The 72,089-nt window shown below is 35.9% G+C and overlaps 1 protein-coding gene across 1 annotated transcript; it reads right to left on the bottom strand.

Moving 5' to 3' along the window:
- Positions 1–16,495: 16,495 nt before the first annotated feature.
- LOC139854659 (uncharacterized) lies at positions 16,496–22,265 on the bottom strand. The gene is made up of 2 exons (XM_071843951.1): positions 22,118–22,265; positions 16,496–16,827 (listed from the first exon to the last, which is right to left on the bottom strand). Exons 1-2 carry the CDS (start codon positions 22,263–22,265, stop codon positions 16,496–16,498), a joined length of 480 nt encoding a protein of 159 aa, XP_071700052.1.
- Positions 22,266–72,089: the final 49,824 nt, after the last annotated feature.

Raw genomic sequence — 72,089 nt, 5'->3', positions numbered from 1 at the left:
CCAATCTCCATGCTCGGTCTTTATTTTGTGTTAAAAGTCATGTGGTCGAAAACTTGTATTTTGTACGAAAGTCGTAAAACGGCCGATGTGGGCCCGGTCTCGTAAAAATCATTTTATTATTGGAACGTGTTAGTTTTAACTAATATAAATTGTTGTGAAAAGCGTTTGGTCTAAAAGTGTCGGGAAGTCGAAGATCTTTTCGCGAAAAATGGACATTTTGATCAGAACTGTCTCAGGCCTTGTGCGCGTCGCGCACAGGCAGTGGTGCGCGCCGCGCACCCTCTAGATCAGTTTTAAATTTTTTTTATTCCACGTTTTTGGTTGGTTAATGGGTTGGGTTGTTACAAGTGGTATCAGAGCATGGTCTAAGGGATTTAGGCGACTTGAGATAGGTGCCTAGACTTAGAGTTTTGTGTGTGCTTAATTGTTGCGGGACTTGTAGGATTACGGGTCAGAATGAGTTATAGTTAGTGCCTTGATTGTAGGTGGACTAACGTTTATATTAGTAATGCGGATATTATTAATATATTATTTGTGTTGTGGTGTAATTCTCGCGTGTGTTTATATCGCGTAGAATTCTATTTGTGTTTGTTTATATCATCGAACGAGGCGGTTGTTGTACTAACGAGTTGATGCGGCGTGTGTGCGTAATAAGGACTTGCAAACCTTATTACGATTGCAAATCGTGTCTAACAAGTGATGTACGATGAGTGTTTAGCAAGATGGGCCGGTGTTATGTGTGTGGTTTTATACGTTCGTGATCTAATCGCTTTGCATTCCTTAGAATGGCGACGGGAAGTGGGATCGAGACGAACGATTTGGAGTTAAACGCTAGAGTTACGGCCGCCGTTCGGGAGCAAATGAGTGCGTTTCGAGAAGAAATGGATAGAAAGTATTCCAAACTTCAAAGTAGTAGCGAAATGGAGCGTTGTCTTAAGAGCTTCATGAGGACTAAACCCCCGATGTACGACGGAAAGCCGGATCCTTTGGTAAGCACAACTTGGATTTCGAACGTTGAAGGGTGTTTCCGTACTATTGATTGCCCTCCCGAGAGAAAGACGAGACTCGCTACTAGTTTGTTGCGGGGTAGGGCAAGGGATTGGTTGGATGGTAAGATTGATCTTGTCGGTGGCTAAACGTTTATGGCTTTATCGTGGGACGACTTTAAGGAGGAATTTTTCGAGGAGTTCCGGACTTCGGCCGATTTGTGGGAATTGCGTAATGAGTTGCGAAATTTGCGACAAGGATCTATGGATTTGAGTACTCTCAAAATGACCTTTATGGCGAAGGCTCGTTTTTGTCCTGAGTATTTGGGGAATCATCGTTTGTTGATGGGGGATTTCTATCGGATCTTGAATGATGACTTGAAAAGTAAAATTTGTCGGGGTCAAGCGAAATCGTTTTCGGAATTGTTCGACTTGGCTAGAGGTTTCGAGTCGTATTCACGATCGAAAAAGGGTGAACCTTCAAGTGAGCGAAGGGTCGTTTCTTATGGTGCTCCGAGTAAGAGGGCTAAGGGTCAGAGTGTGAGCACGGGTGGTACGCGAACGGGTATGTCGGATTCTAGTGCAGCTAGATGTTACAATTATGGCGTGAGGGGTCACAAGTCTTGGGAATGTTCGGTACCAAAGGGTGATGGTATTGTGTGCTTCAATTGCCAAAAAGAAGGACATCGTAAGTCGGAATGTCCCAAGTTAGCGGGGACGGGTGAGGCAAGGAGATGTTAAGGTACGTTTCATTTTAATAAATATGTCTTTTGATTATTTATTAAATGCCGTTTGAGTTTGAGTTGTATGCCTTTGTTGTGCATGTTATGCTATGGGCGACGTTCCTAATGGAAGTACCCTATGTTGATGTTTGATTGACGGGCGAAGGGCGTAAGACTTGGTGCAACCAAGCATTCCTTAGTATTTGGGAAACGTTTCTACCAAGCCACGGAAATGGTTTTGGTGTTTGGTTGTTAAGCGCGTGTTCGCTTTTATGTTGAAGTGACGAATCATGAGGTTAGTCAGTTGGTTAGAACCCTTGAGATCGAGTGTTTTAAATCTCGATGTGTGTTGGAAATGGAGTCTTTATGACGCGACATTAGGTGCCTCTTTTATACCTACTAGCGTGGTGTTCGACTCCGATTGTGTTGCGGTACACTTTTCGTTCGAAGTGTTTAAGGGTTGGTTAAAATCCTTCGTGTGCTCAAGGTTGGAGCAAGATGTGGTAATGGGTCGTGTGAGCCCAATTGTTGGTAAAGTCTACCTGTGGTAGCATTGTGCGGTTGTAAGAGTTGTGAAATTGGGATGTGGTTCCAAGTGGGGGAGTTACACTCCCGCACGAGGAAGATTTAGTGTGATATTTCGGATGATGTTTTTGGTAGATCCGGAAATTTGGTCGAGACCTAGTTTGGATCGATTTGTAGTAGAGTGCAATTTCGGTTAACTTGTACTTATGATATTGGATTTGTAAATTATCACCGAGGTGGTAAGTGGTGAATCTCGTTGGGAGATAATGGACGTGTTTGGCGAGCAAGGTGAAATCCTTCGGTTAAGGGAGGTGTGTGTCGGGTTCTCTTTTGGAGAATTATTGTTTGGTACCTATGTTTGGTATAGGTGGTTCTTGCTCGATTATGGATGGTTAGTGGTCCGCTAGGGTCCACTGTAGTGTAGTAGAGCGCGATGTTACACGACTCGGTGATTGAGGCCGAAAGTGCGTATGTGATAGATGAAGCATGACCTTCGGGGTCCGCTGACTTCATCGTGGGATTGTTGATTGATGAAGCATGACTTTCGGAGTCCGCTGACTTCATCATGGGATTGTGATTAATGAAGCATGACTTTCGAGGTCCGCTGACTTCATTATGGTATGGTTGATTGATGAAGCATGATCTTTAGGGTCCGCTGACTTCATCATGGGAGTACGTGATTGGTGGAGCATGACTTTCGGGGTCCGCTGACTTCATCATGAGCGTGGTGTTATATCGGTGAAGCATGATCTTCGGGTCTGCTGACTTCATCCGGCGTTGAGATTGGTGAAGCATGATCTTTGGGTCCGCTGACTTCATCATGGTTGTGGATCGCGTGTGTTTTCGGATTCACGATGACGCGTGTAGTTCGGTCATCTTATCGGAATGAATCTCGTGTAGTTCGGATTCATGGTGACTCGTGTAGTTCGGTCATCTTATTGAGGTAGTAATCTCGTGTGTTTTCGGATTACTAAGGCTCGTGTAGTTCGGCCAACCTCGATGTTGTGGAAGTGAATCTCGTGTAGTTCGGATTCACAAATGACTCGTGTGGTTTCGGTCATTGTATTGAGGAGTGAGTCTCGTGTAGTTCGGATTCACAAATGACTCATGTAGTTCGGTCATTCCTCTGGGATAGTGACTCTCGTGTAGTTCGGATTCACTATGGCGCGTCTAGTTCGGCCATTCCCGATTGTTGTTGTAGTGAAGGTAGTGAGTCGCGTGTAGTTCGGATTCACTAAGGCGCGTGTGTTTTCGGCCAGCCTTCGTGTGTTGCGTGATCCGTCGGTTGTTTTATACACCGATGGTGGGGTCGTAAGGACCGGGATGTTTGATTAATTGGTTGTTTTATACACCAATGGTGGGGTCGTAAGGACCGTGTTGTTTGATCTATCGGTTGTTTGATACACTGATGGTGGGGTCGTGAGGACCATGTTGTATGTTTAGTGATGCGTTAGCCGTGTTTCGCTCACATGTTTGTTACGGGTGTGACGATGGTTGATTTCGTACACCTTGGGTTTTGCGTTTCCATAGTCGTTTTGGGCGTTATCGGTTTTAGCCGTTTGCTTTATGATGTTACGGTAGTTGCGTTTTGGTCGTATTGCGCACTACCAGGGATTTCTAATGATTAGTGTAATCCGTAAGGGTTCGTTTGGTTCGGTCTTCATCGTTTCGGGTTGTTGACCTTAGGTTCAGACTTGGTTGTTTTTAGCGTTTTACTCGGTAAGTGTACGCTAAGAGATCTATATCTCGGTACGAGATTTGGTTGAGTTTTCCCGATGTGAGGGAATGTGCATGGTTATAGTGCTCGAATTGTGATTTGATAAATCGCGTGTGACGATTTAGTTGCTTAAAGGCGATTCATTGGGAAGGATTGCTTAGGAAAGTCGGGTTGGGACTTATGTTTGAGGACCGTGGAGTGTGGTCCGTTTGGTTAAGTGACGAGGATCACGAGGACGTGATCGATTCTAAGTGGGGGAGAGTTGTAAGACCCTAATATTTATTATATGGAAGGGTAATTATGCTACATAAAGTGCAGGAAGCATTGTGTAATTAAACAAAGCTCAGATTCTGCCCAGACATGGGTGCGCGCCGCGCACACCCATGGGTGCGCGTCGCGCACGAGCCCAGCGACAGAATTCTGTTTTTTCTATTTTGGGTTTAATGAGGGGGTTTTTGGTCTTTTCACTTGAGGCCGGATGTGAAGCCATATCAGCTAGTTAGATTCAATTTTGGATCACATTTCACATCCATTAACACTCTCAAGTATCTTAGAGAGAGAGGGAGATTTCTATAGAGAGATTTGGGGTTTTGGAGAAGAAGGAGCTTGAATTGATCAAAGTCTCGGGTTTTAAAGTTGTTCACCTCGTTCCTAGCTACGTTTTGGTGGTTGTGGTAAGTTCTAACTCCGAATTTCATTGTTTGATTTTGATAATCAAGTTAGGGTTTGAACTTAAATTGATGAGAAACCCATTTAAACTCTTGAAATGAGTTTAGTGATGCTAGTAATCGGGTTTATTGCTATTGTTGGTGGATTATGGGTTGGTGAACAAATTGACCATGATTAGGACTTGAAATTGGGTTTAATCACTTAAGTTAGTGATTATGGAAGTATTTAAACCCATTTAGGGTTATTTGGTTGACTAGTTTTGACTTTGGGTCAAAATTAGGGTTTAGTGATGATTATGACCCAATTGGCGATTTAATGAGGTTTATAAACTTAAAATGGATTAAGTTTAAGTATAAAACCGAGTTAAAGGTGTTTTGGTGTCAAAACTTGTAAATGGTGAGATTTTGACCTTATGGGTTAAAATTAGGGTTTATGGGCAATTTGGAGATTTGTAAGTGTTTAACACTTGTGTTCGGGTTTAATTGGCGTGTTAGGACCATTCTCACTTGTGTTAGTGATTATTGGTTAATTTTGGGCGCGGTTTGTACTTGGAAGTGCATTTGGGTCGAATTTTCACTAAGTGTCAAATTGGGTTGGTTTGTAAATCCAATCTAAGTGTGGTGTTGAATTTGTGATAATGGAATAGGTACTTTCCATTGGCGAGTTGCGGTTTACTTAGAAGCATTCATCAAGGCGACAAGGTGAGTGTTAATATCCTATGTGCATATGTATGTGTAGGATGGGTGCGGGTCGGGTGAGGTGGTTCTCAGTTATAGAGCTCACTTCACATATAGGTGGATTTGATGGACTTTTGTATGAGTCCAAATGGCACGGTTGTGCGTTTTGGTTGACCATCTTTGGCGAAGTACACGTTCGTGTGTACATTATCACACGTGGTTGTGATTTGGATGTTGTAACCCCGATATGGTGGATTTTATAATCCCGTGACCGTGGGTTTGAGTTGGAGAAGTGAATCGCGTGTGGTTTCAAATTCACGATGACGCGTGTGGTTTCGGTCATCTTATCAAATGAATCTCGTGTAGTTCGGATTCATGGTGACTCGTGTAGTTCGGTCATCTTATTGAGGTAGTAATCTCGTGTGGTTTCGGATTACTAAGGCTCGTGTAGTTCGGCCAACCTCGATGTTGTGAAGATAGTAATCTCGTGTGGTTTCGGATTACTAAGGCTCGTGTAGTTCGGCCAATCTTCATTGTGGTATTTGGTTCTCGGTATTGGGTTAAGGTGTTAACCTTGTTCGTTTATATTGTTATATATTAATGTATTGTTGTGTTGTAGCTAACCCTCCGGGTGTAGCTATTTGACGTGGTTCACATCGTCGTTGGTGAACTTATATTTTGTTGTTGTATCTTTGCTCGTGCTTAGTGTTTGTACGGTACGCCTAGACTAGCTTGCCTTTATGCTTGGTTGTTCGGTATGCGGTATTTGATATTTGTGTGGCGTATTCATTTTATACATATATATGTATATAGTATATTATCATTCACTAAGCGTTAGCTTACCCTCTCGTTGTTGACTCTTTTTATAGATTGCATGCGGATGGTGGCTCGGGTAAGCGCGAGGATTAGAGGACTTGCATAGTTGCTTTAGAAGATCTTGCTTTTGGATTGATTAGGATTGGGTAGCGTATCCCCAATCGCCATGCTCGGTCTTTATTTTGTGTTAAAAGTCATGTGGTCGAAAACTTGTTTTTTGTACGAAAGTCGTAAAACGGCCGATGTGGGCCCGGTCTCGTAAAACTCATTTTATTATTGGAACGTGTTAGTTTTAACTAATATAAATTGTTGTGAAAAGCGTTTGGTCTAAAAGTGTCGGGAAGTCGAAGATCTTTTCGCGAAAAATGGACATTTTGATCAGAACTGTCTCAGGCCTTGTGCGCGCCGCGCACAGGCAGTGGTGCGCGCCGCGCACCCTCCAGATCAGTTTTAAATTTTTTTTTATTCCGCGTTTTTGGTTGGTTAACGGGTTGGGTTGTTACAAGATCTAAACAAAATAATGAAACCCTAAGATAGAAAGCTTGGATCTTTAATGTTCTTGAAGATCCTTAATGCAAAAAGCTAGATCTACAAGTTACATGAAGATCATAAACACAAGTTTTGATCTTTTAACAACAATAAAGTGATCTTAAGCTATAAAGCTTAGATCCATCAAAGTAATGAAGATCCAAAGCTAGAAAGCTTGAATCTTTTATGTTCTTGAAGTATTCAAATCAAAGTTTGAATCTACAAGATATAACAAGATCAAAAAGCTAAAAAGCTTGATCCTTTGATGATGATGATGATGTCGAAATTAAAGAAGAAAAAGAAGAAGAAATAAAATGCAAGAACTTACAATTTTAGTGTGAGAAAGTCTAGAGAGAAAATTAGAGAGCAAGTGTGTGTAAAATGAGAATAAAATCAAGTGTGAAATGGAAGAATGAGGCTTGATATATATAGTGGTGGAGGGTGCTAGGTGGACGGTTTTTGGGAGGGGACAAGGGGACAACTTTTTTGCTTTTTGCATGGTGGTGGTCTAAAGGTGGTGCTTGTTGTTGGGATCCCATACAACATATGTGGTAATGGTTAATAAAAATGCTAGTATATTGGCTCATATTAATGGGTTTTTGTCCTATATCTTAATGGATCATAAATCCATTAAAGTTGAGCTAATTCAATGGTCCATTAACTAGAGTAGGGTGGGTTTAAGTCCATTAAGGTAAAAAGTCCAATAAGACTAACTAGTGTGCATTAGTAAATTTGTGACGCCCCGTACAAAATCAACGTGTACGGATCATCAAAAACAGGTTCATTACAAGGTTACAACACTATATGTTTTAAAACAAGTTTGCATTCATGAAAAGATAACGTTTTACAAAAGATAGCGTACTTCTACGAATAGAAAGCATTAGTATAAGTACATGACACAAAGGTCATTACAAAGCCATTGTTCAAATGTAACACAGTACGCACAAAAATGCAGTTCCGTAAAAGTAATAAGTACAAAAATATAAGTCGAAAAAGTCGGGTCGTTACAAGATTATCCTTCCGGGGATCTGATAAATCAATGACATTTTGTGTATGCATGGTGTAACATCCCGCCTTACCACGACCACAATATTGTCCGCTTTGCCCGTAGGCACACGGCTTTTTCTTGGTGACCACACGAGGATTTCCCAGGAGGTCACCCATCCTAGTACTACTCACGCTCGAGCACGCTTAACTGCAGAGTTCTGATGGGATCTGCTGTGCTTGTAGCCCCAAAACGCGTTGTGTGTGGTAAGGACAAGAGTTACCTTATAAGGGACTCAAACTTACTTATGCAAATCAATGTGGGATGGGGTATTACAAACTCCCCCACTTAGAATCCTGACGTCCTCGTCAGGCCTAAACAAATCGGTACACAGGATCTATACCTCAGGAGATGAACGAGCCGAGTGCCCGTTACACCCCGAGAGGCTAGTGCTCTGATACCATCTGTAACATCCCGCCTTACCACGACCACAATATTGTCCGCTTTGCCCGTAGGCGCACGGCTTTTTCTTGGTAACCACACGAGGATTTCCCAGGAGGTCACCCATCCTAGTACTACTCACGCTCGAGCACGCTTAACTGCAGAGTTCTGATGGGATCTGCTGTGCTTGTAGCCCCAAAACGCGTTGTGTGTGGTAAGGACAAGAGTTACCTTATAAGGGACTCAAACTTACTTATGCAAATCAATGTGGGATGGGGTATTACACATGGTGCCCCCCGTTTTATGAGACAGATCTTCCTCATTGATATAAGTCTGACCACTAGCTCCCTATTTGATGCTGAGGCCTAGTGGATTTCCAGCCGATGATTAGAAGACTTTTCAAGACTGTTCGCCATCCTACAGCTGGTCTGGACTACAACTTATGACAAAAGCCATCAAGTGTGTCGGTCGGGAGACTTGACTCCCTTAAGGATGGAATGGATACAACCTATGGTCACAAAATGTGATCGGACGCAAATTGTCCTTATTAGGAGAAACAATGAGGATCACCTTGTTTAAGTGTTTCGATCTAGCGCATGGCCTAGTTTCGACCATGCGATCCGATCACCGTTCATACGGTTGACACCCGTTTTGGTAAAGGTGACCTACAATTGAATTCCGAAGAACTCGTAGGAATTCACATTCAATGGTAATGAACGTGGTTCAGTTAAGGCTAGTGTCACCCACAGTTTTCCTGGGATTTGGAAAACGACACGGAACAAGTATAATTTCCGAGCCAACTAAACCCGGTGTCGGAGTAGGGCGTAAAGAATACAGGAACGGCGTTTTGTACTCGTCAATTCATAGGTAACCACTGCCAATGTGACTAGTTAAGGTCGAATTTTCAGTGTTTTTCTATTTTTTTTTCTTTTCTCTAATTTTTTCAATTTTTTTTCTTTTTTTTTTAATTTGTAATTTGTATGTTTTCGACCAAAACCTGCTGTAAATCTCAAGACTCATAGATTTCAAAGCGTTTATGATGACAACTCAGACAATTCAACCAACCCTAGAGATTTTACATCCTCCACCCCACACTTGAGATCATGTAATGCCCTCATTATATGAAATCAAAATGGATTTAAAAATCGAAAGTGTAAATGTGAGAAAGAAAATATAAAACTTATTGAGTTCACCAAGGATCGCGGAATGCCAGAGACAGATAGCGCTGAACTGACTGCCAGCATAAGAACATCGTCCATTCCCGATCAACCACAAACATCATCATCCATAAAGTTTTTGCTGAACTTAATTCCAGTCTTGGAAAAACATCACATTTACCTAACAACACAACTAAATAATAAAGTGAACCTAATACATGTCGGGGCACAAGGTGGCACCACCGAGGTAACCAAATGCCTTGCACCCAAAAATAACATCCAAATCACACGAAATAAATTAAACCTACAAGCATTCAGAGTTATCACATGCGAAAATAAAATAAATAGTCTCAAACACCAAATACAACAACATCATGTGCAACGACAATCATTCCCTCGGCCACAAATCTCTGAAGGAGTCCCACACCACACCGTATGTGTCCTGGAAAGCCTGATACGGGTCATATGATGGATACGGCCTCGGGGGAGTAACTGATGTATAATCAGGAATCGTAGTACGCGTCGGAATGTAAGCCTTCGGTGTCTGACGCATCTGTCTCTGAATCTGCCGCTGATGAATCTCCCCTGATTATGAGCCTGAATCCCCATCACATTATACACAATCCTATCAAATCGATCACCTAAGTGACTAACCTCCGTTCTAAACTGCCCCAATGCTGTGTTAATCAAACCATAACTATTCCGATGCCAAGCCCTCATATCCTCATTATGCTTTCGTTGTTCCTCCAACATTCTCTGATTATGCTCCACCTGAGCATCGTACGCTGACTGATTATTTCGAAATTCCAAATTAATACCATCCACACTGTGTACCAAAGAATCTCAACTTTCTTCACTAAGTGCCCACGTACCCTGTACGTTTGCACTACTTGAACAACCTGCCTCATAAGTTGATCGACTAACACCACGACCGCGACCACGACCAGCACCATCACCTTGTTGTTGTTGTTCATCCTCCCATAACACCCAACCTCTTTGACTTCTCTTGATAAATTCGGATTTTGAGAAAAATAAAAGATTAGTAGGCATCTCCTCAATTCCCAACATATCACACCTATTAGTAGGAACTGAAAATGCCCGAGCCAACCTATTCACCAAATGCCCACCTAACAAAGGGCGTTCCGTGAGTTTATCCGTACCAACCTCCTGTAACCAGACTCCTACCATACAAGGCACATCAATACGTTCTCTCAATTTAATTTGCTGTAAAATCCAAAAGATCCCTTCGCTGCACATTACTCGCATTTCCATGTGCCATGAACATATGCGCAATCATCTTAAAAATCATACGGTCCTCCGGTAATCGAAACATCGACCCAACACTTCTACTTGCACTAAAAGCACCCGCAGTGTCTTTTGCCACAGTTGGCCAATACTCACTCTCACTAAAAGTTTCTTGCGCGAACACTTTACACTATATTAAAAAAAACACATCAAATCATTGTCATTCAACTCGGGATACAAATCTAATGCCCGATCTAACCCAATTTTACTCATACCATGATCTAATCCGCCTAACCTAAACGTCAAGAAATTCTCCTCGATCGTAGAAGCTCTTGGTCGACAACTAACCGTCGAAAAGAACTCTAAAGTCAATTGCTCATAAATATCCTCTCGGATTTTAAACAACTTTTCATACAGCCTCAACTCTTTATCCCTATATGTCAACCACAAGTACCCACGCAACTTTCTTACAATATTGTTTCCCAATGTCGTAAGTTGCGTCCAATCTAAATAAAATGTTCTTTCAATCAGACGTGCACTAATTATCGTAAATCATTCCTCCATGTCTTCATCGTTAGCAATCTGGGATAACCAAAGTTCCGGATTGTTCGGTGGTTTACGTGGTTGTTTCGGGTTGCTTCGCGTTTTCTACATACATGAAACAAGTAAAGAAAACAAAACACCAAACTCAAAAGTAAGTGCTAGTTAAAATAATAATCACCAAATACCCATCACAACCCAACCATGTTGCATGTTAATCCACCTTAATAACAAACACCAAGTCAAACAAGTAACACATGCAAACATGCCAAAACCCCAAATCTAACGCATATCACATTATCTTTTAAAACATAGCAACATATCAACGACACTCACATAACAACACAACCAAAACATGACAAACATGACTACACATAACACTTTTTAATTTCCACAAATCTAGCCAAGTTCATCATGTTTGCTAACTTTTACCAATTCAAGTTACTACTAACAAAATTCTCATCACATCTCAAAACACATGTTATATAACCTCTAGCATGGCATCCTACATAAATAAACCAAAAATAGCACAAGTCATTCAAACCAACATGACCCGCCCATATGAACACAACCCGACACTAGCTCAAAAACACATCAACAACTCAAGAACAAGAACAATTTAAGCAATTAACTCTTCTATCACATACAAATTCGGATTTCCAAACACACCAACCCTAGATTCAAGTGAAACTTCTAAAAACATAAAATTAATCATGAATTCAAAGCGTACAATCATAATCTAACAAAACCCATCACTAATTAGAACACAAAACCCCAATTAAAGTAACCCCTCACTAATTCATCATGTAAATCAAAGAATAAGCAAGTAATTACACATAATTAGATGAGATTAGCAAGGTAGAAAACAAATTTGGACCTTAGTAGGAGGCATTCTTGCACGATTTGGAAGTAATTGAACAAGAAATTGAAGTTATGAAGATTAGGATTTTTAGATCTAGGAGGTTGTAGGTGTAAGAAACATAGATAGAATGGAAAGAATGAGAGGATAGGGTGTAAAAAGGGCCATAAAACCATCGCTCATATGTGTGGTTGGGAAAAAAGACACTTTTTTTATTTAATTTTTTCGGCCAGGCCCATCTGCAGTATCAGAACGGCGCTTCATAAAAAGGTTTTGCGGCACTCTAAGTGAAAACGAAATGGAGCGGCCTCAAAAAGTGTGCACGGCGCTCAATTTAACTGAAAAATCATGTCGAGGGTTTTCCAAAATCTGCCACTTCAGATACGTATATGTTAAGCGGCGCTCAAAGGCCTGGAGCGGCGCTCCAAGTGCTGCTGACCCAGAAATTCGAAATTTTAAGTGATTTTAACACAAATCCTCATCCTAAAAACCAACAAACGACCAAACAAAAAGCCGAGCAAGATCACATTGCACATATCATCAAACAAACACAAAAAGACACAAACTCTACAACAATGTGAAGTTTATTACCGAGTCGTTCACAGGACTCGACTCCGCAATCATTCATTTTCTAGCTCGAAGTTGAGGCCAGTCTCTAGAAAACCATCAATGTAAGGTCTGACCCGGTGGCCATTTACGTTAAACTCTTCACCTTTCGAATGCACTAACTCAATTGTACCATACGGGTACACCTTCTTCACAACGAATGCCCGTTCCATCGGGACTTTAACTTTCTGGGCAACAACTAATACTGAGCATTATAGAGAATAACTCGATCGCCCTCCTTGAACTCTTTCGGGTTTTTGATTCGGTTATCATGCCAACGTTTGGTTTTCTCCTTGTAAATAACCGAGTTCTCATATGCGTCAAGGTGCAACTCATCCAACTCATTTAATTGATCCAAACGAAAGTGACCCGACTCATGGTAATCCATATTGCACACCTTTAAAGCCCAATGAGCTTTATGTTCAATCTCCAAAGGAAGATGGCATGCTTTACCATATACCAAACGATAAGGAGTCGTGCCTATCGGTATCTTGTAGGCCGTACGAAATGCCCACAATGCATCTTCAAGCTTTGTAGACCACTCCTTAGGATTTGTACCAACGGTCTTTTCTAAGATTCGCTTCAATGACCGGTTGGTATTCTCAACTTGCCCGCTTGTTTGCGGGTGGTAAGATGTTGAAACTTTGTGGGTTACCCCATATCGTTTCAACACTTTCTCCATTTGAGCATTTGATTTGTTCCGAGGTGTATACGAAAAAGTTATATTTTTATTGTGAAATACTATTAAATACGATATAATTTTACACAAGTTATTTATTTATTTATTGAATGGGATATACCTAAACCTTGTTACAACACTTATAGGCAGTGTACCTAATCGTAGAGTAGTGTAGTTTTTAGTAAATCTTGTTCGTTCCACAGGGATACAACTAAATTTAACGCTATATTTATTTTAAACTATATTTGTATAAATATATATATATATAATAAATATTATTATTGTTATAAAAGGGGGTTTTTACCGTTTAGTGATCGGTTTGTCGATTTTATGTCTTAAGTCACAATTAAAACCTAATGTAAAATATTAAATATAAATATAACTTAATTTAAAGCGTAAAGTAAATGACGATAAATAAAAGTGCGATAAATAAAAGTGCAATAATTAAAAGTGCAATAAATAAAATGACAGTAAATAAAAGTGCGATGAGATATAAATTAAAGGAATTATGCTTATTTAAACTTCCATAATCATGATGTTCGACGTGTTAATTTTAGTTTATTACCATGGGTTAATTGTCCTTTGTCCTGGATTATTCGATATGTCCATCTGGTTTTGTCCATAATAGTCCATCGGTCATAATTCTAAAGTGCGAGAGTCTTCGCCAAATTAACCTTATACCTGAAGTCAAATATTCCAACTAATTGGGGATTCGAACTGTAACAAGGTCTTAATACTATGTTTAATGAATACACCAGGTTATCAACTGCGCGTAATCCAAGGTTTTAATACTTTGTCAATAATTACACCAATTACACTTGAATGTAATCCACCCCTGTTTTAATGAGGCCAGTGACTATTAATTCATCCCCGTATCCGGTAAAATGAATAATTATTAGTATTTATAGATATCCCGCCCACCGTACCCGGTCAAGCGTATGTGGTTAAATATAAATACGTCAAATTATAAATCTCTATATTAAATCAACGAGATATCATTTAATTAATATAAAGCCCATTAATAGCCCATAGTCCAATTTCCACAATTGTCGGTCTTTTGTCCAAACCCCAATTATGGTACATAGCCCAATAACCCCGTCTCTAATATTTAGCCCAACGTCTCGATTACTTCGATTTAAATAAGCATAATAATAACTTAGCTACGAGATATTAATTTAAAAAGGTTGAACATAACTTACAATGAGTATTAATCGCGTAGTGTTAAACGGACAGAATTTCGACTTACAAACTTAAAACATTCGCTATAACCTTATTATTATTAACTTAAAGTTAAAATTAAAATTAAAATTATAAATATAAATATATTGAGAGAGAGTAAGATATATGATATGGTGTGTGTAAATTGACTAGAATTCGTTGCAATTTATAGACCTGACCACAACTTTACTGCCATGCGATCGCATGGTTTTTGTGCCTCCAAGCCATGCGATCGCATGGCCCCCTTTTACAGCTCAGGTACTTTTGTTTTCTTATTTGCCGACGATTTTTAATATAAATATAATATATAAATAATTTATAGAATTATTTATATATTTTATTATATTCGTGTGCATAGTTGACTTGTAATTTTAGCTCCGTTGCGTCGCGCGTTGATAGTTGGTTCATGTCCCGGTTCCGGATTTTCAAACGTCCTTGCGTACTATTTAATATCTTGTACTTTGCGTTTTGCGGCTTGTACTCTTGTAATTTTTGGACGTTTCTCAGCAATAATTTGAACCACTTAGATTGTACTTTGTACTTTTTAGCTTTTTGGTCGTTTGTGTCTTCAAATCATGGAATCTGTCTTTTGTCTTCATCTTTTATCATTTAAACGAATATCACTTGTAAATAGAACAATTGCAACTAAAAGCTTGTCTTTCTTGAAGGATAATACTATGAAATATATGTTCGTTTTTAGCATTATCAAATATTCTCATACTTGAGCGTTGCTTGTCCTCAAGCAATATAGAACTTGAATATAACTTTACTAGAATCACTTCTTTATTCTTCACACTTTGTACATCAGTGATTTTGATACGGCGGTATGAACAATGATAGTAACGATGTGGTTTACAGTCCCACATGACTATAAAAATTTAGATCCGTTAGGAAATTGGATCTTTATGAAAACATTTAATCTTTTGAAAATTCAATCTAGTTTTTACCTTAGATAAGTTTTCCGGAATAACCCTTCACCGGTGTTTGCAAAATATTTTTGTGGGTTTTGTGGGTTTCAGATTTTTTTAAAATTTTAGCTCAAAACTTACTGTTTTGTGTCACCCACTTGCTAACCTTGTATTAGGAAAGCAACACGTCTAGTATACTTGCTCCGTATATTACCTTTCGGTAAACTACCGTCCGGTTGTAAAGGAAAGCGTTGAACAAGCAACTGTTAAGGTAATGTCCTGTGACATGCAGATAATTATGGTCTATATCGTGTTGGATGCAATTACTATCCTTTGTAGGAGCAATAGTAAAGATCACCCTATAATTTTTTTTGGTCTGGCACAAGGTCCTGTCTTCGACCATGCTATGCAACCACCATTCTTACGTTTGACACCCGATTTGGTTCAGGTGACCTAATAAATTTCGGTAAATTCTTAGGATTTTACGTTTAATGGTAATGAACGCATTAAAAATGGGTTTTCAGAAAACAAATCGGTTTGTAATTTGATCAAAATATTTTCTTGTTCAAGCTCGAGTTTAGATATCATCGAATTCCATGAGTTTGAATTCTCAATCTTTAAGGTCAATCTCAAGGATTGAGTAATATCGGGCTTAAAAGCTGATTTTTGATCTTTAAGGAGATTATCCTTTCCGGGGATCTGATTCATTAGTCTTATAAGCTAATTTACATGGTCCCCCCCCTCATTGTATGAGACAGATCCTCTCATGGTTATGATAAGTCTGACCACATGGAGACCCTGTTTGATGCTAAGGTCCGTGGATTTTCAGCTGATTTTCGAGAAAACTTTTCAAGGTTTTTCGTAGACTCTACAACTGGTCTGGACGACAACTTCCTGACCTAAATCAAGAAGCGCGTGTCTTTTTCTTGGAAGACTTTTCTTCCTTTTAAATCAAGTGGCACATTTCTTTCAAATATATTATAAGAAATCTGGTAAAACTGATAAAATCGTCCAAAACAAAAGTACCTTCAATTATTTGTACAAAAATATGTGATATATGTTCTAAATAACTTGGTAAATTTTTCCCACACTTGGCTTTTATTTTTCTTTCTTTCCCTTTTTATTCTCCTCTATTCCATTTTAAATGAATTCAAGCGTTTTGAGTTGTTTCTCAATTTATGTCCTTTCCGAGGTAACAATAATTTTGGTGTTAACACCTATTTAGATGAGCCCTTAAATTGTTCCTCGACAAATTCTAAGAATTCTTTAGCGTTTTCTGAGTCAGGAATGGCTCCTCGAATAGCGGGCGATATAGAATTCTTCATTATCATTAGGGACATGCGATTTGATCTTTCCCATATATCATAAGTCCTCTTTTGTTCAACCGTACTTTCATCGGCAAGAGGTGCAGGTTGATCAAATCTTAAAGCATAGTCCAAATCAGTTATGCCGAGGGAAATCTTAATTTGATCTTTCCACGATGCAAAATTAGTTCCGTTCAAGTGTTCTATGCGAGGAATACAGTTTGCAATAGCAGTAGGTGTTAAAGCTGAAATGTAACGGTCATTACTATTATGCTCATCATTATGCTCATTATTATTTTGATTAAGGACTAAAATAATTTTCTTGGTACAACAATAAGTTACAAAAAATAAAATTATATTAGTGACATAATAATAACACCAACTCTAAGCCAAAGTTGGTATATATAAATTTAATTACAACACGAAATTAAATTTATCAAAGAAGTTGTGTGAAATTATTGACTTCACATTGGTTCCATCAACAATACACTTATACTTCTTAATTAGGTAATGCAAAATTAGTTTACAAATAAATCACCGTTGGGCAGAATTATAAGCAAACTAACTACAAATTATTTGCTAATACTGTACGATGTCCTAAAATTTTGAGTCACCGTTAGGCTATCACAATCCTTAGACACCAAACGTAACATAATATGACTTTTCATTCACCATAATTATTTCAACTAGTAGCCTTCCGTTGGGCCGACAACTAATCTTAATAATTAGGTAGTCATTAAACATGTTTAACTAATGATTCACACATGTTTTGTAATGCCCTATAAATCTATAGTTTTACTTCAATAATTCTGAAATTAAACAAATTAATGTTCAAACACTTTAGAACTATATGTCATAATTTAAGAATCACTTTAAAAAAACAAAAATGATACCAACACTATCGACCGAAATCATCTTAAATTACATACATATTAATTAATAAAATAAGTCCATAATAATTTAAATGAAACACAATGAAGTTAAGACTGTTATAATAAATTATTAATTAATTTCTAATGAATGAAAAAATATCAATTTAAACGAAACATTCCAATATCCTTAAATAAACCAATCAAATTATTTGTAAAGTGATAAAATTGGTTCAAGTTTTCAATTAATTAACTAAACGTCAAATCCGATATCATGTTTCTTTCTGATATACTAATAATATTTGATAGCTAACACTTGAATAAAATACTTGGTAAATCATATGTGAAACGTAAGCCATGAATCATATACGCATAGTGATTAACGAAAGAATCATATGCAATCAAGTCAAGAATCATATGCACAACATAATAATTAATTCAAAAAGAAAACTTGAATTACATAACTAACTCATTAATTAATTCATAAATTATAGGATGTAGTCAAAACTTGTATTCATAAATTCCATGAATCCTTTCTCGATTTCCATTAAAATCAAGATAAGTTATCTGATAAACATAGTACGCAAACAAATATGATGCTTTTGAGACAATTTTATATCCGTATAGAATTTGAAGAGTATCACCAAACATTAGGTGCATTTCATAAACTGATTAGATTAAACACATATTTGGATCATACTCATATAATCATCCAAAAAATTCACATATAACTCAAGAATATCTATGAACTTTCGGATTATCAAACTATAAATATATAAACATGATATATGAGATAAATTTGCTCGGATACCAAATGTTAGACATAACATAATATTTCATCATGTAATTCATTAGATAAAGATTAAGACATGAAGATGTAAGGCTTACTTGAATGGAAATATAAAGCCATAAGAACACAACTAGGATGTTTGATCTTCTACTTGATCCTCTCCTTTAGTGATGGACTTAGAGTAATTGTAATGTGTTATTGTTGTATTATACATAGAGGTGAAGAATGAGCCTCTATTTATAGGAGAGGTCAAGGAGGGATCAACTCCAAATATTAAAGAGTATGCAACTTAATATTTACCATCAAGATTAGTTAAGTGCATTCATTATGGTATTTAAGTATGATCATAAAAGACAACATGTCACGAGTCTTATAATCTCATCATATTAATAAGATGGTGACTTATTATTAATAATCATATCTTGTGATCTCACCATATCAATAAGATGGTAACTTGTTATTAATAGGTAGGAGTAATAAATAAGTCTAACAGTATAGTGGTGATTTGGCAAAGGTGATGGCGTGATGGAGTTTGTAGTGGTATGGCGTGATAGTTGTGTGATGAGGTAATTGGTCCCACATTTTTATTTTCTTTTTCATTTTTTTGTTAAGTTATTATATTATTTAGTTTTATTTTATTAATTAATTAAATTCAAATTATTTTATTAAATCATAATAACAGATTTTTATAGTTTATATTATTTATGTTTATATATTTTTGACTTTAGAATGTATTTTTAATATTTTAAGAGTTATTTGTAAACATTTATAAAGGCTAGGGACTTAACATGAAAATTTCTATATATCAATCTATATCATCGTCCTCCTTTATCTTCCAGATCCCCAATTTTCATTTTTTTTCAGCTTCATTAAAAACTGCAGATCTCAAATTCATTTAGATTTTATCTTCTTCTTTTCAATTGATTGTGAGGTGTCTCATTATTATTGGATGTCTGTTTCAAACACGCCAAGCTCTTCCCCGTGAAGCTCACATCGCGCCGGACGATTTTGGGTTCCATCGCGCTGCATTACAGCGCCATCAAGGCGTGATGGTGGTGAAATCGGGGTGATAACGCTGCACTAATTAAGGTCTTAGCTGGTGTCCTTGGATTGAAGGTTTCCAGCCTACAATCTAGAAGCCCACCTTCTAGATGTTCAAAGTAGCCTTCGTTGAACACCATGTGGAAGTAGCAAAGTTGAAAACGGTGACGGCCACCAACCTTCCTCGTTCACAAGTCACCTTCCTCGTTCACACCTATCTACCGCTATAAGATCTTAGCTATAAATAGAGGTGCAAACCTCAGTTGTAAATCATCCCAAATCACTCAGAGAAGTGTTATCACAACCTTGAGAGTGTGTGTGTGTTTGAGAGTTTTTTTTTTAGTTTTGTAAATACTCGTGTAATCTATTCTTTTGAGTAATAGAGTTATTTTTCTCTCAAATTTGTATCTCCCAACGTCCAGGCGATCCTCTCTTCCCAACAAGTGGTATCAGAGCTTGGTTAGAGACGTTGGTTGAGTTTTTGGATCTTCTGAAGTTTCCTCAAAATCCAATTTTGAGTGTACCATTGGATTCGTCTCGTCGAACCGAGTCCAACACAAAAGACAGTGACTTAAACGGAGTTATAACGAGCGCTGAAAATGCCGTCAAAGTTTGGTCAACTCACCGGAATCTCCCCGGAGAAGACGACCGGTGCCGGAATTTTTGCCGGAGAAGAAAGTCATGTAGCAATTCACTGTAGCAGTCCTGTAGCAATTCACTGTAGCAACTGGTGGCACTGTAGCAAGTTCCTGTAGCAGTACTGTAGCAAGTTCCTGTAGTAGTACTGTAGCAGTACTGTAGCAATTCTGAAATTTTACAATTTGGTCCTTAAAATTTTCAGAATTTCATTTTTGGTCCCTGAAGTTTATTGCAAATTATAATTTTGTGCCGTAAGTGAAATTTGAGCCGCGAAGTGTCTATTCCACCATTTTCAACCGTTCCGGACGTAACGGTGATATATGTTTTCTAAAATTCAACCCCGTTAGTGTTGAAAAATCATTTGTAAGGTGATAATGTTCACAGAAGAGTCAACATCATCTTTCGGAGCTATGATTATGCTCACAGCCACAAACTACACGCTGTGGAAACCTCGGATGGAAGATCTCCTCAGCTGTAAAGATTTGTTCGATCCTATTGAATTGAAAGGTATAAACCCTGATTCCGCCAAAGAGATAGATTGGAAGAAATCAAACCGAAAAACTATTGGTCAGATCCGTCAATGGATTGATCATAGTGTCTTCCACCATGTTACACAAGAGACAGACGCATATGCCCTCTGAAAAAAGTTGGAGGACATGTACCAGGCCAAGACTGCTCGAAATAAAGCCTTGTTGATGAGGCATTTAGTCAACATGAAGCTCAAAAGTGAAACTTTAGTTGCCGATCATATCAGTGAGTTTCAGAGCTTGGTCAACCAGTTATCGTCTGTAGAGATGCCTCTTGGCGATGAAGTTCAGGCACTATTGCTACTTAGTTCTCTTCCCGATAGCTGGGAAACGCTGGTCGTAACACTCAGCAACTCAGCTCTGAATGGAAAACTTACCATGTCAATGGTCAAGGATGCCCTATTCAGTGAAGAGGCAAGGAGAAAGGACATGGGCACAGATCAGACCCATGCCTTTATCACAGAGAATCAGGGGAGACAACGTATGAGTAGCAAAAACAAATGGAGAGGCAGAAGCAAGAGTAGGGGCAGGTCTGTTGATGACAGAAAACCATTATATAAATGTCATCATTGTGGATTAGAGGGACATATGAAGTAGAACTGCTACAAATTGAAAGAGGAACAACATCAGAGTAGTTCACAGCCGAAGAATAAGAGTGGAGAAACATTAGTGACTATCTCTGGTGAGGTAGCTTATTGTTCAACCCATGATGAGACATGCCTTAATGTCTCACGAGAAGACACAGAATGGGTGGTAGATACTGCAGCTTCCTACTAGGTGACTCCATACAAGGAATACTTCACAACATACAAAGCTGGTGACTTTGGAGCTGTGAAGATGGGAAATTCCAGTTCCGATGAGATTGTCGGAATTGGTGATGTCAAGATAAAGACAAGTTCCGGGAGCACAATCACTTTGAAAGATGTCCGCCATGTGCCAGATCTTCTGCTGAATTTACTTTCTTGGGTAACTCTAGACAAATAAGGCTATGATAGTCATTTCTGTAAAGGCACATGAAAATTGTCAAGAGGCGCTATGATAGTTGCTCGAGGACACATTTGTGGCACACTATACAAAACTCATGTGAAGATCTGCACAGACAGCCTTAATGTTGCAGAAAAGGAGGCTTCACAAAAATTATGGCACCAGAGACTCAGTCACATGAGTGAGAAAGGGTTGCCTACCCTAATAAAGAAGAAGCTTATCAATGTATACAAGGACGCTGCACTAGATCCTTGCAATCATCGTCTGTTTGGTAAGCAGCATAGAGTCTCGTTTAATTCCTCTTCAACGAGAAAATCAGAGTTACTCAGTCTGGTACACTTTGATGTTTGCGGTCCCTTAGATATTGAATCAATTGGTGGTAATCGATATTTTTTGACGTTTATCGATGATACTTCTCGAAAGGTGTGGGTGTATTTCTTGCGGACGAAGGACTAGGTGTTCGATTACTTCAAACAGTTCCATGTCATGGTAGAACATGAGACAGGAAAAAAGTTAAAGTGTCTTCTATCCGACAACGGCGGTGAATACTCTTCCAGGAAGTTTGATGCCTATTGCAGATCATATGGCATTCAACATGAGAAGACAGTTTCATGTACCCCTCAACACAATGGTATAGCAGAAAGAATGAACCAAACAATCATGGAACGTGTTCAGAAGCAGTAACATAATCCATGAAGCAGTAAATCCTGTCTCGATCCAGAAGTAGTAACATAATCCAGAAGCAGTAACTCCTGTCTCGATCCATGAACAGGATTATGGGATCTAATGGTGTATCCTATCGTATACACGCATAAAGGCATAGCAATTCGCATGAAAATAGTAGCATAAACACTGAAACAACAGTTTTGTGAAACTATTCGTCAAGCGTTCTCCGCTGTGCAGGCTGCTTCCGTCATGCATAAGCCCTGAAGGCCGCCTAGCGCTTAAGCCCTGGCCGTAGAGCGCCACATCCAGCGCATATTTCGGATCATGAATAACAGAACGTATCATCATCTGACATGTGTCCCCAAACAATCCGGTGGATCTATCACTATAAATAGACCCCTTGGGTCGTCATTTTACACATTCAGACAACTTGTGAGCAGAGACTTCACCTTTCTCTCTCACATAGTACTTTCTCTCACTAAAAGTCATCTAGCTAATAGCTAAACGCTAAACAGACAACATATTGATTAAGCCACCCCACAGATTTTCAGATCTGTGTACCGGGTCTGCAGGGATTATTTCCCAAGGGTAAAAATCAATCGGCAACACTCCCCCACCTTTAGCTAGATCACTTCTAGTATTGTGCTAACACACTAAGCCTTACCTCATAAGAAAATAGGTGTTAACAATGGCGCCATCCACAACTGAAGCTCTATTCATACATATACTTGAAGCAGTGAACAATCCATTAACTGAAGACATGATAACTGAAGAAGATGTACCTATTCCGCCATCGGATGGTACAATTGAAGAAACAATTGCTGAAACTGCAGAAAATCTTAAGCGTTTGGCAACTAATTCAGAGAAAAGGCTAGTAATCGAAGAAACAACAACCAAAAGTGCAGAAAGGCTTCCAAATCTTGTTAATAATCCAGAGAGGCGACCATTGATGCAACCATGACGATGTTCGTCATTTATATCTTTTTGGCGGATGGCGAATGGCAAAGACAAGCAAATCATGAAAAGAAATCTATATCAAAGTACAAGTTATCCAGACTACTGGACAAGCTGGGCAGTCTTATTGATGACTCTGAGGATGATAATGACTTGAGCTATATTAATAATGATTCTGACGATGAAATTGATGACAAAGATGAGTCCATGTCTGAGAAGCAGGCAGTGTTGCTTTTGAATGACATCCTTAAGCATACAGCTCCGGCAAAGAGTTGTATGAGAAGCAGCCCGCTGTCTGTGCTGTGGCTGTGGATAATTTTTTTGCTTTAATCACTGGAGAACAAGCTACAAAACCACCAGCTATGGCAGAGTCCACTCAATGTTTTATTGATCGAATTGCTAACTATCCGTTGCCTAAAAATCTTGGCATACCGGCAATAGGAGTTTATGATGGTACAACGGATCCTGAAGATTTTCTTATTATGTTTGAGGGTACAATGAGGTTGCAGCATTGGGATGACGAGGTAGCTTGTCATATGTTTCCAGTGGTGTTGCAGAAAATGGCAACGGAATGGTTTGCAAGCTTACCGTCAAGGAGTATTACAAGTTATTTGGATCTTCGTGCAAAGTTTGTTATGCAATATCAAAATCTTCGAAGCTGCACTTTGACAGATCTTGATGCACATGAGATAATGATGCATCATAATGAGTCCTTAAGTAATTTCATGAAGTGATACATGCTTGAAGCACAAAAGATACCTGATTGTCCAGAGTCGCAGTAAGTGTCCGGTTTCATTTTCTGTTTAGATCAGCGAAGGTTTAGTGCACTTGTTCATACATTAAGGTATGACTTGCCAAAAACTCTGCATCAGGCGTTGGAAGTTGCACAAAAGCATGTTCGAGCTGGTGAGCGAGGGCTAAGCAAGTTTGATGGTAGCAGCAGTAGCAACCCACACAATGGAGGGCGGTACTTTGACAGAAATTAGAGGAAAAATGACAATTCCAATGGTGGATGGAGAGGCAAAAATCATCCCAATGATTTTCATCACAATAGAAGGCCAATAGAGAGGCATCCGTTGATAATGGCGCTGACTAAAATTTCAAAAGAGATTCTTTTCACTGAGCCAATCCGGACTACTTTCAATCCTCCAGCACCCATGGAGGAAAGAGAAGGTCCAAAAAGTGAACTGTGGTGTGACTTTCATGAGGCATGGGGTCATGATACAGATAATTGCAAATCTCTGATGAGAGAAATCATCGCAAAGATCAAAGCAGGAGAGTTAAATCACTTGTTGCCAGGAAAACAATATAGGAGAAATGATCCTCACAGGAAATTTGGATGGCAGAAAAATGATGGTGGAAGAGGTCGTCGAGGTGAGAACAGAAGAAGGGAAGAGCATGGCGGAAGAGATAACAGAAACTAGTATGGAGACCGAATAACGGAGCGTGAGCCAACTCCAGATGTTGTAATCAAAATGGTGTGGTTGAATGGTAGTCACTATGAGGACGGTGAGCAGTTGGATAACAATGTTGATAGCTGGAGATATACTCCAATCATTTTTCAACCAATTCAAAATTGGGTCTTGTCCGTTCAGCCAGTGGTCATTTTAGCAGAAATTGCAAACAAGTTCATCAGCCGTATCTATACGGATACTGGTAGTGAAGCTGATATCATTTATTGGCATTGTTTGAAGACTTTTCCAAGGCATGTGCAGGATAGAGCTAGGCGGACGAGTTTGGAGGTTTCAGGATTGACCGGAGCACCGGTGAACGCCATAGGGTGAATTCGTTTGGAGGGTGTTATGGGAACATTCCCATTACTAAGAAATGAAACAATTTATTTTACTATTTTGGATGGTAATTCTCGATTCAATGTCCTTTTTGGAAGAACAGCGTTGGCTAAATTTGGAGTAATTACATCAACTGCTCATGCAGAAATCAGATTCCCAACTCCTAACGGAGTAGCTGCCATACATTCACAGTATGTGGCACCAACTAGGGAACGTTCCACATTTGCAAATTTGACAGATGGCAGAATAAATCAGAGAAGGCGTAATCGGTTGTTCAGAGAGGATGAAGTTCAGGAATTTTTCATACCATGATCAAATTTTTAAGCCAGACAGCGCTGGGTGCTTGGCGTGTGAAGACCAGTTTGTTAGCATTTTCTGAAGAACAAAGTTTATCAATTTACTGTAAATCATTGTGGTTATTTTACAGTGCATATGTTAGCAATTGCATACATTAAACGTTCATGATGTACTAATTAGGCTTGATCCACCTAAATTTGTCATTAATTGTTTATGTACTGCACAGTATTGAACAATAAAATTTTATATTTTTCTTATGCAAAGTGCTGCCTGTGACAAATGTAAAGCATTGCATTTATATCCTGTCCCACAGAAGGAGAGTATTTTTATACCTCCGATGGCGGAAGCTTTTGTGCCGGCCAGCAAAAGGCACAATGGATCGGCTAGAAAACGTTAAAGTTTTACTAGAACGCACCGAGACAAAATACAAAAATCAGATACTTGTCATGACAAACATTATAAAAACTTACTTCACAGAACGAAAGAAGTTTCTATATTTTGAAGGCAAAAATATTTCACAATTCTTCCTCATAAACTTTATAACGGAACGCGTATAACAGACATGATATTAATTCTTAACCACTATTTAAATATACTTCAAAACTATTCCTCATAAACTTTATGACGGAAGGCGTATGGCGGGAAGATTATTACATTACAATCACAAACCAAAAATATTTCATAATTGGTCATCATCAATACGTATGATGGACTCTGATGTCCTACAAATTATTTGAAGGCATGATCTTTGCAGAAGTGTAATTTTAGTTAGATATTATTAATTCAGCAGAAGTTAACAATGCAAGGCATCCACAAAATAATTACTTCAACCACTTTTCAAAATGCTTTGTTCAGTTATACAATGTACAATTGTACATAAAAATTTTATGATATGTGCATAGCGGATTTGTTTTAAAGCAACATCAAAATATTTGGAGCAAGCATACAAACAAACATAATCATAAACATAGCCATTGTTCAGAAATAGCAAAGATTATTACAAGCATTTTTCAGATATTTTTTACAAAGTTCATGAAAACTCTACATCAAGCACATCCTTAGCAGACGACTCTTCCCTGCTACACACCTCATCATAAACATCAATTTTAAGATTTATCAGTTTCTCCTTTTCTTCTTCAACCTTCTCCAGGGTTCCAGGATGTATAAGGTTAGCAATAGCAGGAGGGAGAGTCTGGTTTGAAGCAAGGCGTCTTGTTAACTTGTCTGCCACATCAGAAATGGAATATGTACGAATAGCATCAATGTATTCATTGTAGGGATCCCCAACAAGTTTGGATCCAAGAACTTTGGCTATCACACCCGGTATTCCCTTCTTCAGCTCGGCAAAGTTAGCCTCACCGGCCTCCGCCCTCCGCAGAAGCTCAGCAGACTTTTCCCTCTCAGCATTCAGCTGCTTTTCCAAATCAATAAACTTCACCTGCTCCTCCTTAACCTTCTTCTTTTCAGCCTCCACCAACCTATTCTTCTCCTCTTGCAAGGCAGTAGCAGCATCTTGAGCATTTTTCAACTCAGTTTCTTTAGCCTTTACCATTTTCTGAGCGTCAGCCAAGGCACATTCAGTATCAATAGCTCTCTTTCGAGCATTAGCACCTTCAGTCATCTCAGTACGGGCTAGGGCAAGCATAGACTCCCGATGCTTCTGCAATTGTAGAGAAGACTCTAGATGATTGATCAACAATACAGTAGTTGCAGCGGTTGATTCCCTAAGTTGATCAGAGCGGAGAGCGTTGAAATGTGGTTTTAGCTCAACGATAGCATAACCCTGCAAAAGAAAAATGTCATGATCAATATTGACAATTCATGTAAAAAGAATGCAAGCACATAATTGGAACATATTTTATCATTAATACCTGAAGAAGAGTTGAAAAATCTTTCCCCTTGGTGGCAGGGTTATCAATTAAAGCCTGCAGTGTGCTCACATAAGCAGGAATGGAAGGCTCTTGAACGTTTGATGATGTGACCGGAGGGATAGTGGTGCTGGGGGGTGGAGAATGATAGGAGGCATCGTCTTCCGACCTCTGCTCATGGAATTCAGCTTCATCAAAAAGAGTAAAGTCCTGCTCAGGAGTTTTCTGAACTTTATCTCCTTGGCTTTCAAGATTTTCCTCCGTCCTCCGCTCACCACCTTCAGCAGTTTTTTCTTGGTTATCATCCGAATCTGCTAAAATCACTAACATAAATAAATTAGCAAACATAACAGTTATAAGCCAAGACATATGCAGTATTAAGAAAGGGCAAAATGGGCATACTTCTTCTACGTTTCAGCTTTGGGCTTCCCTCAGTGATTTTTGCGCTCTTAGTGCCTATGCTCTTCTTACGTGTCTTTTTAATTGGAGGAGGAGTGGGGAGCGTCTCACCAGTAATGTCCACCGAGCCTGTTGTTTGCTGCTCAGTGGTGGTGTCCTCCGTTGTCCGTTCAGACTCGGACTCACTATCAGAACTGCCACCACTGCTTTCTTCACCCTTCTCAGCAGCAGCAGCAGCAGCCTCAGTCTCAGCTGCAATCCTCTCTACCTCTAGCTCGGCAGGCGTCTTATTACGGGCAGTGATAACCACATCATCCTCAAGGTCGAGGGATAATAGAGCAGAACGAACAAGCATTTCGGTATTTGCTGCAAAAATTAAACAAAGACAAAAATAGCAATATAACCAACAATAACAAAAAGTAGACAAACATTTATGTATATTAGGATGATCTTATCACATCCTACCCTTGTTTTTCTGACGGAGTACTGGCACAGAAGTAGTTGGCCATTCCTGGCTTACTCTGCACAACACAAGAATCCCCTCATACTTTTCATATGATCTGGACGGAAGGTAGAGATCTTTCAGACGATCCACTATTCGTCTCTCTGCAACGGTTATTTTAACACCCTTTCCCACACCAGCATCTAAAGGCTTCCATTTCCGGACAACGGAATACTCTTCCGGAATTACTATCTCATCAACAAAGAAAAATGGACTCTTCCAGTCTTTCAAGTTTGACACTTTATTAGTACCAACAAAATGTGCATTTTGTTTATTATCAATAGTAAGCCAACACTGGCTAATCGTGTGAATTCTAAACAAAGAGATAAAAACTTTAATGCGAGGCTTAATATTGACAACCTTGCAGTACATTTCAAATAGGATAATTTTTTGAAGGCCATGGGGATGCATTTGGCTAAGGCAAGCTTTATAATATCTAAGGATGCGGAGGAGAAATTTAGTAAGAGGAACACGGAGATTGCCGTGAGTTAATTGTAGAGTGTATAAAGAAATTTTCCCGGCAGGGGGATCGTTGGCAGTTTGCCTGTTGGTAGGAAGAATAGGGTTGTATTGATTAAGATGTCGAAAAGCAATCTTCAAGCCGTCCAGATGGCTCTCCGACAATGATGATGCCATTGTGCTAACCTCAGGCAGATCAGTGGTTTCTGGAGAGGAAACCTCAACGTGTTCTTGGCCAGTACTCGGTGCAGAAGCCATGGTAATAAAGTAAAAAGATAAAAACAAGAAAGAAATAGCAGTAAGGTGAAATATAACTAACCTTGGAAGATGATAAACCTTAAAGAGTTGAAAGTTGAAGAAAGCGATGAAGATTTGGAAAGAAATGTGCTTTTTGGATCTTGGCAAAGGTAAAAAAGTGAAGTTAAAAGGGTTATGACGGTTTATATAGGAGTTCATAGATGCAATTTTTATGGACACGATTGCGACACGTGTACGGGCAAGTTTAAACGTGGGGTACGAAGTCACACTTTTTCCAGCTGGAGGCGCGTGGAGAATCTCAACCATTTAAAATTAATCATTATAGCGTCAGTAAATTTCATCTGCAATTAATGCATGTAACATTTTTTCTGATGCAAATGGCAAATGTGAAGACTTGTTTGGCACAATATTCGAAATTTGTTTTGAATATTGTTTGGCATGCGTTGGCAGAAGTTTACCAACTTAATCCTTTTTCAAATGCTTAAGTCATTAAACTGGGGGACTTAATGGTGTATCCTATCGTATACACGCATAAAGGCATAGCAATTTGCATGAAAATAGCATTAGAAACACTGAAACAACAGTTTTGTGAAACTATCAGTCAAGCGTTCTCTACTGTGCAGGCTGCTTCCATCATGCATAAGCCCTGACGGCTGCCTAGAGCTTAAGCCCTAGCCAGAGAGTGCCACATCCAGTGCATATTTCGGTTCATGAATAACAGAACGTATCATCATCTGACACGTATCCCCGAACAATCCAGTGGATCTATCACTATAAATAGACCCCTAGGGTCGTCATTTTACACATTCAGACATTCTGACAACTTATGAGCAGAGACTTCACCTTTCTCTCTCACATAGTACTTTCTATTACTAGAAGTCATCCAGCTAATAGCTAAATGCTAAACGGACAACAGATTGATTAAGCCACCCCACAGATTTTCAGATCTGTGTACCGGGTCTGCAGGGATTATTTCCCAAGGGTAAAAATCAATCGGCAACACTCCCCCGCCTTTAGCTAGATACTTCTAGTATTGTGCTAACACACTAAGCCTTACCTCATAAGGAAATAGGTGTTAACAGGCCCTAAAGGAGAAAAAGGTGATCAGAAGTAGGGACGTGGTGTTCCATGAAAGCCAGGCAATAGAAGATATTGAAAAGCCCACAATATCTCAGAAGACAAATGTTGCTGCTCAGGTGCCAGAGGTAACAACGGAATCATTCATGAGAAATGAATTTTTAGTGCAAGAAGAAATGCCAGAAGTAGAAGATAATGAGGAAAATGACGGTGCTGAGTAGGGGGAGCCACAACCCCATCTGCCAGACGTTCCAGAACCATCACAAGGCCAAGATGATGGTGGATCTCCTCAGAATATTCCAAAAGTTCATAGATCTGAACGAATTCGGATTCCATCGAGTAGATATCCAGAATCCGAATACCTTCTACTTATTGAAGATGGAGAACCAGAGAGTTTTCATGAAGCAGTAACTCATAAGGATAAAGAAAAATGGTTGCTCGCAATGCAGGATGAGATAGATTCTCTGCAGAAAAATCAAACTTATGAGATTGTCGAACTTTCACGCGGGAAGAAGGCACTGAAAAATAAATGGGTGTTTATAATGCTAAAAACGAGCATATATTTCATAGAATTATCCTTCAAAAAGACAAGCTTTTCGTTGCAATTGTTCTATTTTCAAGTGATTATCGTTTAAATAATAAAACGTGAAGACAAAAGACAGATTCGACGATTTGAAGGTGCAAATGACCAAAACGCTAAAAAGTACAAAGTTCAATCCAAGTGGTTCAATTTATTGATAAGAAACGTCTAAAAATTACAAGAGTACAAGCCACAAAACGCAAAGTACAAGATATTAAATCGTACGAAAGGACGTTCGAAAATCTGAAACCTGGACATGAACCAACTATCAACGCGCGACTCAACGGAACTGAAAGTACAAGTCAACTATGCACATGAATATAATATAATATATATATATATATATATAATTATATAAAATTATATATATTATATTATATTATTAAAAACCATCGGCAAACTAGAAAACAAATCATTGTGAGTTGTCCCAGAGGGCCATGCGATCGCATGGCCATGAAGAATAAACTTCATGCGATCGCATGAGCCAGAAATCATGGCCACGTCCTATAAATACCACGAATTTGGACGAGTAAATTACACCTTCATCATATCTTTCACTCTCTCTCAATATATATTTATATTTATATTTTAATTATAATTTTAATATTAAGTTAATAATAATAAGGTTATAGTGTCGAATGTTTTAAGGTTTTGTAAGTCGAAACTCTATCCGTGTAACGCTACACTATTAATACTCATTGTAAGTTATGTTCAACCTTTTTACATTAATGTCTCGTAGCTAATTTATTATTATGTTTATTTAAGCCGAAGTAATCGTGATGTTGGACTAAATATTAAGACGGGGTTATTGGGCTTTGGACCATAATTGGGGTTTGGACAAAAGACCGACACTTGTGGAAATTAGACTATGGGCTATTAATGGGCTTTATATTAATTAAATGATATCTCGTTGATTTAATATAGAGATTTATAATTTGACGTATTTATATTTAACCACATACGCTTGACTAGGTACGGTGGACGGGATATCTATAAATACTAATAATTATTCATTTGACCAGACACGCGGATGGATTAATAGTCACTAGACTCATTAAAACAGGGGTGGATTACATTCAAGGATAATTGGTGTAATTGTTAACAAAGTATTAAAACCTTGGATTACATGCAGTCGATAACCTGGTGTATTCATTAAACAAAGTTTTAAGACCTTCTTACGGTTTAAATCCCCAATTAGTTGGAATATTTGACTTCGGGTATAAGATTAATTTAGCGAAGACTCTCGCACTTTATAATTATGATCGATGGACTATTATGGACAAAACTAGATGGACATATCGAATAATCCAGGACAAAGGACAATTAACCCTTGGAAATAAATTAAAATCAACACGTCAAACATCTTGATTATGGAAGTTTAAATAAGCATAATTCCTCTATTTTATATCTCATCGCACTTTTATTATCGCACTTTTATTTTTACGCTTTACTTTTATTTTTAATTATCGCATTTTTATTTATCGTCATTTACTTCACGCTTTAAATTAAGTTGTATTTATATTTAATCTTTTACATTAGGTTTTAATTGTGACTTAAGACGTAAAATCGACAAACCTGTCATTAAATGGTAAAACCCCCCTTTTATAATATTAATAATACTACTATATTACTTATATATATATATATATCTATATATATATATATATATATATATATATATATATACAGATATAGTTTAAAATAAATATAGCGTTAAACTTAGCTGTATCCCTGTGGAACGAACTGGACTTACTAAAAACTACACTACTCTACGATTAGGTACACTGCCTATAAGTGTTGTAGCAAGATTTAGGTATATCCCATTCAATAAATAAATAAATAACTTGTGTAAAATTGTATCGTATTTAATAGTATTTCGTAGTAAAATATAATCTATTTCATACTACACCTGGCACACATCAAGTATTTTTTGCGCCACTACCGGGGACCATCAAGCGAAAGCGAAATGCTATAAAAAATATATATATATATTTTAATCTATTTTTGTGAGAATATATTTATAAGTTTCAAAAATATAAAAACATAAAAAAAGAGAAAAATATATTTCTATATTTTTAAGTGTTTAAATTAAAAAGTTTATATTTTTTTATTTCTTTTGTTTAGAGTTATAAAACTAATAAGTAATATTTTTTTTATTACATAATATTTTATATAAGTTAAATCAGAATAAAAAAAATTTAAAGAAGTAACCGGGCTCGATCACTGTAGCAGCCCAAAAACAGGCCTGGTATCCATATCCATGCGATCGCATGGCCTAGATGCATAAAACTCATGTGACCGCATGAGGTCTTCTGACAGGTCTGATACCTGGTACGTACAGATTAGGGTTAGGGTTAATAATAATTATTATTAATTAATTAGAATTAGGGTTTTAATTTAATATTAATTAGTTTTAGTTTTAATTAAATTTGTATTTTAAGTTTTAAGATTTAATTAGTTTTATTAACTACATAAATTAATACTTTTATAAAATAATAAGATAAAAATAATATTTTTATAAATTGTATTTTTATCAATTTAGTTTCTTTTTATATTTATATCTTTTTAATCATTTATTCGTATATTGTATATTTTTCGTTCGTAATTAGTTTTAAACTTAGTTTTTGCCGTAGTTATTTTATATTTCTAAATTTTTAGGATTTACCGTAAAATTCCTTAAGTGCTTTTTCTTTAGATTAAGGCTTAGGTGCTTTAGAATATTGCAACACAGTTAATAGATTTTAGTGCCTATTTAAGTAATTGCCGTTTTCCGTTTAGAATTCGTTTTAAGCTTTAATACCTTTAGTCGCAACTTTTAGTTTTAAGTTTTTCGATGCTAAGCTTTAGACGTAAAATTTTAATTTCTAAGTATAGATTGTTTTACAACATTTATTTTTTGACTTTTATTTTTCGACGTTTGTTTTTCGATTCTTATTTTTCGACGCATTTTTTCTTTTTCGTTTCTACGCTCTAGTTTTTAGGACATAGATTTTATCTTCAAAATTTTGACGAAAAAATTATTTTAAGCAGTTAAATTGATAGACATCCAAAATTTTCTGGTTCGTAGTAATAGTTGGATTTGTTAGTGGCGAGTTGTGGGCTTCCGATTTAAAGGGTCCTGACTACCTGCTGCATCTATTGGCTATTCGAAACGTGGGCAAAATCAAAAAGTCTATTAATTTGACAACTTTAATAATTTTTATCTTTATAACTAATAGGATATTATGTGAATGCACCGAGCAAAACATTCACCACCTTTCATACGTTCACCTCTTATAACTCGATCAAGACATCTAGCCAATATTGTCGTCGTTGATTTTTCTTTAGAATCATCATCTAGTCGACCAAGTACTCCACATCAATTTTCCGATAATCCATTTTTTGAACCTGACCTCATAATTGAGAACTCGGAGGATATTCAAGGACAATTCAGAGATCCTGAACCACTAATCATTCCTCCTGAACCACAAATTACTCATCCGGAGATTGTCGAGGAAGAAATCATTAAATCAAAATCCTCTAAGGATTCAGATTCAACAAATTCAATCATGGAAAATCAGGAACCTCTAAGTATGGAAGATCGAATGAGAGCCACACGCACTGGCCAAGGTCATGCCATTACTCAACCAGACATTAATGCGCCAGATTATGAAATCAAAGGACAAATCCTACACATGGTAACTAATCAATGCCAATTTAGTGGTACACTAAAAGAAGATCCAAACGAACATCTTCGAACCTTTAATAGGATCTGTACTCTATTCAAAATTAGAGAAGTTGAGGATGAACAGATCTATCTCATAATATTTCCCTGGACTTTAAAGGGAGAAGCCAAAGATTGGTTAGAATCGTTACCTGAAGGGACGATTGATACATGGGATGTCTTAGTTGAAAATTTTCTTAAAAGATTCTTTCCGGCATCTAAAGTCGTGAGATTTCAAGGTGAAATTGTTATATATATATATATATATATATATATATATATATATATATATATATATATATATATATATATATATATATATATATATATATATATATATATATATATATATATATATATATATATATATATATATATTCAAAAGCCAAATAAAACATTATATGAGGCGTAGAAAAGATTCGAAAAGTTGTTGAGAGGATGGCCTCAACATGGTTTAGACACTTATCAAATAGTGCAAATATTTTACCAAAGATGCGACGTTGCTACACGAAAAGACATCGACACTGCAGCTGGTGGTTCCATTTTGAAGAAAACCACAACTAAAGCTCACAAAATTATTGATAACACAGCATCCCACTCACATTAGTGGCACCAAGAAAAAGATATCTTTCGTTCATCTAAAGCGGCTAGAGTCGATTATAGCCATGACTTTGATTCCATTTCCGCAAAGTTAGACGCTTTTGAGAGACGACTGAAAAAGATGACTAAGGATATTCACGCAATACGAATTAGTTGTGAGCAGTGTGGAGGACCACATTTGACAAAAGATTGTCTCAGTATTGAACAAACAATGAAACAAAGAGAGAATGTTTCATACATGAACCAAAGGCCTGAAAATAATTATCAAAATAATTATCAACTGCCAATACCAAACTACAATCAAAATCAGAATTATAACAGAAATGTTCCATACAACAACCAACAAGGTCCTAGCAATCAACAAGTATCTAATAATACTTATAACTAGCAAAGACCTATTTTCCAAATAAACCACCACAAACCGATGATAAAAAGCCAAATTTAGAAGATATGATGTCAAAGCTAGTTGAATCTCAAACTCAATTTTTCACATCTCAGAAACAAACGAATGAACAAAATGCTCAAGCATTTAGAAATCAACAAGCTTCTATACAAAATCTGGAATAAGAAGTGAGTAACCTAGCAAGGTTAATTGGTGAAAGAAAACCAGGGACTCTACCTAGCGATACAAATGCTAACCCCCGAAATGAAACAGCTAAAGCCATTACCACAAGAAGTGGTATTACATTTAAACCACCTGAAATACCTGTAATTTCTGATGACTCTATTCCTACTACACAGGCACCACAACCTGAGCAAGAGAAGGAATCAGAACCGATAGTTGAAAAGGTTAATGAAGATAACACAGTTAAGGCAAAACCTTATGTTAAACCACCGCTTCCTTACCCGAGTAAAATGAGAAAAAAAAGACTTGAAGCAGAGCAATCCAAATTCTTGGATATGTTTAAAAAAATAAATGTCAATCTTCCTTTCATTGATGTAATTTCAGGAATGCCAAGATATGCTAAATTCCTGAAATATCTAATCACAAATAGAAAGAAAATGGAAGAACTCTTGGCTGTTACAATGAATACTAATTGTTCTGCAGTACTGTTGAATAATCTACCAGAAAAACTCTCTGATCCAGGAAGTTCACAATTCCATGTTTTCTGGGTAGTCTTAATTCAATAGAAGCATTGGCAGACTTAGGTACTAGTATAAATTTAATGCCATATTCATTATACACTAAACTAGACCTTGGAGAATCGAAACCAACACGAATAAGCATACAACTAGCCAATCGATCAGTAAAATATCCTAGAGGGATAATGGAGAACATGCTAGTTAAAGTTGGTAATTTAGTATTTCCAGTAGACTTTGTTATTCTAGACATGGAAGAAGATTCTCGAGTTCCTCTCATATTAGGAAGACCATTCTTAAAAATGGCTAAAGCAATAATAGGCGTGTTTGGTAAGAAACTGACCCTAAGTATAGAGGACAAGAGTGTTACTTTTTCTGTTGATAGAGCCACGCAACAACCGCAATGTGCAGATGATACATGTTATTATGTTCAAACTATAGATTCACATGCAGAATTGTTACAAGAATTTCCAGAATTACAAGGAACAGAAGAATGTTCTTTAGGAGAAGGAACTGAACCAATTGATGAAGCTGAAATGTTAGCCGCACTTATGGCTAATGAATATGAACCAACAACAAAAGAACTTCAAATGTTAAAAGAAGAAGACAGATATTGATACAAATCATCGATAGAAGAACCACCGATATTAGAGTTAAAGCCACTTCCAACCCATTTGGAATACGCTTATTTACATGGTGAATCTGAATTACCTGTAATAATATCATCTTCTCTTACGGAAAATGAAAAATCTCAACTCATTTATGTGCTAAAAGATCATAAACCAGCTATTGCATGGAAGATTCATGACATTAAAGGCATAAGTCCTTCGTATTGCACACATAAAATCCTTATGGAAGAAGGTCATTGATATGGCTAAAACGGACGGTTTTTAATTGGGCGGTGTCGTCAGGCCGCGGCTCGCCAGGATCAGCCACTCGTGGGAGAGGGTACTGTTTTAAATTTATTTTTAGCGGGGCCTAAATCTTACTACTCCTTATAAGTAAGGGAAGTATGACCTAGAGTCGTATTTTTGAGATATCAGTAACATCGAACCTATATTTTAGCCTAAGATAGTTAGGGAGTAGTGAATTTTTATTTTGGGATTTTCTAGTTTATAAGACAGGTAAAGTAAATGCGATAAAATTTGTAATTCAGATAAGGTTAAAGTAAGTGCATACTATGATTTCGTCAGTTATGTTGCCGAGATTAGGGAATGCTGGCTCATGAATAGGCAGAGGCCTTGTATTCATTACACTAGTCCTAAACACCCCTATCATAAGACATGTCACTGGGTACTGCGTTCGGCTTGAAGATTCTGAATAGACAGCAACGTCCCTTACCCCCGACGCCCGTGCAGTCTGACTACAGGCATACACGTTCAGACGGCTCATCCAATTGAGCGACTCGGTTGGGTGACGTATTAACATTCCAAAATGGTCTAAACTTTCTTAAGCATAATAGAATACATGGTTTACCATATCCGAGAGACGTGATGTGTTTCAATGCTTTCGTTAATGATTGGTAAAAGATAGTTAGGCCCTTAAAAAGAGTTCAACCATAAAGAACGCCATGGCCAAGTCAAGTTGACTTCCATGAACACGTTCGGTTATCCTAACAGTCCAATCCTTTATGTGTCTAAATAAACATTTCCTTAATTAACTAAGAATCCCTCAAGCAGGGTGCAATGCTTGAGACCGCGTTATGGCGTAGTGTACTGGTCAACACTAACCGTGTTCCATGGCCTTACTTAGCAGAGGTACAACTTACAATAACCACTGTGCTTCAGCGTACACGTACAAAGTTTATATGCTTGGTGACTACACTAGCATGGTCTAGGACCGACAATGTACTAAGGGTCTAGTAAGATGTTTCACTACGAAAGAGTCCTCAGTTGGAATCCAAAGCTCGATAGACTTACTACAATCGGTGTGCCTCGGTCGATCTTACGTTGTATCCGATAGACTTCTCTTACCAAGGGGTGACACAGATAGTGTACTCTGAATCAGGGTTCGCGACTTCCCAATAACAGAGCCTATAACTACGTTCTATTAGTTGGAAAAGCGATTGAGTTTAAATCATAATCGAAAAGCATTTCGACAGCATACACAAACCATAATATTATTTCGGCATTATAACTGCTTACATCATAGCATACACTAAAGATAACTACTCGCTAATCATGCCAACAATATCATAAAACATTATATAAGATAAAGGATAGAAGTACCAGTAGATTAAACGAGTTCCGAATATAAAAGTGAGAACTTCAAGACTCTAGACTGCTCCTAATACAATCTTCAGCGTTCTTCTCCGGGTACTAGGTTTCCCGCACGGAGTCGAAGGCCTTGAGAGTATGACTAATATTGTACAAGAGAAAGAAAGAAGTGAATTGAAGTGTGTGTTGGAATGAATGACAAAGAAACTTTAATTAGACTTGGAATTTGCCAGAATACGCCTGGCAGGCCGCATGGCAGGCCGTATGGTGGGGCGTATTTGGTAGGCCGTATTGCTGGCAGACCGCATGGTGGGCCGTGTGTTGGGGCGTATTTGGCAGGCCGTATCCATACAGGCAGGCCGTATGGCAGCCTGTATGGCAGGCCGGATTTGATGCTGCTCAGCCTTGATTCCCTGGATCGTAACTTGATTTCCTGTCTTTCACCATTTTTGCTTTAGAATCTTCGTTTTTACTCCGATTCTCTTGATTCTTTTTGCACCGCCTTCGTAATTACTTATTCTTCAATTCTAACCGACGAAGTGGGTATTTTGCCGACAAAGTTTGAATATTTCTTGTTTTTGGGCCTTAATACCGGGGTGAAAACGTGACTTTTTAGCCGATATCAGTCATAAAACATATGTGCAACACCAACGAAGACTAAATCCTAATATGCAAGATGTTGTTAAGAAAGAAATTATTAAATTGCTCGATACAGGTTTAATTTATCCAATCTCTGATAGTCCATGGGTATGCCCATTTCAATGCGTACCTAAGAAGGGTGGCATGACTGTCATCACAAATGAAAAAGATGAGCTTATTCCTACTAGGACTGTAACAGGATGGCGTGTTTGTATCGATTATAGAAAATTAAATGACGCCACCAGAAAAGATCACTTTCCCTTACCTTTCATTGATCAAATGTTGGAAAGGTTAGCTGGGAACAGTTACTATTGTTTTCTTTACGGTTTCTCCGGATACTTTCAAATTTTAATCGCACCCGAGGACCAAGAGAAAACCACATTCACGTGCCCTTATGGTACTTTTGCTTACAACCGCATGCCATTTAGACTTTGCAACACCCCTGCAACCTTTCAAAGGTGCATGATGGCAATTTTTCACGACATGATAGAAGAATGCATGGAAGTTTTCATGGATGACTTTTCAGTCTTCGGTGATACTTTTGAAACATGTCTAATTAATCTTGAACGAATGCTTATTAGATGCGAGAAATCAAATCTAGTTCTTAATTGGAAGAAATTCCATTTCATTGTTAGAGAAGGCATCGTTCTTGGTCATAAAATTTCAAAGAAAGGAATTGAAGTGGATAGGGCTAAAGTAGATGTAATTGCTAAACTTTCACATCCCACAAATGTTAGAGGAATTAGGAGTTTTCTAGGGCATGCCAGTTTTTACCGACGTTTCATAAAAGACTTTTCTAAAATTGCCACTCCTATGAATAAAATCCTAGAAAAAGATGCTTCATTCATCTTTTCAGATGAATGCATCAAATCTTTTAATATTCTTAAAGAAAAACTCACTAATGTGTCGATCATGATAACTCCAAATTGGAATTTACCATTTGAACTCATGTGCGATGCAAGTGATTTTGCAATGGGAGCCGTTTTAGGTTAAAGGATTGAAAAACGATTTCAACCTATCTATTAGGCTAGTAAGACGTTACAAGGAGCACAACAAAATTATACAACTACTGAAAAAGAACTCCTTGCTATCATCTTTGCTTTTGAAAAATTTCGTTCATATCTCGTTCTAGCTAAAACGGTGGTCTATACTGATCATTCTGCTCTTAGATACCTATTTTCAAAACAAGATGCCAAACCACGATTAATCCGTTAGATCTTACTCTTACAAGATTTCGATATGGAAATCTGAGACAAAAAGGGAGCAGAAAAACTCTCACCGCTGATCATCTTTCTCGTCTTGAAAATCCTGAATTAGAAGTTCTAAATGTATCGGCTTTACAAGACAACTTTCCTGATGAATATCTCTTGAAAATCGATTATAATGAAATTACATGGTTTGCAGACTTTGTAAACTACTTAGTATGTGGATTCCTTGAAAAAGGGTTGTCGTACCAAAAACGAAAGTAATTCTTTAGTGATATAAAACACTATTTTTTGGGAAGATCCACATTTGTTTAAAAGTTGTCCCGATGGAATAATACGCCGATGCGTATTCGGAGATGAAGCTAGCCAAATCTTAAACCATTGTCACACACGACCAACATGAGGGCATTATGGGCCTCAACTCACAGCAAGAAAAGTTTATGACGCTAGATTCTATTGGCCTACAATTTTCAAAGACGCACACCTTCTCTGTAAATCCTGTGATGCTTGTCAAAGGGCCGGAAAAATAAGTCAACGTGATAAAATGCCACAAAATGTCATTCAAGTATGTGAAGTATTTGACGTTTGGGGTATTGACTTCATGGGTCCATTTCCAAAATCTCATAATAATCTCTACATTCTCGTTGCCATTGATTATGTATCTAAATGGGCGGACGCACAAGCTCTCCCAACTAACGATGCACGAGTTGTAGTCAACTTCTTAAAACATCTTTTTGCAAGGTTCAGAACACCGAAAGCTTTAATAAGTGCTCGGGGTACTCATTTCTGTAATAATCAACTTGAGAAAGTTATCAAAAGATATGGAGTAACTCATAAAATCTCAACCGCTTATCATCCACAAACAAGTGGCAAGTGGACAAGTTGAAAACACCAACCGAGCTTTAAAACGTATTCTAGAGAAAACCGTAGGATCAAATCTGAAGGAATGGTCCATGAAATTGGAGGATGCACTCTGGGCTTTTCGAACAGCCTAAAAAACTACAATTGGAATCACACCTTTTAAACTCGTTTACAGAAAAGCATATCACCTTCCAGTAGAAATTGAGCACAAAGCATTTTGGGCTTTGAAGACATGTAATCTTGATTAACATGAAGCCGGACGTCTACGATTAAGTCAACTAAATGAATTATAAGAATTAAGACATGATGCATATGAAAATTCGTTAATCTATAAGGAAATAACGAAGAAATGGCATGATAAAAGAATTAGAAGTTCGAAAGAATTTAAGGAAGGAGACAAAGTTCTTCTTTACAATTCACGATTCAAGCTATTCCCTGGAAAGTTGAAATCAAGATGGTCGGACCATTCATAGTCAAAAGAGTTTTCCCATACGGAACAATAGAGTTAATAAATTCAAATGGGATTGAATTTAAAGTTAATGGTCACAGAGTTAAACATTACATACATGGTCCGATGGAAGTTGATAATGAAGTTAATCATAATTTCACCACCCAAGAAAACCCTCAGAATGAAAACATAAATATGTTGTCAACAACATATGAAAAACCAAAATTGGAAGATGGGGAAGCTTCAAATTGGAGTGATGAAGAAGAATTTCTATATAAACCTCCCATTCCAAGAAATGAAGAAAAATGTGAACAATAAGTTCAAGTAGAAGTGAAAGAACCAAGAAAAGATCACCCAGAAAAGGTTAACAAACCAACTCTACTTACTAAAGTATGAGACTCAGGTGAATTTATCATTTCTTGCTTTCTTAATGATGGTGCTATGTATAATGGGCTCGCAGATTTCGGAGCAAGTGCAAATGTTATGCCTCTTTCCTTATACAAAAGATTAGGTGTCGGTAAATTAAGACCAACAAAAATAGGTGTTCAATTATTTGACCAAACCATTAAACACCCAGTTGGAATAGCCAATAATTTACTTGTTAAAGTGGGAAGTTTGACCTTTATTGCAAACTTCATAGTTATTAATATGGAGGAAGACCTTGATATTCCTCTGATTTTAGGTCGCCCATTTTTAGCAACCACCGAAGCATTCTTTGATGTAAGAGAAGGTAGAATGACACTTATGGATGGTGACAAATCGGTCACCTTTGTAAACCGAAAATTTAAATCTCCACCAACCAAAACTATTGAACCAATAAAAACGCCTAAGTGTGGGGAAGATGAAGAAATACCTAATGATGACCTGATAACAAAGAACCCCGTTGTTGATACGAAATTAGATGAACCCATTTTTAACAGTTCAACGAAGAAACTTTATAAACGGATTCAAGATGCTAGGATTAAGGGGAACTTTAAGTTATGTAACCGATTAATATCCAATTTGTCGCCTAAAGAAAAGGCAATGTTAATTGAATTTGTGAATGTTACAGAGGAAATCAACAAATGGCTTGAAGCAAAAGTCAGAGATATGAAAGTTGTTGATGGTCCAATTGAAGTTAATAATGAAGTTAATCACAATTTCGATACTACGGCTAACTAAGTGTGGGGAGATTCAAATGTTTTAAAGGATAATATAATGCTGTCTAGAGTTAGATTTTCTTTTTTCGTGTAGTTCTCGAAAATGGATTCCGAATGGTCTTTCCCTAGAAGACCCTAAAGAACTAGTCTTCTCTCTCCATTCTGAATTTTTGTGTTTTTAGGTTTTACGAGATGAAGAATTCCTTTGATCTGAACCATGGTCTACTACTACACGCTATGATTACTAAACGTAATAATAACACTTTCCTGAGTGAACTGGTATCATTCATAAGAAGCAAAATGGACGAAGTAAGAAAAGAACTCAGGAACAATCATAATAAGATACATTTTGGTAAAGGAAAATCGAAATCCGCAATAAAAAGAAGAGCACGACACCTTGAAAGATGTCATAAATGCGGAAAATGGTCACACGAAGGTAAATGTTCGAACAATCAAACACATTCCAATTCTGAATTCGTTACTTTATGCAGAGAAGGACCATTCATATGTTTAGAATAAAAGTTATTGAAAATTCGTGGTTATGCTTACGTAGCTATAGAAAACCAAATCGAACGACTCTCCTATGAGTCGACTAAAGCAGGTCTCTGAGAATTTTATCTCATAGGTAAGTATGTACAGTTTTTATTTTATTTTTATTTATTCCTTTTAACCTTTTGATAATAAATGATGAATCGTTCGCTATAAAGTATTAAATTGATATTCAATAAAATTAGGTATAATAAACCGAAATTATTGATATCATACAAAAATTTAATGCATCACTGCAAAATTTACCGTTTATTCATAAGGTATAAATATCTTTAATCAATCAATTCAAAATATTTCAAAAATTCGTCAGGAGTAAAACTAGGTAATATAGCAGAATTTACTTTACCCAAAAGAGGGACGTATATTTTTGTCAATATTTGATTGATTAAAGTGGGATAAAAGACCAAAATGATTTTAATTTTATTTTTACCTTGTTTTTAAAATTAATATATAAATATTAAATTATTATTATAAATTTTTAAAACCAATATATAATGAAAGTTTATAAAATTAATGAATAAAAATATTAATATGAAATTTTGTTAATATGAATTTTAAAATTTAAGTTTGGTGTGAATTTAAAAAAAAATTACTTTATTTCATTAAGTTAAAAATTGGTTTCTAAAATTCATCGTGAGTTGAAGATTAGGTCGTTGCACCGAAATTGCTTTACCCGAGGGCAGGACGAAAAATTTTATCACTATTTTTAATCTTATTGATTAAAGTATGCCAAAAACATTAAAAAACGCAAAAATCTTTGCTTTTAAAACAACGCTTTAAAATGACAAATTTTAAAATTTTGTCGAGGGACGAACTAGGTAAACGTACCGAAACGCCCTCAATCTAAAAAGAAACAAATTTTTTAAATTTAATCAGTTTTTGTTTTTATAAGTTAAAGGTTTTATAAAAAAAAAAAGAGAAACACACCCCATGCGATCGCATGGGTATTGCACTGGGTAACCATGCGATCGCATGGCAACCCTGACCTGATCAGATTGTTAAAAATCAGCCGAATGCTTCTATCTCCTCACTTTAACACACACATACACGAACACAACCACAAAAACACTCAAAAATCACCCATTTTTCACCAAATTCAACCAAATTTCTTTCTATAATCTGCTCTAATCATGTGTTTGTTCAGAAGTTTTTCAAAGAAGGTAACGATTCCACCCCTAAAACTCTTTAAATTCGAATTATAGTGTTCTTGAGCAAATTTTTACGTAATTTGATTTTGATAATTTCTAGTGTAATTAGAGTTAAATTATTCATATATTATTCTTGTATAATCTAGATTGATGCTATTTAACATGATTAGAAGCTTTAAACTTCAAAATTTTAACAATCTAGGGTTTGTGTTCTTGAGCAATTTGGGGCTTTTTGATATAAACAGGTTATGGACGATTTTTGTTATGAATTAGTGCTAAATTAAGTAGTGTAACATGTTTAGGTTGCTAAATGATCCAAACTTTGATCCTAAACATGATTTTTGAGCATCAAAGTGGACTTTTTAAGTCTAAAATTCATGAACTTGATTATTTTGATATAAATGCCATTTGAAACTTGTTTAAATGTTAGTAATGGTTATTTTGACATGTTATTTGAGTTGAATGCTTATGAACATTGTATACATTTTCATATATGCTTATTTGAAAAAATGTAGAATTGTTAAAATGATGAAAATGTGTATAAGTTAATATGGATTAAACATGTTATTGTAATTGTTTTAATTTATTATTTTGCTAACACTAATGCATATTTGGATGCACAAATTTTGTGTTTAATGTGTTTTGCAGAGAAATACCGATACTGATGGTGCATCATCATCTAGACAACCTGAACAAGAACCACATCCAGAGATGCAGCCTGAGCTACAACATGAACAACAACATAACTATGATCAACACCTACCATATTATGAACCGAATCTACAATTTGTTAATGCCTACGTACAATTTTAGCTTCATCAGTTAATAATAAACTCAAGAGTTCATGAACAGGAATTACATCCCAATCTGAGGTTTGAGCGAAACTGGATAGATTACCCGACATACCAAAGTAACAAATTTAAGCTTTACACCAAAAATGTAGAGGTACTAAGGGTGATAGATTGGAGACCTTTGGAAGAAGTCAACCTAGCTAACTCAGTTAGGCGGTTACTAATTCAAAGGTATGGGAACTCTTCTTTTCCTGACTGGGAATGTTTGTTTACCACTCGTAGATCTGTATATAAGGAGTGGTGTGTTGAATTAATGAGTACTATAGCATTAAATAGGGATGTACATAACGTAGAAGATAGGAGCTTTCTTAGATTTTTACTTGGAGGTAGGATGTACAGGATGCCCATGCTGGACATGGCTAGGGCTTTACAGATTTACACCCCCACTGAATTATTGATGCATTTTATGTAAATCCGTAGACATCTAATCTACGTCCATTGCAGGTACTTCAGTTTATGGGCTACCATGATCACTCGTTATTATCCTATATGTGTTTATATGTAGTTACAGGTACTGCAGGAATGCAAAAAGGATAAGTTGACATTGCTAGACTCTGTCACACATACGAGTAAAGTCTCACTCGTACGGGTGACAAGCTCATACGCACGGTTGATCTGAGCTGAGTCATAAATCTAATCTGACTAAACATACACGAGTGAGTGATCACCCGTACGGCTAAGGCTGATCACTCGTACGAGTGATAGCTGGCACGTACGGTTGATGCATCAGCAGGGGTATATAATGTGTTATGTTCTTCATTTTAGGTTAAGCCTCTCTCACACACACATCACTCAGATCTGGTAACCCTAATCCGTTTCTCTCTCAACCCAAATCACTCCAGTAGTGAATAATAGCTCTAGGCATTAATCTAATCACACAATCCTTGTTGAGGTTTGACTAATTTAATCCCAAAAAGCTCCTAATATTCACTAGTTATGGTTTGATTCACTAATTCTGCCTTTGTGTGAATTAAACCTGTTGATTTCGAAGTTCCTAGTCATGTTCTATCATTATTATCAGAGCGTAGGTTGTGATATCAACATCATCTAGTGATTTTTGGTGATTAATGAGTTTATTATTTTGGGTTTTTTTAGTTAAAAGTGATTTTAATCAAAAAGGAATCATTTTTACGCGTGTAATTGTTTTTAGAGAGTGTGTTTATGTTAGTTTAGTGCTAATCCAGCTTGTGGATGAAGAAATTGAGGTTTAGCATCAATTTCTAGGGTTTTTGGGTTATTTCAGCTGAACAACAACTCACACGAGTGGGTCAAAAATTTTGATCACACGCGCGGTTGACCAGACGGTTGACTGTCACTCGTGAACTCAAATGCACGGGTGAGCATAACCTTTTGAGGTTAAGTGACTAGTCTGATCACACGAGTGATCAAGCGGTTGACTGTGACACGTACGAGTAATCACACGGGCGATCATCACTCGCACGTCTGAGACTTAGTGTTTGGTTCTTTTGCTTGATTTATCAGACGTACACTTAAGTAATGACACGTACGCTTGAGATTGTGACACGTACGGTTCATACTGACACTCGTACGGTTGATATCCTGAACCGCACGGTTTACCTTTGGTAAAATTTTTAAAATGATTAATTTAAATGATTACGCGTTGGCTGCACCGTTAGTTCAGAGCATTACGAATATGACTCAACGATTACTCCTTGCTGAGAGTGAATTAGGAAGTGGTTCGAAATGCCCGAGGTTAATGAATATGGATAACTATTCTACTTGGAAATCGAGATTTAAGATTTGGTCTGATGGTCAGGACACGAAGCTTTGGAAGTACATTAAAACCGAATTTCAATGGCCACATTCACCTGTTACAAATGAATTGTATACATTACATAACATTCCTTTGGAAGAACGTGAAGAGTATAACTTGGAAAAGAAGATGTACTGTAACTTGACAAGTGCTCTTGATGGTCCGATTTTCCATCAATTTCTGTGTCATGATAACTCATTCAAGATATGGGAAGAACTTCGTACTATTAACGAAGGAAATACATCCTACAGAACTAGAAAAGGTTTAGAATTAAAAGTTGAGTTTGATCGTTTTCACTGGCAAGATGGAGAGTCTATTACAGAATTGGTTGAAAGATATCATCATTTGCTAGCTGAACTACAAAAGCATGATGTGACCATTGCTGAAAAAGACAAAGTAACATGTCTAGCTAGAGCATTACCTTTAGAATGGAATGGTTTCGTATTAACTATGAAAACCAGTGGAGAACTAGCTACTGCTACAGTGAACTCATTTATTGCAAGATTTCAAGAAGAAGAACTAGAATTGTTAAACAAAGTCAAGAGGTTTAACAAGTTCAAGACACGAAAATGTATTGTCCAAATGGTTACACACCACCTAAGTCAGCTCATGCACCATTTCAAACTGCTTTTGTTACTAACAATCAGAATATGTATGATTTGAATGTTAGCAGTGCACTTTTTCAACAACCTTCGTATCCACCACAAGTATCACCATGTTCTCTCAATACTCAATCACAGCCTACTTCAAATACTACAGAGTCATCTACACCGAATGCATCAGATGTTCTTTCTGCACTTAAGATTGAAAACTTCAGAAAAGCTGGGAAAGAAAAGATTAGTGAAGATATAGCTTTGCTGTCAAGCCTTGTTAATTCTTATAATAGTTATCTTGATGGTCGTGTGGGTAACATTCATCTAACAATAGAAGATTATCATCAACTTGATAAAGATGAAGCAGAAAAGATGGATATTATGTGGGAGTATGGAAAATCTTGTGAGACGAGCTAGAGATTACGAAGAGCAAACTGGAAAACCAATCAGTCTGACCAAAGATACCAAACTGGGTTTTGATATGAATAATGTTACTTGTTACAACTGTGGAGAATTAGGTCATTTTTCAAGACAGTGCACAAAACAGAAGAAGCAGGGTAATCGTAATCCGTTCAAGAATCAGAACTACAGTTCTCAGTGTCAAACTACAAAGTGTGAGATTTACATTATTGATAAAGTAAATGAAGCTGAAACAGCTGAAAGTCCGAACAAAGCTTTAGTTGTTATTCATGGACACAATGATGATTGGTCTATCAAGTTGAATGTTGATGATTAAAAACCTAAAGCTAACATGGCCAAGATTACTGAAGTAAAAAGAAGACTGTGTCATTGGTCAAAGTATAATTGAGAAGCTGACTGCTCGTGCTGAAAGAGTTGAAGAATTGTCACAAACCATTCGGATAGATAAGGTTCAGAAGATGGTTAAAGATAAATTCAAGAAGGCACGAGATTCAGTTCCTCGTACACCTGAATCTGGAAGTATTTCACCAACATCGTCAAAGGACTACTACTTCAACAGTTGGAAGGATAACTGGTGATACCTCAGTGTTTAAAGAAAGTCTAGAGGCTAATCAGAGTGAAGAGACATTGGTTGATGCTGAAAAGGAACTAGACAAATGGGGTAAAATGTTTGCTGCTGAATTAGAAATGTTAGTTCTTATGGGTGAAGGTTCAGATCTTGAGAGTGTATGTTCAGATGTTGATGATTCGGTCAAGAAGTCAGAATTAGAGGTTGAAGATAAAGCTGATCATACTGGAGTAGATCAATCTGATTTTGAAGCATTGAACAAGCAAGCAGTAGATTTACTGAAGATGTGCTTATCAGAAAGTAATCTTGAGAAGGTTTCCGGTTTGATAAGAGCTAAGGATATTTGGGACAGACTTGAGCAGATTCATTTGGTTAAAGATGCTGGTACATCAGAGTTCCTTACAGACTCGTCAGAATCAGAAGATGAGCTCGATGATGGGAAGAAGACAGATTACTTTGCATTTATGGCTGAGACTTCCTAATCAAATAACGCTCAACAGGTATCTTCTGATCCATCTACTGTTATTGAATGTGTTAAATGTGCTGAATCTAAGGTAACAATAGATAATTTAACAAAGGCATATGCGGAGATGAAAGAAAAATGGCATGCTGACCATGTGACCACTAATGTTGAAAATGAATTGAAAGAGCAGATCAAAGTTTATAAAAAACAACTTCACGATCTTAAATGTTATAACTTTGACATAAATCAAGCTTTAATTAAACGTGTTGACACAATTAATGAACTAAAGAAAGAAAATGAATGCGTTAAAGTTGATTTAGAGACAATTTCAATCAAAATGAAATGTTGGACAAGTACATCACAATGGAATGCATTAATGGTGGAACTTAATGACACCAAAGGTAAGGGTATAGGATATAGTTCTGCATCTCCTCCTTTTCAGAACACATTTGTTAATGCAAATGTAGTTGACGGTCGACCAGAAGATTGTATCCCTCCTAGTTATGAAGATTATGTTGAAAAGAATAAAAAATGTAGTTCAACTAAGAATACAACTTCTGATGATACTGCTGAAGATAGAAAAACTGGGTTAGGAGATAACTCTGAGACAAGTAGAGTTAGAACACCGAAAGGTCCTGTTAAAATTTTGAGAAATCCTAGATTTGCTAATAGACCGGTTCCTCCTGTTACACCTACACCTGCTCCAAGAAATAAACCAAATGATTCTCCTGTGTTTGCAAGAACACAAGATCCGTCATCTTCAAATTCTAATAACTTGTATGAATTTAAAGGACATAGGGAGTTTCATCAATGTTTTAGTCGTGCTATTTTTGGGCACATTGCTGCTAATTGTCCTAGAAGATATAGATCACCAAGATAGAAGATTGACCTCACATATGATGATCACAGATCATCTTATGCTCATAAAACAGGTTCACCTATTAATGATGAAGTTCGTGTTAAAAATCATACGACAAAGGTTGTCTATGGAGAGTATAAGAGAAAGAACTTCAATAGGTCAATTTCTCCTGTGAAGATTAAGGTTCCTAAATAGGATACTGAGGCAAGATTTGCCAAATCAAGTGATCATAGTAGAGCTTTTGAATCAAAGACACGATCGCCTTCACAAAAAGCTAGTCGTCGAAAATACTTTTCTCATACCAGACCACGAGCGAATCGCTCCGAAAATAAGCAAAATGTGAAAAACCAGAAGAGCAATATTGCTACTTCTAAACTGTTTAAGTTTACGGTTTCTAATAATGAGATTCCACCGGACTCAAATGGGAAATGGATGGAAGTTCAAGCTATGGGTGTTAATGGACAACCTACTGCCGTCTGGGCGTGGGTTCCCATTATCAATTAATTTTTTTAATGTGATATGCAGGGAACCGGGATACATGCAAACAACACCTGGATAGTGGATAGCGGCGCTTCGAGTCATATGACTGGACAGCTATCTCTTCTTTCGGATGTACACCCAATTAAGGGAGGTTATGTAGCTTTTGCCAGAGATAAAGGAGGTCACATTTCAGCTCAAGGTTTATTGAAGAATGAAAAAGTTAGTTTTGACAAAGTGAACTATTGTCAAGAGCTTGCAAACAATTTGTTGTCAGTTTCACAAATCTGTGAAAAATCTTTCAAGGTAGCATTTGATGATGAATTCAGCTACATTTTGAAGCCAGAGTTTGTGATTCCTCCTGAAATGATTTTGATGAAGGCTCCTAGACAAGTTGATTTATATATGCTAGATATGAATGTTGCTACTTCAACTGCTGAACATCATCAAGCTTTTGTTTCTAAAGCGACTGAACAAGATTCTATTACATGACACAAACGCATGGGTCATTTAAGTTTTCGGAAGATGAACCATCTGGTTCACAACAATCTTGTAGAAGGTGTTGATCTTCGATCTTTTTAGATTCCAGGAACATGTGTTTCGTGTAAGAAGGGTAAGCAGAGCAAGAAAGCTCATAAGCTGATAAAGTAAAATCCAATCTCTGCTCCACTTGAATTGTTACATATGGATCTTTTTGGTCCAATTCGTTTTGAAAGCATTGATGGAAGTAAGTATTGTCTGGTTGTAACTAATGTTTATTCAGTATTCTCTTGGGTAATGTTTTTGAAAGAGAAGTCCGATACGTTTGAAAACATGAAAGTGCTAATCAATCGATTAGAGACAGGTTTCAATTTAAAGGTAAGAAAGATTCGTTGCGACAACGGTACAGAATTCAAGAATCAGTATCTTGCAGGTTTCTGTATTGAAAAAGGTATCAATATGCAGTTCAGTTCTGCATACGCTCTTCAGATGAATGGTGTTGCTAGAAGAAAGAATAGAGTATTGATAGAGAGAGCTAGAACAATGCTAGCAGATTCATCGTTACCTGTTCATTTTTGGAGTGAAGCTGTTGCTAATGCATGTTACACTATGAATCGAGTTTTGACTGTTAAACGACTGGGTAAAACTTGCTATGAGCTATTGCATGGGAGAAAACCATCTTTAAAGTATCTAAAACCATTTGGTGCACCGTGTACCATCTTAAAAAGAAAACCAGGAAGTAAGTTTGATTCAAAAGTGGTTACTGGAGTATTTCTTGGGTATAGTTCTCCTAACAAGCGAGTTTTCAAAAATGAGACAAGATGTGTTGAAGAATGGTATGAAGTTGAGGTCTAGAGGAATCATACGAAGAGTGCTTCTAAGAGTCATCCTTGGATTTATAACTATGATGAGCTGATTGATTCATTCAATCTTGCTCCAGATCAGACGGAGAATGAAGTTGAGTTACTAATGCTGTTCGATTTACAGAATGAACCAGAAGTTTCTACACCTACATCAAATCCAACTCCATTACCCACTGTCATTGAACTAGCTCAAGATTCAGATCAAGACATTGATCCAGTGTACGATACCTGCAGATCTGATATTTCAAGTGAGAGTTCTGATAATCATGAAGATATTGGTGATACTACGAATCTACATCATGAGATACCTATTCCCGCACAACCAGTTCCCAGAACTACAGCCGCTCATCCAAGAGAGAATATTATTGGAGATCCAAATGCATGTGTTAGATCAAGAAGGCAAGTTCAGTTTGATGGTCAAGTTGATACTCATATGACAGCTGCTGCTGCATACTACGAGTACTCATGTCGTATTTCGAGAATTGAGCTAAAGACAACAAAGGAAGCCTTGAAGCATGTCGACTGGGTCATGGCTATGCAAGAAGAGATTCAGCAATTCCATCGTTTACATATTTGGAAGCTAGTTACTAAGCCGCATGGTGCTAAAGTAATTGATCTCAAATGGGTTTGGAAGTGCAAGTTTGACGAAGATGGCAATGTTATCCGTAACAAAGCAAGATTAGTTGCTAAAGGTTATCTGCAAGATCCTGAATTTGATTATGATGAAGTTTTTGCTCCTGTTGCCAGATTAGAAGCAATTCGCATTTTCCTGACTTTTGCTTCATTTATGAAGTTCAAAGTGTTTCAAATGGATGTTAAAATTGCATTTCTTTACGGCAAGCTAAACGAACGAGTATATGTCAGTCAACCTCCGGGTTTTGAAGATCATCTTCATCCTGAAAAAGTTTACTGGTTACGAAGAGCCCTATATAGTTTACATCAAGCCCTAAGAGCTTGGTATGGACGTTTGTCAAGTTATCTGATCGAAAAAGGTTATCAAATGGGCACGGTAGATTGTACTCTGTTCACGAAGGTTAAGGATGATGATATTATTTTGGTCTAGATCTATGTAGAGGACATTATTTTCGGTGCTACTAAGCAGGAACTCGTCGATGAGTTCGAGCAGGTTATGAAGGACGAATTCGAAATGAGCAAATTGGGTCTCTTACACTCCTTTCTTGGTTTGCAAGTCGAACAGACTGATAATGGAATTTTTCTTCATCAAGCAAAGTATATAAATGATATACTCGAACATTTCGGTATGACTCAAGAACGTCCTGTGTCAACCCTACTAGCTGTGAATCATGGTATATCGTTAGACTGTGAAGGGGAGCCTATTGATCCTACATACTATCGAGTAATCATCGGATCGCTCATGTATCTCAGTGCATCTAGACCGGATATTATGTTCGCAACATGTCTGTGTGCTCGTTATCAAGTTAATCCGAATACATTCATCTTACAGCTGTCAAAAGAATTCTTCGTTATCTGTTACACTCTCCAAATCTCAGCATCTGGTATTCGAACGATGACAAGTTTGATCTTGTAGCATATAGTGATTCAGACTATGCAGGTTGCAAAATCAACAACAAATCTACATCAGGAGGATGTCAATTTTTAGGTGAAAGACTGGTGACCTGGCAATGCAAGAAACAAACAGCAGTTGTGCTTTCCACGTGTGAAGCTGAATATATCGCTGCTGCTAGTTGCTGCTCGCAAGTTGTTTGGATCCAACAACAACTTCGCGATTACGGACTAAGAATCTCTTTCTCTCCTCTTTATATTGATAATACTACTGCTATTGCAATTACTAAGAATCGTGTGCAACATTCAAAGAGCAAACACATAGGTGTTAAATATCATTTTCTTAGGGATTGCCATGAGAAAAAGATTATTGAGGTTAAGAGAATAGGTACTAAGGACCAGAGGGCTGACTTATTCACTAAGGCTTTTGATAAACCTAGGTTCTTGCTACTTTTAGAGATGAATGGCATTGTTGATCGAGACAAAGTGATTTCGGATGTTGTTTGTGAGGGTTAATCAAACTTTTAGACTTTGCATGTAGGATGCATGACATATAGATCTTAGTTTCTTATTATCTGTACTGCATTTTTGCTTTCTGTCTGCATTTCCTTGTATGATTTCTTTCATGATTGCATGCTAGTCTGTAGTTATTTTCCGTTTCTGTTGTTAAAATGCTAAAAGACAAAAAGATTTTATATTTTAGTATTTTAGGGGGAGTATATGTTATCAACGGAAAATACCTAAAAAGTGTAAAATGCCTCATCAGAAAATCCTAAAAAGTTGAAAAATCCGAAAATGAGCTTGTTTTGATTAATCTGTTGGAGATGAAAAAATTACTGTAATGAGAATTGATATATTCGATTAGTAAGGACTGATTTGAACGGCTATGCATATCTGTTGTGTGATGTACTGATAGATGTGACTTATGAATTCTTGGCATTAGACAATCATAATAAGAATAACGATTATCTAAGATTCAGAAGTCATGAACGATATGTTGCGTTTGAAGGTAGTCACCTAATTATCTCAGAAACGGTATCTAATTATAATTGTTGAGGAACTTAACAGTCAGTTGAGGGTATCCCCTATCATAATTGATAATCACTAGAAAAGATTGGGGGTGGATTTTAAGTTGAGGATTATCTGTTTGGCTGGTGCATACCACGTTGTCACGGGCCTAAGACTTTATAATTGAAACTAAACCCCGAAAATATCAGAGAAAATTAGTTTCTGTCGAAAGTAAGTGTCCTTTCTCGCTTAAGGTTGAAAAGTATAATTCCTTATTGCGGACTGTTCAAGCATTTAAGGGAGAACACCTTCGAGTGATCTGAGCATACAACAAAGAAACATGAGTTCATGCATAAAAATGGAAAATCCATTCATGATGGCGTTCAAAATCAATATATCAAAAGACTGCGATATGCTGAAAAAGAAATATCAAAGGAAAATCAAAGTCAAAAATTATTGGCGTATCAAGATGGCAAAGTCCTGAAAGTATGAAGAATGCTGATTCATGATGTGCTCATAAAGAACTCAGATCATTCTTAATGTGATGCCCCCGCGCAGCTTGAATTGTTTAATCACGACGTTCACACTGAACTATCAAGATTCTTGTCGTCTACAATATAGAGTTATACCTATTAAGACTGTAAGTCGGAAAGATACTTATCTAGATATACTCTAATTAAATATAAAGAAGTTAAGGGCCTTGAGATCTATTTCGAGTGACGACTGATCATCAGGCAAGTCTACTTTAACTGTAGACCAATGCTCGCGGTAAATAATGCGCCTATTCGGATAATCCAATATATTCTAAAATTTTCCGTTCCAACTAGATTGAAGATTATCAATACACTAATGGAAGCCAAAGGCTGACAGGGTTATTCAAAATGCCGTGAGAACCATCCTGTTCAATTTGAATGAAATACATGGAAAGAGATAATGGAAATTTACGCATAATGAATTGACAACCTAATAAAAACGCACCATCATAAGTGATGAAAGAATCAAGGATTAATGAACTTAGCATGATCTCAAAAATCATTGCTTTATAGTGTTCAAGTAATTAATGCCAACATGATTGTCGAAGTGCCCGGAATGAATATGTTCATGTTTAATGAGGATTGATATCAGTAATTGCATGATAATAGACATAGACTGGATAATTAGGAATGAACAACAGAAGTTGATTCAATATGTCAGTTCTGATCCATTTTTAAATAGTTAATCATTTTGCTCACAAAAAGAATGTGGATTTATATGTTTGGTTATCTGTTTATTAAATAGTTTGCATTGAAAACTGTAAAACAGCAAAAAGATTTTGGTTTTGCATGTTATTGCATTTCATGGTAGAATGTCTTTTCTTTGCATATTTTAAGTTGCATGACATTATATATCAAAAAACTTATAAAGATTTCTTACGTTCTTTTGTTTTCTGATTATCCTCTAAATGTACATTGACATCTGAAAGAACCTTGTCGAGATCAAGATATTTTTGGTCACCAAATTCATAAGTTAGAAGTTTGTAGAGCTTGTGATTATTTGAAGAACTTTAATGATTTAAGGTTGTTAGTGAACTCAAGATGACATTACACTTGTATTGACCCGAACTTTTCCATGTTTATATATATTAAATGAAATTGATATTTACATGATTAAATGTTTCCAACATGTTAAGCAATCAAACTTATTAAGACTTGATTATTTTAAATGAGTGTCATGTAGACAATTGACCACCCAAGTTGACCGGCGTTTCACAAACGTTAAAACTTGTAAAAACCATATGATGAAATGGTCCCTGTGGTTTGTACCAAAATGCTGGTTTCGTCCATGTGCATTTTTTTGATGGATTTGGTCCCGGTGGTTTATAAAAGTTGCTGATTTAGTCCCTCTGATCGACGGCCATCAAAAAAGGCCGTTAAGTCCAGTCATGTGCCAGACATGTCAGAGTATTTTCGTCAGTTTCATTCATTTATTAGCAACATTGCTGAAATGGTCCCTGTGGTTTGTACCAAAATTGTTGAAATGGTCCCTGTAGTTTGTCTTTCCATTAAAAAAACATCATCACCTCTCTTCATCTACATCCCCAAATTCTCTAAATTGATAAACAAATCCACATCAAACACAATCTATACTTCATCTTTATCCCCAAATTCTCTACAATGATAAACACTCTAATTTAAAAAATTAAACACTCGATAAACATAAACCCACAATCAAATTCTTCAATATCTATTCATATTCATATTATTCAAACCAAATAATAAATTTAATGCCATATATACAAAAAAAATTTATAAAAAAAACGTACCAAAAACTTGTTCAGAAGGGGAGTGAACAATCGCCAGCTTTAATCAAAAAAAGGTCCAAAAAATTTGTGTTGTCATCATCCATTTTTATAGATCTGGAAAAAAAGAACTCAAACCCAAATTCATAACCCAAATTCATATTTTTCTTCACATCTGCTTCTTCATTTTTCGTTTCTCCTTTAGTAACCCTAAAATCCTTATCTTCTTCCCTAATCTCACGCTACTGTATTTTAATCATTTTTTCCCTGATTTTAATCATTTTATTTCAAATTTCGATAGCTACAAAAAGAAAAAAAAAACAGAAGAACACAAGAGCAGAAGCATCACTTAAAGGAATTTCAATAAGAAAACTTGCAAATTCATACTGAGTTCGATTAACCACCACTACCACTCGATGAACAAAGATGAAGAACTCGTTCTTCGACTTTTATCTAAAATTAGTGACGATCCCATTTCCAGATCTGATCGAATTGGTTAACGAATTGAAGCAGAAATGAATTGGGTAACGAACTGAAGCAGAAAACTAATTGAAGCAGAAAACGAATTGAAGTAGAAAACGAATTGGGTAACGAGCAGGTCAGATTCCAAAATGATTTTGTTTGGGTAAATGTATTTGGGAATCACAGGTCAGTTCTAAGCTATCTTGTTTATGAAATCGCATATTTTTTTATTGATTATGTTTATTCGGAGGTGAAATTGACTAATTTTGTTTCAAACTGATTATATGGCGATGATGATGATGCCAAGGGTGCCGGAAGACCCAGATGACAATGATTATAGTGTTTATTTAGGATGTTGTTTTTGTTTTGGAATTAAATGGTTTGGTACGTTAATTAAACTGTTCGAAGAAAATGGAAAAATTAGGATTTGTTCATATGATTTGGGGATAAAGATGAAGGTGAGCATTTCAACAATTTTGGGACAAACCACAAAGAATATTTCAGCAATTTGATCAATAAAGGATATAGAGGATTGGGGAAGAAGATAAAGTATAGATTAGGGTTCATCATTTTTGGGTGGATAAGAAGGTTTAGAGAAGAGGAAGAAAGAGTCGAAGAAATCACAGGGACCGTTCCAGCAATTTTGGTACAAATCACAGGGACCATTTCAGTAATTTTGCTAATAAATGAATAAACTGACAAAAATACCCTCACATGTCTGGCACATGATTGGACTTAACGGCCTTTTTTGACGGCCGTCGGTCAGAGGGACTAAATCAACAACTTTTATAAACCACCGGGACCAAATCCATAAAAAAAATCACAGGGACGAAACCAGCATTTTCGTACAAACCACAGGGACCATTTCAGCAATTTGTATATATATATATATATATATATATATATATATATATATATATATATATATATATATATATATATATATATATATATATATATATATATATATATAGTTAACATGATATTATGATAAGTAAGTATATCACTAGGTATATTAACAATGAGTTATATACATAAAAATGAGACTACTAAGTTAAGAAACTCGAAACGATATATATAACGATTATCGTTATAACAACGTCTTACTAAATACATATGTATCATATTAAGATATTGTTACACTATATTTAACATGATAAAATGATAATTATATATATCATTAAGTATATTAACAATGAACTACATATGTAAAACAAGACTACTAACTTAAGAATTTCGAAACAATATATACGTAACGATTATCGTTGTAATAATATTTTAACATATATATATGATGTTAAGATATATTCATACACCATGTTATCATGTTAACATAACAATTTAACATCTCATTTAAGTATAATAACAAAGAATTAATTACATTTAACAAGATCGTTAACTTAAAGGTTTCAAAACAACACTTACATGTAACGACTAACGATGACTTATGACTCAGTTAAAATGTATATACATGTAGTGTATTTAGATGTATTAGTACACTTTTGAAAGACTTCAAGACACATATCAAAGTACTTCTACTTAACGAAAATGCTTACAATTACATCTTCATTCATTTTCATCAACAATTCTACTCGTATGCACCCGTATTCGTACTCATACAATACACAGCTTCTAGATGTATATACTATTGGTATATACACTTCAATGATCAGCTCTTTAGCAGCCCATGTGAGTCATTAAACATGTGAGAACCATCATTTGGCAACTAGCATGAAATATCTCAAAAAATTACAAAAAATATTATAAATCATTCAATCTTCAAGTTCTTCATCTAATTGATCTCTCTCGAGTTCTATCTTCAAGTTCTAAGTGTTCTTCATATATTCTATAAGTTCTAGTTTCATAAAATCAAGAACACTTTCAAGTTTGCAATATTACTTCCAAGCTTTCTAATCCATTCCAAATAATCATCCAAGATCAAGAAACCTTTTTTACTTACAGTAGGTTATCTCTCTAATTCAAGGTAATACTCATATTCAAACTTTGATTCAATTTCTATAACTATAACAATCTTAATTCGAGCAGAAATCTTACTTGAACTTGTTTTCATGTCATGATTCTACTTCAAGAACTTTCAAGCCATCCAAGAATATTTTAAAGCTAGATCATTTCTTGTCACTTCTAGTAGATTTACCTACTAAACTTAAGGTAGTAATGATGTTCATAACATCATTCGATTCATACATATAAAGCTATCTTATTCGAAGATTTAAACTTGTAACCATTAGAACATAGTTTAGTTAATTCTAAACTTGTTCACAAATAAAGTTAATCCTTCTAACTTGACTTTTAAAATTAACTAAACACATGTTCTATATCTATATGACATGCTAACTTAATGATTTAAAACCTGAAAACACAAAGAACACCATAAAACCGGACATACGCCGTAGTAGTAACACCGCGGGCTGTTTTGGGTTTGATAATTAAAAACTATGATAAACTTTGATTTAAAAGTTGTTCTTCTGGGAAAATGATTTTTCTTATGAACATGAAACTATATCCAAAAATCATGGTTAAACTCAAAGTGAAAGTATGTTTTTCAAAATGGTCATCAAGATGTCGTTCTTACGACGAAAATGACTACCTCTTTAGTAAATGACCTTTTGTAATGACCAGGAATTTTCTGACCAAATTATACTTATGAGATTAATATTTACATAAATTAAACCATACCAACATGATAAGCAATCCAAATTGTTGAGACTTGTGTTTTTGAAAAGAGTTTTACACAACGTTTGACCGTCCAATATGACCGATGATATCACGAACTATATAACATACGATAATTATACGTTTGTGTATATATATGTATTTATATATATTTAACATGATCTAAGGATGGTTTAACATCTCATTGTGTACTAATGACAATGAGTTATAAGTATATTTTGAAACTACTAACTTAAGTTTTCAAAACGATAACTATACGTAACATTCTTTGATATATATACTTATAATCTATAATGCTTATACATGTATCGTATATATAATGTATTTAATCACTTTTTAAGGACTTAAATACATAAAACAATATACGTATATTCACAAAAGATAGCTATATTTGAATTCTCATTCCGTTTCCTCAAGATTTCTATACGTATATCTAGGGTATATGTACCCGTATCATACCCAGCTTCTATACGTATTTACTATTGGTATATACACATCAAATCAACATTATTACTACCCTAGATATGAGGTAACTAGAATTTGTCAAGTAGTATGAATTATTAGTAAGAAAAAAAAATTAGGAATCCTTTTCTTTCTTTATAAACTAAAAACGTTTTTATAAATGAACGCCATTTCTTCACTCCATTTTCTCATACCTACACCCTCATTTCTCTCTCAAAATAATCCTGACTTCATACTTGATCATCTCCAAGCATTTTCCCCATCATTTAGCTTTAATTATAAGCCTTAAACACCATAAGAAAACTCTTTCAAGAACATATCAAAATAACCACCCATTTGAAGAAGTTTACTTCCAACCTTTTGATCTAACTCCACCACTCTTTGATTCCAAGATTATTTCTTATCTTTTGTAGTAACTTTGTCCAAGTAACTTGAGGTAGTAACCTTGTTCATAATCTTATTCAATTCATATTCATATAGCTATCTTATTTTGTGGTATAAAATTTTAACAACAAGAACATAGTTTGAATGATTTCAAACTTGTTCGCAAACTAAATAGATCCTTCTAACTTGACTTTTAAAACACTTCAAGACCTGTAATATATCATAATGATATGCTAACCTAACAAGATATAACTTGGTTTTACAAAGAACATCTTAAAAACTGAATCTACGTCGTCGGAGTGCAACCGGGGCTGTTTTGGGTTGGATAATTAAAAACCATCTTGAACTTTGAATTGGAAGTTCATGTTCTGGAAAAATGATATTTCTTATGAATATGTTAACACATAAAAATTTCATGGTTTAACTCAAAGTGTAAGTATTTTTAGAAAAATGATCATTAAATGTTATTTTTATGATGGAAAATGATCACTTTCATAAGTTTCACCAAAGTTTGACCTATAACCTATGATTTCGAATACAAACTAAGGTATTTTCAGTTCATATTCTTAAAATTTGACTCTATACAAGGAAGTGGCAAGTTGAACCAACAAAAATGGAGTTGTAATGAAGAAACTACGACTGAAACAAGATTGGGTATCCGAAGCTAGTTTAGCTACGAAAATATTTGGAGAAAAAGTAAATTAATCATATCTTTTCTAATTAATATGATATTTTATATATAATTACTTATGATTTGATTTTATATATTTCAGGACCTCCCGTAAACAACAAGAGAAGATTAATCATAAGACCTCATGATTGTACGCAACACGTCATTTGACAACACGGTACTTTATGTACGCAACACGTCATTTGACAACATGGTACCATGGGTCAAGATTAATTCTGATCAATACAAATACGATGGGGTCTTTATTTATTTTATTTAAGCAACTAATTGTGGACCACTAACATCGGACTGCTAACTACGGACTAAGAAAATATTAAAAGTATTAAAAGTATATATATATGTAACGATTACTTAAAAAGAAAATATGTTGATATATTATATATATGGTTAGGTTCGTGATATCTATCGGAGACCAAGTCGAATTAAATACCTTCAAGGCAAAAGTGAGTTTCATTTGCTCCCTTTTTAATTGCTTTTGCAATATATATTTTTGGGCTGAGAATACATGCGCTGCTTTTATAAATGTTTACAAAATAGACACAAGTACTTAAAAATATATTCTACGTTGAGTTGTACCACTGGCATATTTCCCTGTAGCTTGGTAACTACTATTTACATGGGTATTGTAAACGCGAATCCTGTTGATAGATCTATCGGGCCTGACAACCCCAACCGGACTGGACGACCAGTATTCAACGTTTGCACAGTACTTCGTTTTGGTGACTACACTTGGTACGGTATAGTGAGATTTCATAATAAAGGGAATATGCGACGTTGATTAAATGTTAAGTATGGTTACCAAGTGCTCAACCACTTAGAATGCTTTACATACACTTGCGAGTGTATTATGTTTATGATTATGAAATCTTGTGGTCTATTAACATATTGAAATGATTGTTATGATAAACCTATGAACTCACCAACCTTTTGGTTGACACTTTAAAGCATGTTTATTCTCAGGTACGAATTAAGTCTTCCGTTGTGCATTTGCTCAATATATAGACATTACTTGGAGCCGATCATCGTAATGGGACCAAATGTTGATGACTTCGTCCAGGTGGATTATGACGGGTCCTTTCAGTTGGTATCAGAGCGGTGGTCATAGCGAACCAGGTCTTGCATTAGTATGTCTAACTAGTAGTTGTTAGGATGCATTAATGAGTCTGGACTTCGACCGTGTCTACATGTCAAAAGTTTTGCTTATCATTTCTAGTCGTAAATCATCTGCTTATCATCCTTAGGAAATTACCTGCTTATCATTCATAAGTCTAGACACGTTTTACTGCATTTACTGCATTGATAGTGTATAGACGAATTCTTATCTTAGCATATCTGTTATTGCGAACTTTGACTGATATCTTTTCAAAGATTTTCCGTAATTTACGGGATTTTGGTATTATATATACATATGTAAATTATGTATTGAAGAGTACCAAATCTAACTCCTATAATCTATTCCATACCAAAAATTCATTTTCCCCATTATACAAGATGGATTCCGCATCTAGTTCGAATTCTTCAGATTCCGACAGTTATGCCAATATGGATTTCCATTCGGGCTCCGAAAGCAGCGTCACCGGAATGGATCAACCAATTTTCCATCATCTATTCTGGATGAATTGGGGATGGGTTCGTAACATACTAAATCACTGGAGACAAGAAGAAGGTGATCCATTCCATCCACCAAATTGCCCTCTTGGCGATGAACTTGAAGCACTTACCGGCGAACCTATTCGAAATACCATTTTCTCTCTCATTTCTAAAGTATCTCGTCACGATTATATACTATCCCATATTACAAATCTTGTTCATTCACTCGCTCCAACCGCCAATCATCCCGGTGTACTAGCAGAAGTTAACGAACTTCGCGCTCGCGTGACGGCTTTAGAGAACATGGTGCGAAAGTTGCAAACACCAGTGATAGTGTTCCAAATGAACATATATTTAGTAGCAATATCGTTCCAATATGTAAAGTTTTTAAATGTAATTTCCTTATTTTTAGTTGTAATAGTTAAATAAATAAGTGCGAAGACGAAAGACGCAAATCGCTCGAAAATGAAGATTTAAAGACAAAAACGAAGATTTGAAAGACCAAAACGTCCAAAAAGCTCAAATGTACAAGATACAATTCAAAAGGTTCAATTTATTGATGAAGAACGTCTAAAAATGACAAGAGTACAAGTTACAAAACGCAAAGTACACGATATAAAATTGTACGAAAGGGCGTTCGAAAATCCGAAACCGAGGCATGAACCAACTTTCAGCGCTCGACGCAACGGTGTAAAAATTATGAGTCAACTATGCACAAGAATAAAATATAATATTTAAATAATTCATAATAAGAATAATATTAAATAATAAAAAGTTGTTAATTGAGCATAGTTAAGGGGTCATAAGTGAAAATTTCAATTTACAATTCGCCTATAAAAGGCTATGTAAATCGATGAAATAAGGAATACCTTTTTCTATTCGATCTTTTTTTTTCTATCCTTAATATCAAATATCAATATCTATATTCTATATCTCTATCATAATGTTAACTTAATAAGATATAACAATAATCTTAATTTTAATTTTAAATTATGATAATAATAAGATTTATGATAGAGATCGTTTGAGTGTGTAAGTCGAAATTCTGTCCGTGTAACGCTACGCTATTTTTAATCATTGTAAGTTATGTTCAACCTTTTTACAATAATGTCTCGTAGCTAAGTTATTATTATGCTTATTTAAAACGAAGTAATCATGATGTTGGGCTAATTACTAAAATTGGGTAATTGGGCTTTGTACCATAATTGGGGTTTGGACAAAAGACCGACACTTGTGGAAATTGAACTATTGACTATTAATAGATGGGGGGTATTGTCTAATTGAGTGACAACTCATTAGAGTCTGTCGAACCTATCTTCAAATTAATTAACCTAATAATTAATAATGATTATGGTTGTCCTATTTAGTGATGTTCATATGGAATCTGTTATAATCATTTAATTAATCAATTGGGTTGGGTAATTGATTATTCATTCTGATCAAGTGGATGAATTAATATTCATAAACTAATTAAAACAGGGGTGAATTACATACAGTGATAACTGGTGTAATTGTTGACAGAAGTGATAACTGCGTCACAGTTTAAATCCTTAATCAGTTGGAATATTTGACTTCGGGTATAAGGGTAATTTGACGAGGATACTCGCACTTTATATTTATGACCGATGGACTATTATGGACAAAAACCAGATAGACGTATCAAATAAACTAGGACAAAGGACAATTAACCCATGGTAATAAATTAAAATCAACACGTCAAACATCATGATTACGGAAGTTTAAATAAGCATAATTCTTTTATTATATTTCTCATCGTATCTTTATTTACTGTCATTTTATTACTCGCAATTTTATTTACTGTCATTTTATTTATTGTCATTATTTTACGCACTTTAATTATCGTCATTTATCTTTACGCTTAAAATATAGAATCGACAAACCGGTCATTAAACGGTAAAACCCCCCTTTTATAATAATATTACTACTTATATAATTATATATATTTTGTATAAATATAGTTAAAAATATAGTAAGTATCACCAGCTCCCTGTGGAACGAACCGGACTTACTAAAAACTACACTACTCTACGATTAGGTACACTGCCTATAGTGTTGTAGCAAGGTTTAGGTATATCCCATCCGTAAATTAATAAAACTTGTGTCATATTTTGTAGTATTCTGTATTAAAAATAATACTATTTTGTACCCTCACGCTACATCATCAAGTTTTTGGCGCCGCTGCCGGGGACGCTAAAACGCTATATTTTTAATAATATAATAATATTGAAATAAATATAATAATATAATAATATTGAAATAGAATATAATAATATAATAATATTGAAATAGAATATAATAATATAATAATATTTTAGAATAAAAATATAATCGTAAAAGTTTTAAAAAGTCGTATTTATTAAATACTTCAGGGGTATATTATGTAACTTGTAATTAATAATTACTATCATGTCGCTTTAATGTGAATAATAAATTAATTAATTTCTTTTCATTTACTATTCATGAATAGTAAATGAGTTAAAAAAAAAAGTTTGTGTAAAAAAAAAAAACGTTTTTTTTAAAGAAAAAAAAAATTTTCGTTTTTTATATAAAAAAAAAATACGTTTAAAAAAAAATAAAAAAAAAAGTAAAAAAAAAATAATAAAAAAAAAAACGTAAAAAAAAAAAAAAAAAAAATTATAAAAAAATATATTTTTAAGATTTTGTCTATAAAAAAAATGTTTTTTTTTTAGTTTTATTACCTTTAGATTTTTAGACTATATTCGCAACTTTTAGTATTAAGTTTAGTTTTGCCATATTTATTTTTACTTCTAAAATTTTTAGGCTTTGCCGTAAAATCCCTTAAGTGCTTATTCCTTAGACTAAGTTTTAGGTGCTTTAGAATTTTGCGACGCTATTTTTCGTGATACTTTCTTATTTTTATTTATCTTTCGACGCCGTTTACCTATGTATCAATTACAATTCCAATTAGTAATCTCTATTTGTAGTTTTAATTTTAAGATAGTGATAGTTATAAGGTTGGATTAACCGCGTGTTTACAAACCACTCTTCGTCTTTTTCATTTTTCGACACTTTTCGACGCGCAATCTTTTTCTCTCTTATTTCTCGCCATTCTAGTTTTTAGGACTTAGAATTTTTTCTACTTCTTCTCTAAATTTCTTAAAATTACGAAAATTTATTTTAAGTGGTTAAATTGATAGACATCATAATTTTCTGGTTCGTAGTAATAGTTGGATTTGTACGTGGACCGGGTTATTGGAGCCAAACAGTCCTCAATTATATTGAGACCAAACGAATCCTGCCCCTCTGCTGCATCTTTTGGCTATTCGAAATGTGGGCAAAATCAGAAAAGTCTATTGATTGGATAACTTATATAATTTTTCTTTCCTTTTTAAAAACTAATAGGATATTCAGTGAATGCACCGAGCAAGACGTTCACCGCCGGTCATACGTTCACCACCTGTAACTCGATCAAGACATCGTTTAACGAATATCGCCGCCGTTGATTTTTCTTTAGAATCGTCATCAAGTCGACCAAATCCTCAAACTCAAATTTCCGATAATCCAGTTTTTGAAACAAACCTCACAATTGAGAATCCGGAGAATATTCAGGAACGGTTTGTAGATCCCGAACCATTAAACTTTCCTCCGGAACCACCAATCATTCAAACAGAGATTGTTGAGGAAAGAAACCATTAAATCAGAAACCTCTAGTGATTCAGATACAACACTTCCAATCATGGAAAATCTAGAACCTCTAAGTATGGAAGACCGAATGAGAGCTACACGCATGGGCCAAGGTCACGCCATTATTAAGCCAGAAGTTAATGCGCCAGATTATGAAATCAAAGGACAAATTCTACACATGGTAACTAACCAATGCCAATTCAGTGGTGCACCGAATGAAGATCCTAACGAACACCTTCGTACGTTTAAAAGAATTTGTACACTATTCAAAATCCGAGAAGTGGAAGATGAGCAGATCTATCTCATGTTGTTTCCCTGGACTTTAAAGGGAGAAGCCAAAGATTGGTTAGAATCGTTACCTGAAGGGGCGATTGACACATGGGATGTTTTAGTTGAAAAATTTCTTAAACAATTCTTTCCGGCATCTAAAGCCGTGAGACTTCAAGGAGAAATTGTTACGTTCGCGCAAAAGCCAAATGAAACTCTATATGAGGCGTGGACAAGATTCGGAAGGATGTTGAGAGGATGTCCTCAACACGGTTTAGACACTTATCAAATAGTACAAATATTCTACCAAGGTGTCAACGTTGCTACACGAAAAGACATCGACATAACAGCTGGTGGATCCATTATGAAGAAAACCGCAACTGAAGCTTACAAAATTATTGATAACACAGCCTCCCACTCGCATGAGTGGCACCAAGAAAAAGATATCTTTCGATCATCTAAAGCGGCTAGAGCCGATTCTAGCCATGACTTTGATTCCATTTCCGCAAAAATAGATGCTTTCGAAAGACGAATGGAAAAGATGAATAAAGATATTCACGCAATACGAATCAGTTGTGAGCAATGCGGTGGACCACACTTATTGAAAGATTGTCACATTGAACCAACGATGGAACAACGAGAGAATGTTTCCTATATGAACCAAAGGCCGGGAAATAATTATCAAAATAATTATCAACCGCCAAGGCTAAACTTAAATCGAAATCAAAACATTATTTACAATCCAAAAGGACCCGAAAATAACTGGTATAACCAACAAGGTCCGAATAACCAACCAACTCAAAACAACACTTTCAATCAACAAAGACCTGGCTTATATAAACCACAACAACAAACTGAAGAGAAAAAGTCAAATATGGAAGACGTGGTATTCAAGCTAGTTGAATCTCAAACACAATTTATTGAAACTCAAACCCAAACGAACGAGAGGTTTGATCAGTCATTAAGAACTCAACAAGCTTCCATTTTGAATCTAGAAAAACACGTAGGTACTCTTGCTAGCATGATGAGTGAGAGGGAACAAGGAAAGCTACCGAGTAATACTGAAGTAAATCCTCGGAAAGAGAATGTTAATATGGTGTCAACAAATTCTGAAAAACCAGCTCCAGAAGATGGGAAGGTTTTAGATGTGAGTAACAATGAAGAAGTTACACCACCACCACCATCCGAGTATGTAAAGCCAGTGGTGACACCATACAAACCACCCATCCCGTTTCCAAGAAAAGGAGTTGAGTATGAGCAAGTAATAAGTAATAAAGATTGTGATACTTCTGGAAAGAAGAAGAAGAAAAAGAATAAGAAAGTACAAGAAACAAAAACCGTAAAGATAAACCCGGTGAAGACAGTTCCACCAAATCCTCCACCTAGGGTAGGTGATCCGGGTGAATTTATTGTTCCTTGTCTACTTAGTGATTGTGTCATGTATGATGCACTAGCAGATTTAGGTGCAAGTGTAAGTGTTATGCCTCTTTCCTTATATAAGAGATTAGGTGTAGGTAAGTTAAGTCCAACGGATATGAGTGTTCGACTCTTTGATCAAACCATTAAGCACCCAGTTGGAATTGCTGACAACCTACCCGTTCAAGTAGGCAATTTAACCTTTCTAGTCGAATTTATTGTCATTGACATAGAAGAGGACCCAAACATTCCTCTAATTTTAGGTCGGCCATTCTTAGCGTCCACCAAGGCGTTATTTGATGTAGGAAATGGAAGAATGACACTTAAAAGTGGTGACAAATCGATCACCTTTATGATTCGAAAGTCTAAATCTCCACCAGCCAAAACCGTTGAACCAGTAAAAACAATTGGTAAGAACCATGTGGTTTTACCAACTCCAACGGTAATACTTAATAATAATAAAACGCCTAAGTGTGGGGAAAATGAAGTAACACCTAATGATGACATGATAACAAAGAACCCCGTTATTGATACGAAATTAAATGACCCCGTTATTAACAGTTCAATGAAGAAACTTTTTAAACGGGCTATCGATGCTAGAAGTAAGGGGAACTTTAAGTTATGTAACCGGTTAGTATCCAATCTGTCGCCTAAAGAAAAGGCGAAACTAGTTGAATTTTGGGATATTACGGAAGAAGCCGGGCACTGGCTTAAAGAAAAAGTCACGGATATGCAAGTTGATTATGGACCAAGAGAAATTAACGATGAAGTTAATCACAATTTTGACACCACGGCTACCTAAGTGTGGGGAGATTCAAATGTTCTAAAAAGAAAATGCTATCTAGAGTTAGTTGTTCTGTTCTCGTGTAGTTCCGAGAATGGAACCCGATTGGTCTTTTCCGCTAGCAGACACTAAAGAACTAGTTTTCTCCCTCCATTCTGAATCTTTTTATTTAGTAGGTTTTATATAAAATTAATATGCTTTTTAAATTTATGTTTTGAATGATTTTAAAAACAAAAATTTACTTTATTTCATTAAGTTTAAAAAAATGATTTCTAAAATTCGTCGTGAGTTAAAGACTAGGTCGTTGAGCCGAAATTGCTTTACCCGAGGGCGGGGCGACAAATTTTGTTATCATTATTTTTAATTTTATTGATCTAAAGGATGCCAAAAATATTATATATTATAAATTTTTGAACGTGGGGTTATGTACCAAACTTCAAAAATATGTATATATATGTTTGTATTTTATGTTATGTACACAACAGGGTAAAACAGCGCACTTTCAAAGACTGTCATGAAGTTCAGCAAAAGCTACTGATTTTGACAAGACGCAAAAAAAAAAAAAAAAAAAAAAAAAAAAAAAAATCAAATGTGAAATAACAATATGTTTGCAAACTCGGTATTTTTAATCACTTTTCTACGCTAATCACCCTCATGAATTTATAATTGTAGTCTGATTTCATGCAAATGAGGGCATTGCATGATCTCAAGTGTGGGGAAGGGTTATAAATTCTCTCGGGTTTACACTTGGTTTATTTGCCAAATTTTGTAAAAATTTGAAAAATTTTCAACTAAATGAACTCAAAATCATGTTTATACATATTTATGAACGATGAAAACTAGGTGTTAATACCGAAATTATCGTTACCTCGAAAAGGACATAAATTGAGAAACAACTTAAAACGCTTGAATTCATTTAAAATGGAATAAAGGAGAATAAAAAGGCAAAGAAAGAAACTAAGTGTGGGGAGAATGTACCAAGTTATTCAATTAAAAACTATCTATCACATATTTTTGTACAAACAATTGAAAATACTTTTGTTTTGAACGATAATCAACTGTTTTATCCGATGAAAGAAAAGAAGAGATGGATCTACACGATGAATCAATTCCATCATTTGAAGGAAGTAAAGTCTTCCGAAAAAGACACGCGCTTCTTGATTTAGGTCATGAAGTTGTCATCCAGACCAGCTGTAGGTTGACGAAAAATCTAGAAAAGTCATCACTAAAATCAGCAGGAAATCCACGGACCTCAGCATCAAACAGGGTCGCCATGTGGTCAGATTTATCCTAACCATGAGAAGGATTTATCTCGTACAATGGGGAGGCACCGTGCAAATTAGCTTGATAAGACTAATGAATCAGATCCCCAGAAAGGATAATCTCCTTAAAGATCAAAAATCAGCTTTTAAGCCTGATATTACTCAATCCTTGAGATTGACCTTAAAGATTGAGAATTCAAACTCATGGAATTCAATGATATCTAAACTCGAGCTTGAACGAGAAAATATTTTGATCAAAAATTACAAACCGATTTGTTTTCTGAAAAACCATTTTCAATGCGTTCATTACCATTGAACGTAAAATCCTAGGAATTCACCTGGAATTCATTAGGTCACCTGAACTAAATCGGGTGTCAACCGTAAGAACGGTGGTTGCATAGCATGGTCGGAGACAGGACCTTGTGCCAGACCGAAAAATCATAGGATGATCTTTACTATCGCTCCTACCAAGGATAGTTCTAGCATCCGACACGTTAAAAGACCATAATCATCTGCATGTCACGGGACATTGCCTTAACAGTTTCTTGTTCATCGCTTTCCTTTACAACCGGACGGTAGTTTGCCGAAAGGTAATATACGGAACAAGTAAACTGGATGTGTGCTTTCCGATACCGGGATAGCAGTGGATTACACGAACCTAAATGTTTTTAGCCAAAATATTGATCCACAAATATATTTTGCAACACCAATGGTGGATCAAATCAGAAAACTTATCTAGGGTAAAAGCTAGATTGAATTTTCAAAAGATCAAATGTTTTCATAAAGATCCTATTTCTTAAAGGATCTAAATTTTTATAGTCATGTGGGACTGTAAACCGCCTTTCAAATGTGCACTTTGCTTTGGAAACCGAAAGTAAATCGGCTATTTGATTGCAAGTGTCGTTGACCTAAACCCAAGGCAACTGTGGATGACACACCCACCTTTAACCATCATTAGTGTCGTTCCAATATCGTTCCAATATGTAAAGTTTTTAAATGTAATTTCCTTATTTTTAGTTGTAATAGTTAAATAAATAAGTGCGAAGACGAAAGACGCAAATCGCTCGAAAATGAAGATTTAAAGACAAAAACGAAGATTTGAAAGACCAAAACGTCCAAAAAGCTCAAATGTACAAGATACAATTCAAAAGGTTCAATTTATTGATGAAGAACGTCTAAAAATGACAAGAGTACAAGTTACAAAACGCAAAGTACACGATATAAAATTGTACGAAAGGGCGTTCGAAAATCCGAAACCGAGGCATGAACCAACTTTCAGCGCTCGACGCAACGGTGTAAAAATTATGAGTCAACTATGCACAAGAATAAAATATAATATTTAAATAATTCATAATAAGAATAATATTAAATAATAAAAAGTTGTTAATTGAGCATAGTTAAGGGGTCATAAGTGAAAATTTCAATTTACAATTCGCCTATAAAAGGCTATGTAAATCGATGAAATAAGGAATACCTTTTTCTATTCGATCTTTTTTTTTCTATCCTTAATATCAAATATCAATATCTATATTCTATATCTCTATCATAATGTTAACTTAATAAGATATAACAATAATCTTAATTTTAATTTTAAATTATGATAATAATAAGATTTATGATAGAGATCGTTTGAGTGTGTAAGTCGAAATTCTGTCCGTGTAACGCTACGCTATTTTTAATCATTGTAAGTTATGTTCAACCTTTTTACATTAATGTCTCGTAGCTAAGTTATTATTATGCTTATTTAAAACGAAGTAATCATGATGTTGGGCTAATTACTAAAATTGGGTAATTGGGCTTTGTACCATAATTGGGGTTTGGACAAAAGACCGACACTTGTGGAAATTGAACTATTGACTATTAATAGATGGGGGGTATTGTCTAATTGAGTGACAACTCATTGGAGTCTGTCGAACCTATCTTCAAATTAATTAACCTAATAATTAATAATGATTATGGTTGTCCTATTTAGTGATGTTCATATGGAATCTGTTATAATCATTTAATTAATCAATTGGGTTGGGTAATTGATTATTCATTCTGATCAAGTGGATGAATTAATATTCATAAACTAATTAAAACAGGGGTGAATTACATACAGTGATAACTGGTGTAATTGTTGACAGAAGTGATAACTGCGTCACAGTTTAAATCCTTAATCAGTTGGAATATTTGACTTCAGGTATAAGGGTAATTTGACGAGGATACTCGCACTTTATATTTATGACCGATGGACTATTATGGACAAAAACCAGATAGACGTATCAAATAAACTAGGACAAAGGACAATTAACCCATGGTAATAAATTAAAATCAACACGTCAAACATCATGATTACGGAAGTTTAAATAAGCATAATTCTTTTATTATATTTCTCATCGTA

This window comes from Rutidosis leptorrhynchoides, chromosome 6 (genome assembly GCF_046630445.1).
Source record: "Rutidosis leptorrhynchoides isolate AG116_Rl617_1_P2 chromosome 6, CSIRO_AGI_Rlap_v1, whole genome shotgun sequence".
Lineage (NCBI taxonomy): Eukaryota > Viridiplantae > Streptophyta > Magnoliopsida > Asterales > Asteraceae > Rutidosis > Rutidosis leptorrhynchoides.
This window is presented reverse-complemented; position numbering and strand designations above follow the sequence as displayed.

Excerpts from the sequence above, each read along its gene's own strand:
- LOC139854659 (XM_071843951.1), bottom strand. The coding sequence starts at position 22,265 with ATGCGAATTGCTATGCCTTTATGCGTGTATACGATAGGATACACCATT. Across the intron at positions 16,828-22,117 it reads TTTACTGCTTCATGGATTAT|CTTTAACACCTACTGCTATT; the intron begins GTTACTGCTTCT and ends GTTACATTTCAG.